At 44.0% G+C, this 72,089-nt stretch overlaps 1 protein-coding gene across 6 annotated transcripts; it reads right to left on the bottom strand.

The window, feature by feature from the left end:
• Positions 1–23,576: 23,576 nt before the first annotated feature.
• On the bottom strand, positions 23,577–71,313 carry EMCN (endomucin). Of its 6 annotated transcripts, XR_011738945.1 has the most exons (13): positions 71,104–71,313; positions 57,265–57,324; positions 54,588–54,689; positions 54,063–54,176; positions 47,716–47,838; positions 42,157–42,189; positions 39,530–39,595; positions 37,416–37,511; positions 36,368–36,392; positions 35,281–35,342; positions 31,129–31,584; positions 30,977–31,020; positions 30,605–30,803 (listed from the first exon to the last, which is right to left on the bottom strand). XR_011738945.1 is itself a non-coding variant. In XM_065837681.2 (12 exons), exons 1-11 carry the CDS (start codon positions 71,162–71,164, stop codon positions 26,481–26,483), a joined length of 801 nt encoding a protein of 266 aa, XP_065693753.2. In that variant the 5' UTR covers positions 71,165–71,311; the 3' UTR covers positions 23,577–25,282; positions 26,477–26,480. The 6 variants fall into 6 exon arrangements, 2 of the variants coding, with proteins under 2 accessions (XP_065693753.2, XP_071664341.1); XM_065837681.2 differs by lacking the exons at positions 30,605–30,803; positions 30,977–31,020; positions 31,129–31,584 and adding exons at positions 23,577–25,282; positions 26,477–26,539 and having other exon boundaries at positions 71,104–71,311; XR_011738942.1 differs by having other exon boundaries at positions 30,977–31,584.
• Between the last annotated feature and the right edge of the window lie 776 nt (positions 71,314–72,089).

The following is a 72,089-nucleotide window of genomic DNA, read 5'->3' as shown; positions in this document are numbered from 1 at the left end:
TCAGTCATGAAACTAAAAAGAACCAATGTTTGGGCAAATCTTGTGAGATGAAAACAGCGTGTTTCATTTCAATCTCCACTGTATAATCAACTCAACTAAGAGAAGAAGGTCACCACACCAAAACCATAGGTGCTCAGGCTACAGGGGAAAGCAGAAAGAAAATCAGATCGTTTTATGAACAGAGGAAAGCTGACTTTGCAGACGCTTTCAGATCCAGTATTCATGGTCCTCTTATAAAAGCTTGGGTAAATAACAGTCAGCTAGGAACAAATCAAACCTCCTCCTAGGTTTTCTTGATGAAGACTTCATGTCCCTTAGGGAAGTGGAAAAGCTCCTTGGTGTGGCTGCAGCCCATGGGCTCCGAGAAGCTCAGCAACTTCTGGAAAACATCCTCAAGAGCAGAAACCTTCCCTGAATGAGCGCTGCAACACTGATGCTTCTCCAGCTTTCCTTGCTGAGTGCCTAGTCTTTAAGCATTTGAAATATTAATCAGAAATTACGTTTGCTTCTCACTGGATTGTCACAGTTGGATCTATGGCAGTGATGCACTGCTGCTCCTTCTCCTCTTGCTTCCAAACAGCCCTGGAAAGGTGTGGTGGAGCAGACAAAAAGCCTTCAGGGTTACACCAACAACAAACATATGACCATTCTTAAAAAAGCCCTGGTAGTGTTGTAATGAGGGAGTGAACCAATCCTCCATCAAGAATTCATTGCCAGCTGGTGGTCACACATTGCACCAGCTGATCTGTGAATACTAAGTTAGATCCAGATATTGATCTGGGCTTGATGTGGTGTTGCTTTTGCATTTGTGCTGTGTGTATTTTATGCTCTGCTTAGGCATTGCAACACATGATCAAGACTGAGGTTTTGTCGCTGTAAATCAGCATGACATGCATACGTGATGTCATTTGTAGTAGAAATTATAGTGATTTAATAGAAAATATAAATAGTGCCCTAACTTAATAGCTATTGTTCCATATCAATTTTACCATTGCCATGCCAGTTTCAGGGAAAAATAATTAAATTTAATGGAAACCGCCTTCACTTTCAGGGTGGTCTCTGTTTAAAACCACAGTAGGAGCAATTGCATTTCACGGGAAGTGCACTCACTAAACAATGATCCACAGCGCTTTGCTACCAATAAAACTGTCTCCCAGGGCTGCCTTTGTCGGTGTGCAGTCTTTCCTTTTTTCCTGCTGTGATTATCCGGCTCACTTGTTGTGTTACACAAGGCCCGAGGCCGCGCTGGTGAGCCCAAGACATGGGCGCTGCCACCAAGGAGCAAACAGGATGCTAAGGCCAGGCTTTGGTTTCTGAGAATTACTTTTGCACTGTGACTTGTAGGCGAAGGCGTGAAGGATTTTGCCCAGGCTCTTGTTTCCCCATCCCCTCTCGGGTGTGAGCCTCAGTATTTTCCTGGAGCAATGCTGATGGCACTTGGGGGACATCCCGCAAACACAGCGTGCTGGCACCTGGCACAGCAGGCACTGGTGACCACGTATTAGGCAGGGATAGCCAAGCATTGCCTGTTCTCCACCTGGCTGTCCCCAGGGGCTCCTGGGGAGCTCTGGCTGTCCCTTGGCCTCCCCGTTTGTCCCCAACATCCCCTTGCAGACCCAGACTCTGTTCACAGTGCAGCCACCCGCTCCCCCCGCACGCTCCTCTCCTTTCTCTTTCCCTTCTGCGCTCCCTCCCACGCATCCCTCTATTAAATCTGCTGCCACAAATCCCGCGACAGAGCAGTGCAGAGCACCAGGCGGGTTTCTCTCTTCCCTCCCCCTCAAGTAGAAAAGCAAGACAGCATTTGCCAGCTCAAAAAGGAGCTTGTTTCCGTGGCCTCTGCAGCGGCTGTGGACTGGGGCCCCAGGCCAGGACAGGGGAATATTTCCCTTGGCATGAGACTTGCGCTGCACCATGTCTCATATCCACTTTATTCTTTTTTTCCTCGTACAGTAAACATGCATGAGCTGTAGCTCCTGCTTTGAAACCCAGACCTATGCTATATGTCTCATATGTAAAGAAGCACACTATTTAAGCACATCAGGCATCCTTTTCAGGCCTGTGGTACCCTCCTTTTTGTGCCCGCGAGAAGGAAAACCACCTATTTCACAGGACTGAAGAAATCGCCTGTCTCTGCCTCCCCGTCAAAGCAAATGATTGGGGTTTTGTGTGCTGATCAATTTTCCCACCTGAGCTGTGTCACTGCCCAGCACCCAAATGGGCATTAACACCAACCATGAGGCTCTGCAGCTACTGGGTGACAAGTCAGCCTTGAGGTTCACGCTGCCTTCGCTTTGGTGGCAATGTGTAAAATCAGCACGTTACTCATTTGCTGGTTATTTTGTTCGCTGTCTCAAAAAAAAGCTGTTTTGGAATATGACATTTTTCCTTTATCTCAGCTGTAGCTTCCTCACTGGCACACGTGGCCTCATACAATGGGCGAGTGACTTATCATCCAACGCTTTCCAGGTGGCCTCTTTCTTAACAAGGGGTAGTAAGAACTGAAAAATAAACCACGAGGAACCTCGCACATCAAACAGCAGTGGGAAAGAGCTACTGAGACTCAGCGCGATGCTGAGATTTCACCAAGAAAAGGTGTCCATCACTTTAACGCAATTTGCAGAATTAGCGCTTGCATTTCTACCCTCGCACCACCTCCCCTGAGACACGAGTGTCTCCCACCCTAACTGCTGCCAGCACGATTTCCCACTGATTTGCTTTCAGTCCAATCCCACAAAAGGCGGTGAAGCAGTTGATGGCCAAGTGTGCACAGTCACATTCCTCCTACCTTCTTTTTCCTCCGCCAACCTGCCTCGCTGGGGCTGTGCTGGTTCCCAGTGGGTACAGGCACCTTGTGTCCCCCCGGATGAAAAATCCCTGGTCATGGGGTGCTTGTCCCACATGGTGCCGGTTGGACCTTCCCAGCAGCTGCCAGCCCTCTCCTCCTTGGCACTGCCTGTGCACAGGCAATTAGGAGGATTTTCTTTCCCAAAACACAGCTCTAATTATAATCTAATTCAGCTTATTTGAAGTGCATTTTGGTAGCATTTCCATTATGCAAATATCAATTTATTATCCTCACATTATGTTTTGACTACAGTTGTGTTGCTAATTAGAGGCAATTTAACCGCTTTTAAAAAGCCCATCCTTTCCTCTCCATGCACCCTTACTTCCTCGCAAACCACACAGAACAGACATTTAGCACGGAGTCAGTGATGAAAACCTGCAGTTATCAGCTCCATTTTCATCACTTAATTGACTTTCATCATGTTAGATGCCACTTAGAAAGTACAGATTTTCTGATTTACTTGGGTTTGGGGACAGAGGCACAAAAGAGAGGAGGGCAACTTACTCCAGTTTTGTTTCTAACACTTTCCTGCCCAAACCTTTGGGTGAGTTTGGTGTGGCCGCCTGCTCCTGGTAACTGGACATGCTGTTGCCTTTGGTTTGGGGGGGAATGATAATGATGCTCATCTGGAAAAATGATACATTTCAGGGGTAAGAAGGAGGAAAGCTGGCCCTGGAGCTCTGGGTTAAAAAGCCCCTAAAAAGGGCCGTGGCAAAGAGGTGAGACACTGTGAAAATGTGGCAAAACGCCATGAAAGCAGCAATTCCAATCTGCTCTGGCTGAGCGCAAGAAGAGGACTGTAGGTTTTGGTTGTGGGGCTTGCTCGGTTTGGTGTGGGACTTATAATAGGGGCAATGGAGATTTTTTTTGGGGGGGAGAGTGAGGCAGCCATAGGGAGGTGCGTGGGAATAGAGATTAAGCAGTGGGAGTTCACAGAGGCTGAGCACTCATTTGTCACCGATGCCATTAAAAAAACCCACAGCGTTTTCCTTTTATGGTGACCATGACTTCTGATCGCTTTTCTAAAGAGACTTTTCTGTTGGGGACATTAGATGTCCTTGGGGCAGGAAGGGATCCTCTGTGTTATGGGGGCAGCAGGAAGGGTTCTGCCTCCCAAAGCATCTCCAGGGACGCCCCTGTTTGATGGGGCTGGTGTGTTTTCCGACTGTAGAAATGCTGTTTCGCCAAACTTCCCGAGGAGCTCTCAGAGCTTCCCAGGAAGATGACTTCTGGTGGGGGGAGAAAGCGTTATTGCCCATAATAAAAGCCCATCAAAACAACCAAACCTGTAGATGGTCGAAGAAGCTGTGCAGCCCTGGCTTTGAAGTGTGTGCTTCAGCGGCAGCTGAACATTAGGGGTCCCCAGTGGACTTTGAAAAGCTTTGTAGGAAGAAGAAAAAGAAACAAGAAAAAAACTCGAAGCCTGCCTGAATTTCTCTACAGTATAAATCCCAATACCCCACCCACCTACCAGGCAAACTCTGTTGATACCAGGGGAGAAACAACAGCATTAATGCTCTGATGTAAAGCAAAGACAGCAGCCACCGCACTGTGCCTACAGAAACCGGGGTCTCTCAGGGAGGGCCTTTTCTTCCTGCCCAAAGTCAAGCTTCAGAGCTTTCTGCCCCATTTTGTTCTTAATTGTACGTGCTACTGCAGTACCAAGGGTTCTTTTTGATTTGCTGCTTTCCACACGCCCCCTCCTCCCCGCGCCTTTTAATTTCTTTTCCTCAGGAGACATTATCTTTCATTTGTGCAGCGAATTCAGTGTTCCCATAATGAAGATGTAATGGCCGCGGGCAGGCATGGGGGAAGCTGCACCAAACCTCCTCCGGCCGGTGGGCAGCTGGGCTTCTCCTGATGGAGAGGAGCTGGCGTCGAGATGGGGCAGCGTGTTTGCGCTGGTTGCATCCATCAGATGCACGGGACACCCCTGGCCATCCCTCTGTCCCGTTCTCCTGCCGTGTAGAACGCCATAAGGCCTTCACTAGCACTGCAATGAGAGCACGGTGCAAGGAGAAGCCAAACGTTGGTGTCTGTGTCTGGATGGGAGCAAGCTGGAGGTTTGGGGAACTACTGAAACTCTTCCCAGCCCAGCTCAGCACTGGTGGTACTGGGGACCGTGTCCCTTGTTATCACACTGGTGAGCATCCCAGGCCAACACGTTGCCAAGCTCCACAAGGTCTGAGCACTGTTTGGTGCTGGAGCAGGCAGGGGAGCCGTGGGCTTTGGCTGACAGGAGGGACATGCAGACCCACCAGGCAGAATCTTAGAATAATGTAGGTTGGAAAAGATCTTTGAGATCATGGAGTCCAGCCATAGACACAATGCTACCAAGTCCACCACTAAGCCATGTCCCTAAGCACCCCTACACATCTTTGAAACACCTTCAGGGATGGTGACTCCACCACTGCCCTGGGCAGCCTGTTCCAATGCTTGATAACCCTTTTTGGTGAAGAATTTTTTCCTAATATCCAATCTAAACCTCCCCTGCTACAATTTGAGACCATTTCATCTGGTCCTGTCACTTGTGACTTGGGAGAAGAGACCAGCCCCCTCCATGCTCCAACCTCTTTTCAGGCTGTTTCAGTTCCAGGTCTCAAGCAAGCACCAGGCAATTGCAGAGCAGCACATGCAGATTCCCCAAGATCAGCATTTTGTGGAGCGTGCAGGACCTGCAAAAGGCCTTTGTTTCTTGGGACCCCTGCGCAAAGCCCCTGGGTAGGGGGTTGGTGTGGCCATGGCCACCGGGAGAGGAGGAAACTTTACCCACAGCACAGTCAGCTTCAAGAAAGCCATTTCATTATGTATCCCACTACTGAACAGCAGTGTTTTAAATTAAGTTGCTCCCCAGAAAGGGAAGACACGGCAAATTTGTCTTCCTGAGGCTAAAATTAGTGTTTTGATACAAGTGTCCAACAAGGAGCTGACAGCACTTTAAAGGGCTGTCATTTCAGTGTCCCGTGGCTGACAGCTCTGTAATTCAGCTCTCAGAGATTATCACGTATGATAACCCGCATTGCTTCCCCTCATAGATTATAAAGGGACAAATACTACAGTGTTGTATCTTTAGCGCGTTAAGAAACTCAAGACACACGCAAGATGAAGGCTGCATTTCTGCTTGGCCAGCGTTCCGCGTGGGGCACTTTCCGGCAGCTGCTGCCGGCAGGATTTAGGACCTTTTGCAAACACCATCTCTGCTAGAGCAAGGCTTAATAACCCTCTGTTTTCATTCAAAAACCCATTTTTTAACACTGGAAGTGGCAAAGTGGGCATCACATCCCTACAGGCTCTGCAAGATGGGCTGCTGCTGAGACAATTTCAAACCCCTGCATTTTCCATTCATTTCAGACTTTGCTCAGCTCCCTCAGAAGAAACAGGCTGCAGCTGAAGTACCAGAGGTTATTCAAAGGCTAGATGGGGCAGTATTAATTAAGGTTATTCAAAGGCTAGATGGGGCAGTATTAATTAAAGTCGGGTATCAACCCTCAAGGTCTTCCTGAGAATAGCCCCTTGGCATGAGGCTGAGCAGCACAGGGACACTGCGGCTCACAAGGGCTGGTGAGAGCCCTGGTGCAGCATTGCATCCCTGATGAGAGCCCTGGGACAGCACTGCATCCCTGGCGAGAGCCCTGGGGCAACACTGCATCCTCGGTGAGAGCCCTGGAGCAGCACTGCATCCCTGGCAAGAGCCCTGGAGCAGCACTGCATCCCCGGTGAGAGCCCTGGAGCAGCACTGCATCCCCGGCGAGAGCCCTGGAGCAGCACTGCATCCCCGGCGAGAGCCCTGGAGCAGCACTGCATCCCCGGCGAGAGCCCTGGGGCAGCACTGCATCCCCGGCGAGAGCCCTGGAGCAGCACTGCATCCCCGGCGAGAGCCCTGGAGCAGCACTGCATCCCCGGCGAGAGCCCTGGAGCAGCACTGCATCCCCGGCGAGAGCCCTGGAGCAGCACTGCATCCCCGGCGAGAGCCCTGGAGCAGCACTGCATCCCTGCAACACAAGCCCAGCCTTACAGGGGGACAGCAATATCTGCCCAGTCTTGCATCCTGCCCTGCACGTACATAGAAGAAAACCAGTGCGATGCAAAATCCAAGCTGCATGGATATCTCTATCATAAAATAAACTACAAGTATTCTCAGGTCGTTTCAGTTTCCCCAATGCTATCAAGTTGCCTCTGAGGGAATTTTTCTTCTGCCTCCCTTTTGCAGAAGATTTCAGCTCTTCCCCAGGATGTATAGCCTCATGGGCAGCACGGAGCCCACCAGCTCTGAAAGCTGAACTGTCTTTATATTGCTGTTGGGCTGCAGTTCTGCCTCGCCAGAAGAAAGATGTGGATCCACACCTGAGCGGGGGTGAAAGAGTTTGCCACTGGACAGTAAAATAAATTATGGATATTAAAGTCAAATGCAATTATCCCTGAGGAACTCCCAAAGGCAGTGAAGTATCTGTGATTCCCCAGCTCTGTGAACTTTATCACTATCAGGTATGTCAATACATACTCCTGAGCATTCAAAGACAAAACCTATTTGGGAAATGGCTTAAGCTCAGGCAGAAAAAGCATCTTCCAGTGCTACATAGCTTACCTGGGACTTACCAAAAACCTGAAAATATGACATCATCAAGCTTGAAGTTTTGAACCTTTTCAAAGCCATTTCTGAGCAGCTGCTTCCCTCAGGGCACCCTCACTAGCTGCGAGCTTTACCTCGTCCCATCAAACAAGGATTCACTCCTTTTTATTCCACGCTTGAAGCGTCGGGAAGGAAAGACAAGGTGCCTTCCCGCCCAAGCCTCCCTTAGCACCATAGATAATTGCAATCTATTTTCCAGTTTGCTCGTGGTTAAGCAGGGAGGTTGGATAAAAACCCACGGCATGCCACACAAACTGGCTAGAAAACACCTACGTGCAACAGGTCACTGATGCTAATCACCTGTGATCTACTCCCTCCTTTCCACCTGTGGACCCCCTGATTCACCCCTCTTTGCTCCTCTGAGCACCCTGGTGCACATCCTGTGGCTGGGGGGCAATAGCTTTGGGAATAAATAAGCTGCAGCACAGGAAAAGGTTTCAAAGGGATTTTCAGGAGTTTTTGGGAAAATCTCTTGCACTTTTGGGAAGTCCAGACTCTCTCCAGGGGATTTCTGGGGCTTGCTTTGGGCACAGAGTGCCAGGGAAGATAGATGGCCATGGCCAGAAAATCTTAGGGATAGCCACAGCTTAGAAGAAACATGGTGATGGATCCACAGCGGTTTGTACAGTCAGCAGCACCCCTTCAGAAATAGTCAGTGCTAGTACCTATTTTGCCATCAGCTGCCATCCAAACACCCATACATCCCTGCCCAGAGGTGGTTTGAGGCTGTGAAGAGATGAGATGAGCAAGAGGGAATGGGAGGAGGTAGAGGGCACCCTGGCAAGAGCTGTGTGGTGGGAGAAGCCCCGCAACCCCAGCCTTGCCATGGGACCACAGCCCTTCACCCGGCTGTCTGTGTGGAAGAGCTGAGGGTGACCCGATCACAAAAACCCAAGGAAAAACCTCAACAAGCCACAAAGATGGGACCCGCGCAAGCTATTAGGAGTGGGAGCAAGACAAAAATCAGATGCAGAGGAGGGGGACGGGCTGCAGATGTAGAAGTGACTTCCCAAGAGTGACACGCCATTGAGGTTTTCTGTAAAATGATCTCTAGATTTATAAGATACAAAGTTCTGACTGCCGTAGTGACCCAATCATTATAAAGGTGGTACCCTAAATTTTTGTCTGTTTTCAGCGGTGTTGATTTTCCATACTTCAGTCAATCAGAACTTACTATGGAAAACAAGATTGTGTCCCTGTAGTAGCTTCTAATTCCTGTGAAAATATCCCCAGTTATCCAAAACCATAATCAGGAACGTACTCTGTGTACATACAAGTCATTACTCAAATGCACGTGATCCTGTCCGTGGTCTTCCACTGAAAAGTAGCCAAAGCTCCACCAGTTTCACTGCTCAGGGAAGAACCAAGGAGATACAACATGCACCGTCTTAGGAGGTGACTTGCAACTCGCGAAGTGTCTCACGGATTGATCCAAACATGTCTCTATCCTGCTTTTCAGGAAACTATGACAGTATTTCATGGTATATAAATGTAAATCCTTACAGAAAGCCATGATGCTTCTTATCATTTTGCTGCCTCAAGCCTAACAAAGCAAAGAGGTGGGAGCAGTTAGAGTCCCTACGAGATCCATGCAGCAGCAAGGCATGACTGTAAAGCTGGGTCCTGCAACCAGAGCCTCCGTTTTATGGTGTGAGACACCACAGAACAAAGGCACAACCACAAGTGTGGAAAATAAGGAGGATATAAAACATGATGGTCAGGAGAAACGAGCTGCTTCGCGCATCAGATCAATCATTGCTTTGGCAAGATGGCTCCAAGCAAGAGCGTGTGTTATCGGTAATGGAGCAGAAGATAAATGATGCTTCTAATACCTCATTGCACTGAGGGTTAAAGGCGTAGTAAAACATCAACGCTATGTTATTACCTCCAAGACATAACTGTGTATGGCGTTGCGCGGCACCTGCTGAGGATTAAGCGTCCTTGCTGCAAAAAGTTTTTGTTTTCCTTGACTTGCCCCAACAGCTCAAGACCAGAGTCCACAGCACTTTGTAAACCCTCAAGACAAAATAAAAGTCCATCCGTAGGGGATGGTGTTATAACATCACATTAAGCCAGACGTATGGAGTGAGAGGCCAGCAGCACCGGTCTCAAACAGCGGGGAGGCAGCTTGTGGGGAAGGACATTATGGTATTTGGGGTGCCCGAAGCCAGTCAGCCCATTGCAGATCAGCCGTGGGTGCTGGCTGGACAGAAATCCCTCCAAACTCCCCAAAAAAACAAACCAGCTGCACAGGGGTCAATAGCAGACAAAGAGAACGTACTTTATGGTCTTTCTGGATGTGGTATTCACCACATAACAATATACATCAGGCGTTTTGGCCAAGAGTAATGTGGCAACATGGTGCCTCGGGGTGAGGAGATCCTATTTTAAAGAAATTAATCTCCTCTGGTGAGCCTGGGTAACTCTGCCAAGGGCAGATGATGCTTTAGCTCGTGGGGCCTAGAAATAACAGGTCCAGTTCTTCCAGGCTTGGGCAATTTTTCTTCCCCTGACTATGGATTATTGAATGAAACAAGCCCTGTACAAGGCACATGGCTCGTCCCAGGGAGCTGAGCCTTCCTTGGCTGGGTGCCTGTTGCAATGAAGACATATTTAATTTGTTTTAAGACAGAAGCCAAATATGAGATCCAGAATAGCTGTGAGCGCTGAGTGCTCACATGTCACTGTCAACCCACCATCCCTGCAGGTATCCCCCCAGCTCCAGCACCAGCTGGACCTGCCATGGACCTTCTTGCAAATCTGGTTTTCCTTCCCCAAAATTGCTGTACATCACCCAGATGTCAGCGAGAGGCACCGGTTGTGCAAAGACATGAACAACCGTATTTATTGTAAATCTGAGGTTGGTATTAATCCATTTGGGAGAGGACTGTGAGGTGGAGGGGCTGCTGGGTTGAGAAAAAGAGAGCGCCCTGGGTATAGGGAGAAGGAAACAAGACTTTCAGCAAGGGAAAAAGTAAACAGTAGCTCTTTTTCCACATCTTGACCATGCTTGCCTTGATATGGAGTTAACAAGAGACACTGAAATATAGCCACATTATAGCCCAAAATAAATCCAGGAAAGGAATTGAGTTGTCTCTTAGGAAAATGCGAATGCCTGGGTGCTCTTTGAAAACCAGAGGCAAAACTATCCTCTGTGGCTGGGGTACGACATCGCTCTCGGGGGACCCTCATCTTCCTGGGTGGATTTTGGGAGCAGAGCCTCTCAGAGGCGGAAAATGTCTTCTCAGCATTCAGAAAAAACAAGTGAATTGGGACAACATCGTCCACCTTTTGCTACCGCACAGCTGATGCTTCTCCTGCTCCCCGTAAAGCGACTGTTTAATTAAGGAGCCAGCTCAACAAAATTAGAATAAACGCTGCCAGAGCTTAATGTTGACCAGATCCCTCTTACTGCCAATTTTCCTTTGAAATGAATAGGCAGCCATCACGGCCTCTGCCGCGGCTGGCTCTCGCCCGGCTCCCCTCCTTTTGCCGCTTGCATCAGCATGGCTGACTGCCTTAAAAAACAGTAAAATCAGCTAATTTCCCTCCTTTCCCATATGGTTTATCCAACACAATGCTGGATGGTCCTAATTTGTTTCCCAAATGCCTGTGCACTGGTGTCCGAGTTATCGCCAACAGTATCTCTGTTAAACGCTTTAAGGAAAATGTCAGTGGCTCTGCCCAAGCTCTGATAAATATCTGCTTAAGATGAACTGAACCCAGCAGGTTCTGCCCCAAAGTCCCAATTCAGCAATGTCGTTAACTCCGTGCTTAAATTATTTTATGTTATTTTATAAAGCAGGATGAACAACGGAGTTGGGGTCCTGAGTCTGTCTATGTGGCACGTTCAGCAGTTGCTAAGCTGTTTGCCCAAAACTTGTTCACAAAACAGCAATAACAGCTGCACTGTCACTTTTTCAGAGGTGGGAATTAAAACCCAGGCACATACATTTTCCTTCTTATAGGAGGTAGGAGCCAGCCAGTAAGTGGTTTCCCAAAACCATTTGTAAGACATGATTTAGGATTTATATATACATATATATATATATATATATGATGACTGAAAAGTTATAGAAAGAGAAGCCCCTTGCTCCAGCATTTAGAAAAAGCTAACTAAATTATATTTCCACCACCCAAAGGATTAAAGAAGTCTAAAGAAGCAGCGATGAGGAGGAAGGAGAAAAGAAGAACACACTGAGGTTTTCTTGCACACACGCACATATCCCATTGAAGTCACGTTATTCACTTAAATTTGAGAAGAAACTTCTTCTCAGTGAGGGTGGCAGAGCCTGGCCCAGGCTGCCCAGGGAGGTTGTGGAGTCTCCTTCTCTGCAGACATTCAAACCCGCCTGGACACCTTCCTGTGGAACCTCAGCTGGGTGTTCCTGCTCCATGGGGGGATTGCACTGGATGAGCTTTCCAGGTCCCTTCCAACCCCTGACATTCCACGATTCTGTGATTTAGACAGTACCCAAAACCCCCTGAAGTAGTGTCAAGCTTTCTGTTGTCTCACGTTAGGTTCGTGACCCATGAGGTGCGGCTAAGACCTGCTTTGGGACTGCGAGAGTATGGTGGCACTGAAATACCTCTGGAAACAATATTTAGAGATTAGAGAACAAGAAAACCCGTCAGCGCCTGCTCCTGGCTCCGTGCTCCACAGGGGGAGGTGGCCCCATGACTGGGGGCAGAGACCTTGTTTGCTTCATGGGGAGAAATGTCCCCCGTGGTGTGTCTGCCTCTTTCCTACTCATCCCTCTTGCTCTCCCCCATACAAATCAGGATGCCAAGCAGTGCATGCAAATCCCTCCTTACACTCCTTTGTCTTCCTCAAAAATAGTTTTTTGGGAGTTTCTTTTCATCCTTATTCCACTTTCAAACCTAAATAATCACGCCCCCCAATTTCTCTGCGGGGGAAAGGCCGAATTCCTGCTGCTCCCCTGTGGAACTGAGGGCTGGATGGCAAGGATGAAGCCACAGGTGTGCATCAGGGCCAGAGGGTTTATTTCCCCTGCTTCAGGAGCTGCCCTGCACTTAGTCCTGCACTTAGGGCATCCCTCTGACACTGTCCCACCAGCACCAGGTCCCTCTGCTCCTGGAGATAGCCCGTATAGATTGGATGGGTGGCTGGGATGACTCCAAAAGGATGAAAAATATTAGTCCGTGGCTCATGAACGTGACTGATTACTGCTCATCTGGAGCATAGGAGTCTGCTCCCCCAGGCCAGGAAGAAAAAGAAAGATCCTCATTTTAGGCACCAAAAAAGCCTTTCCACAGTGTCCTGCTGGAATAACTGTGGCCACCGAGCAGAAAATCCACTTCCAGGAGAGAACGCTCAGGATTCCACAGGGATTCACAGCTGTATTACGGAGAAATGAGCCTAAAACCCCCACCAACGATGTTGAAAGCTGCAGGTTTTTAGGAAAATAAACAGTTGCTCTGCCTGCCTTTTGGAAAACATGGAAAAAAGAAATGTTTAGGCAGGCAATTCTATTATGTTTTTAAAGGAAGTCATGGTGATTTACCTGCAAACATCCACCATGTCCCAGCGGTCTGCCAAAGGTTCTGTGTGTGGCTCTGGTCCTGGGAACAGAAGTGATGGGCAAAAATAAATGCCCAAGGAAGAAAAGCTGAGAGGTTTAGATGTTTAGATGTGCGTGTGTTGTGGTGGTGGGGTTTTGTTTGTTTCGTTTATCTTATGCTTTCCCTTCTGTAAGAACATAAAGTGTTCCTGGTGTTTCACTGGAGTCTGTTGAAGTATTGAAGAGGTTGAAGTCATCAACCAAAATTTCTGACAGTACATTCAAGGCAGGTTATAGTCTGTCTCTATGAAGTGTTGGCTTAGTGAATTATAACAAATGCTGATGCCTCTGGGGGCAATAAAAATAACTCCTGTACGCGACAGAAAATGAATTATAATTCAGAATAATTCCTGGCAAAAAGCATACACTTTTTTAATTAGAATCATAACTGCTTTTTGATTCTGAGATAAGAAGTGGTTACCATAGTGACCCAATCCTTAAAGAAAATTTTTGCCCAGCACTGTATAAAATACTATATGATACCTGCCTTCCCAGAAAGCAATTTAAGAAGATGAGTTTTCCAAATATTAGGCTACGAGTATGAAAAAGCAACATACGGTATATAGAAAAATAATACCCTTTTGGTTACCATCTGAAGAGCTGCATGCACACATTTCCCTGCAAGCACACTTATAGATGTTGTCTCAGATTTGCTGCAAGCTACAGATCTTGCTTGGCTTTCAAGCCCATGTAGATTCTGTAGGAGAATTTGAAACCCCTGTGGAAATTCAGAAAACACGTAGAGGAGAAATCAGGGACGTGTTTGTCCCGCAGAACAAACCACCCACTATTGCCTACCCTCAGAGAAGTTTAAAACATGTTTTTTCTTACTTTGAACGGTCTTAATCTGTATTTCTCCAACAGCACATCTACCAGCACTTCCCTATGAAGATTTTGGGAAACATATTCAGCAAGACTAGTAGAAATTATTATTAGGTTTCTGCTGGCAACCCTTGACTACCTGCTGCCTGCATCCTTCATGTCGTTGCAGTTTCTCATCACCAGTGGTAGCCCTGCAGCAGGCTGCTTTGGTATACAACATCCTATGTTAAATTTACCCTGCTTAAATCACTTTATGACACTCGCTCTGATCCCCAGGGTACCCCTGATTTGGGACAGTACAGAGGTGACAACCCCTGGCTGGTGAACTGTGGGTGTCTCACTTTGAGGTGTCTTCTCCTGCCAAACCTTGGTCATCCTGTGAAAATCCTGATGCTGTAGCTCCAGTTGGTTGTTGCACCAAGCCACGTCAACTGGGGCTTAGTTTAGGCTGTTGGCTTTAATGAACCTTTTATTTTTGGAAGTTAATAGATGCAAACTTCTTCCTTCCTGAAATGGCAAGGGGGGGATGGCGTTTCAGAGGTGCTACCACCACCTTGCTTCAAAGCTGGCCCACGTGGGAGGAGATAGATAAAACAGGTATGTGGCCTTTTCAGCTTCCCTGTGGCATGCATAGAAGGTGCAGGAAGGTTTCTCTCCCTCCCACCACTGGGTGATGAATATTTTCAATAGTGGCTTTAATTAAAAAGTGCGGAGCCTTAGAATAAATGTCTCCCCGTCCCCTGCTGCGATCATCTAGCAGCAATGAGGAAGGTCAAGCCTGATTGCCTTGGAATGCCTGACTTCTTAAAAGCTGCCCCTCGTTTTCCTCAGTGCTCCCTCCTCTCTCACCCCCCATAAACCCTCCTGCTAAAAACCACCCAGCCCTGCCCCAAAATACAAGGGGAACTGAGTCCACCTGGCCAACCTCAGCTGTCCCTGGAGTGTATGTGGATGGGGTCCTTGACAGGCTTTTAACCCATAGGACATTCCAAACTTGGATAAACCCTCCTGTGCTTCCTCTCAGCTTAAATACTTTTGCTTCCCAAAAATGTTGGGTGCAAAGGGCAGAGGTTTTGATGAGAAAAAGCCTAAAAGAGATTTAACTTGTGACATAAAAATGCTAAGGTGCTAGAGCAATTCCAAATACACATTGATAATAACATATGAATAATTAAGTACCTCATACCCAACAGCTTCCAGGCACTGAATATGAGACATGAAGGATGTAGATACAACAGCCAAAATGAGCCTTTGCTTCAATTCAGGAGGAGGGACAAGGAAGGGTTTAATTTTCATTTTTTTGGGAGGGGAATTAGTGTTTATTTTATTTTGATTTATCTTTTTTAAGCTACCAAACTAAAATCTTCATGTTTATAAAGCACAAGCCCTTCTACAAGCCAAATCCTTACATTGAGACCAGCACTGCCAGCTCCTGTGAAGCTCTTCCCCTTCTAACAAGCCTGTAAGCCTAAGGGCAGTCACAAGAATATAGCGGTATAAACTGGTGTGTTCAACATTTAGGCTGCAAAACAGAGGGAATTTTAATTAGTGAAGACCTTAATCAACCCGTGGGGGAGCTCACCATCACCATGGTCATTACCATCGCTATCATCTTCATCACCATCTCCCTCTCCCACTGAAAACCCAAGTTGTCTCCAGAGGGACAGAGGAACCAGGAGCAGCTTTTAGATCCAGGGGTGGCCAGGAGAGGAGAAACAAAAGGGAAAGGTGGTTGCATGATTACCCTGAGATTTCTGGTCTATTTGTGTTAAAAGACAGAAATACACTGCACGTTCTATACAAAGACCACTGCTTTCTTCTGTAAAACAAGTTCTTAACAGGTACTTCTAGGATAGGCACAGCTTAATGGACTGTTAATGGACTTCATAGTTTGGGTATTTGGTGAATTATACATTTAGTTCTTCTGAGAGGTCTCACAGAAGTTCAACCCAAACTTCTGCTTTGATTTTTGTTTGCTTGTCTTACACCTGCTCCATCAGCAGCTGCCACGCACACGGGCCTTTGCCAAGCCCGTTAAACCAAACATAAAACCGATGTGAATAAAGTCACTTAGATGGGCAGGGGCTCGCAAAAACACCCAAACAAAACATTTTCAAGCAAGAGCCCAGCAAACACTCCAGCTAAAGAGAAAAAATAATCTTAAGAAATCGCACCCATGAGACAGCTGTGTTGTAAAACACAGATTGAGGGCTGCTCCCAGAGCATCTCCCGGGTGAAACGACAACAGGGAAAAAACACCCGAACCTCACCCACAAACAGTGGGGTGGAAACAAGACACCCAGCTGCCTTAGGCAAGGGGAGCGAGAGCTGAAAGCATTATGGTTTAGGTTGGCGTGTTATGGTGAATACAAATAGCCGTTACCTAGCTCGTTTCACATCTGTGTTATGAGGTAACTATGGTAAAATGGATGGATGTAACGTTTTAGTCAAGCCCAGTTGTCTTTGGGAAGATTATCTGTGCGGCAGTAGGTTTATAAATGGCTGTTAGGGAACAGCAATAATTTCTTTGTGTACCAAAAAGTTCTGCGTGCCTGCTCGCAGCTCCCATTTAAGGGAGTTCAGCTCTTACAATCACACATCTGCTTCCTCCGTCTCTGCCCCAGGGCTGAGCTCTAGTTATGCTTTGGGCTGTTTCCCTTTTCTCAAGACATCAAATCCCTCTGGAAAAAGAGGCAACTTGGTGAATCTCTTTGCCATTGTGTTTGTATCCAGAGCTAACTCGAAGCAAATCCAAAGTGCTCCCTCTCCTCCACCACATCTGCCAAACAAATGACCTGAAAAGACAATAACTCCAAGCTGCTTCAGTAGCATTTTTCAGGCAGGTATGGGCTTTGTTCCGAGGAGCTGGAGGAGCACAGTGACAGCTTTGCCTGCAAAGCCTTGTTTTCTGAGCACCGACACACAGCTCAGGAACCAGCTATAGACCTGGGATGGATATCTCTTCTGACAGGAGTGATACTCAGAGATCTAGAGACATCCCTTAAGAGAGCACATTCAGGATACCGTTGTTATTTCTGGTTGCAAACCCAAAGCAAAGCACCTGCTTGCAAATAGCGCACCGAGCGATACGCTAACACTGGAGTTTTGCTGTACATCATGTTAGAAGAAACTTGTCATCCCTTCACAGCTGCGCTGGTGTCTGGCTAAACTTGAGGCTTTGACACAAGTGAATGTGGATACGGAAAAATAACAACCAATGGTAGGACAAGGGGTAATGGGTTCAAACTGGAACACAGGAGATTCCACTTAAATTTGAGAAGAAACTTCTTTTCAGTGAGGGTGGCAGAGCCTGGCCCAGGCTGCCCAGGGAGGTTGTGGAGTCTCCTTCTCTGCAGACATTCAAACCCGCCTGGACACCTTCCTGTGGAACCTCAGCTGGGTGTTCCTGCTCCATGGGGGGATTGCACTGGATGAGCTTTCCAGGTCCTTTCAATCCCTGACATTCTGGGATTCTGTGTGCAGCCTCCCTGAAGTGCCTTCAAGGCATGGATGGCAGCTGAACTGCTTCAGTGATCCCACATCCTCCTTGTTTTATTACTCTGATAGATCTGGGGGACGTGTTTTGTCCATGCAAGTGCACAGAGACTGTCAGGGATGGTTCCATATTATCTCTCTGGAAGGAGAGGGAGGATTTGCACCAGAAGGTTTCACTGCTTCTCTGGCACTTTATTATGTTGTGCTGGAAACTGCCAGTCAGCTTAACTAAAAATAGACCAATATTAATTAGTATGAGAGATGAACGCAAATGGCACAGGACTTTCATGGTGTTGGTCCCATCTCATACTGGCTGTTGCCCCAGCAAATGGGGCAGTGATGCTCGGAGGTGGCAAGAGGCTGTTTGGGAGGGCGATGCAACAAGTTTGGCTGCCAGATGTTTCTGGTAAGACAGCTGGTGGCAAATAGCACCAGGTGAGCTGCAAACGTCGCTTGGGGGGAACAATTTGGAGGGGAAAAAATAAAATAAAATAAAATAAAAGGAAGGCAGTTAACATTGTCCTTGTATTATCCTTTAAAAAAAGATGACCAGCAGTTGTAATTTCCCTTTCAATTAGAAAACACAGACTCTAAGTATTGATGTATTCCTTGTGAAGAGAATCTCTGAAAGCCTGGAAATTATTTTATCTATAATAGTTCGGATTTCTTCTACTTTTTCCCTGAACGCCACCTTGAGTACCTGGAACTCTTGCTCCAGTAATTATGTGCATTAACTTTTCCTTATTTTGCTCCATCAGATGTGCTGTTTATAGTTTACACTAATTCCCGCTGCTTCCAACACACATGGGCAAGATAACTAATTCTAGATGTCAGACCCAGCTATGGAAAAGAAAAAAACATATGTGCCTAATGACCGAGGCTCAGCTAAAGTCAGTGCACTGCCTTTGCATCGCAGCTCGAGCCTAATGATCGTGTTCCTAAAACTGGCACAGTAAACCAGCTGGTTAGGTGCCCTCATTTAATGAAAAAAAAAAAAATATATATATATATAGCCTGGAACATTTTTAATGAATTATTTCTGGATCTAGAAGTCGCCTTCATTCTGCAATCCATGGCAGGCCTCTGAAAGCTGCAGTTTTTTAAACAAGATTTTTTGCAAGTGCAAGAAAACAAGGATCCTTCCCTCTGCTTTCCAAACCCTTGCAATGATACCTTCCCTTCTGCCCCTCAGAGAGGACTGTCGTGTTTTCACATCATCTGGTACAGGTCAAGGAAATATAGAAGGCCACGCACTTAAATTTTATCCTGTTGGAGGCTGCATGGGTACATAAACACACATCTGCTTGCCCCAAGCCAGCTGCAACCCCACTGACTTTTTCAGTGTCAGGATTTCTCCTCCTTATAGGTTTAGGTTTAATTTACAACTTGTGTGGGGACAGAAAACTGACTGTGTGGACAGACTGACTGTGGGGACTGTGTCAAGATGGCCAGCAGCAAGCAAAGCCACCTGAAGAACAGCAAGGCTGTGTTTTCTAGCCTACAAACAGCTCCAGGATGGCTTCAGTGCATCCTCCAGAGTATGGTCCTATTGTTTCAGACCAGCAAAGTTGCTAAGAACTGCTGAAATGCTTTTAAAAATAAGTTTAATAAACAATAATGAGCCATTTGTACAGGGCAAGTGTATTTCCAGATCATGGCTTTTATAGGTTTTGAGGCTGTGCACAGCAAGCAGAGAGCTTTGAAAATCATAGAAAAGTAGTAGAATTGTCTGAATGTGACTGGATGACGTGAGCTTACGGCGTGTGCTTGGAAAAGGAGGAGAGACTTGCTTTGGAATACCCTTTGATTGCATGTAGTATAAAGAGCTACTTCCTTACTGTTGATTTATATATTAAAACTGAGTAGTGTTTTTTTTTTTCCCTCCTTGTTCCTCAATTCATTGTGATTTATTTGCAAGTCTTAGAATGTGAACTGCCTGGAGAACATTAATGCTGAGTTTAAACCGGAGAATTTAAGTGTATTTTTTTAGGCACAGTGGCTGTGCAGAGAGGACCAAGTGGTGCCCATCCCTGATAGCTCTTCTCGGTACACAGATGCTTTCATGGCTTTGCAAGGGCAGGGGGCACAGCCTGGAGAAACACGGGTGCCACCCCCCTTGTAAACCATGAGTTTGCAGAAGAGGGCAAAAGCAGCAGCTCTCAAAAGGAGGAGAAACACAGCTACAAGATAATAACATGTTTTTCACTCACCTGCTGTTGTTCTCCAGCAAGACACCCCGTTGCTGTACTCCAGGGACTGAGATCTACTCAAATACTGCACAGACCCCCAGCAAACCCCTCCTGCCAGTGCTCAGACTTCCTGCTCAGAACTGCAAAGGGCTCAAATGCCTCCAGGTTTTTGGTGGATGGAAGATGCCCCAAAGCCTCCATCCTTTACAAACAGCAGCACTTATTGTTATAGATGAGGGTACAGAGCAGCCCCAGCAATAAGAAACCTGCCTGGGAGGGAGGTGGGTACATGGGGCCAAATTTCCCTGGTGATCACAAAGTGGTGGCACCTGGGGGGAATGATGGAGGACTCATGTTCCTCAGGACCAGCTGCTCTCTGGGGTGAGTGCCTCAGCATCTCTCCAGCCCCTTGGCTGAGCACAGTGTGGCACAAGACCATGGAAGCTTGTAAAGAACCCCGCTTAATTAGTACAAAAGCATGGCCTGATTCACAGCCAGGTCCCACTTTATGCCCCTCTGCTAGCAGACCAGGCTAAACACCTTGTGCAGAGTGTTGAGCGAAGGTTAAATCACTGTAGTGCAATGAGATTAAGTCATTGCTGTCCGCATCTGCAGCGAATGCCCACAGATTTTGGGATGCAGGGGCTGAAGGTCAGAGATGCTTTTACCTCCCCTGTGGGTTTTTCTCGGGGTGGATGCAAATAGCAGAGTTCAGCTCTGGCTCTGAACTTCCCCCCAGTTAGTTGGGGTGTTTGTCAGGCTTTTCCTCACCCTTCCTCCCTCACTTCGCCAGCTAAATTCAGACGAGGCGCTCGTATGCATAGGAGCTGTCAAAAGAATAACTTAAAAGTACAGGAGCTAGAAAAGGCTTGAAGTGTAAATCTGGCAGCCCCCGAAGAGCTGCAGGGACTATCCAATCCATCTGGTGCTCCTGGGTGCACAGCAAACAGCCTTTTGACTAGTTCAGAACTGTGGCACACGCAAAAGGCTCAATTATTGCTTCTTAGAAGAAACAAATTATCTCCTGGAGTTGGAGACTGACAGCCACACGCTCTCCACAGCATTATGCATGGCTGAATTTCTGCTGTCTTATTCTCTGCTGTTCTATACTGCCCGTAATTGCATTGGAATTTAATTGTTTAGCATCGTCAGAACTTCAGCCCCATGGGCAGCGGAGGTGGTGAGAGCTCAACACATCAAATTACTACCCAAAGAGCAGCCAGATAAAAAGTGGAGCGGGGAGGGAGGAATGAAGGCAAATGAGCCACGTTCATTAGAAGAACAGAAGCCCTGCCCGGGTAAGTGCCCTACTGTTGTAATAAGAAAGCTGAAAGTTGTTAATAATAATAAAGAGCACAATAACACAGTTGCTTTTCTAAAAGGAAGCACCGCATCTAGAAGAATTTAATTCAGTGTGGAAAGCAGAGATGAAAGAGGAGGGGAAAGAGGCAGAAACTGAGTAGGACGGGTGCGACTTGGCCCCCTGTGCTTGCGCGAGCTGGGCAGAAAGTGCGTATTTTCTTCTTCCTCCTCTGAAAAGTCTGCCCCTGGGGACCAAAGGGAGTGGATGAAGAAGTTGCATTATGTGATGTTGATGAAAGAAATGAATTTTGCCATGTGTGAGTGTCCTGAAGCGCATCAGAGGCCACGTTGGGGCCGCCTTGCTCAAATAACAGACTAAACTCCATGCAGCACATTAATACTGCTTAATACCCCGGAGTTACAGGAGACCCTCCAGGGAACAGGGGCAGCACAACAGGGCAGCCACAGGGCGAAGGGTTGGTTACCTGGTCATGGGTCTTTCCCCTGGCTACCTGCAACGCCATGGGTGGATCGGATCAAAGAATCACAGAATGGTTTGGGTTGCTATGGACCTTTAGAGGTCATCTAGTCCAGCCCTTGAGATGGAGATGAACAGACAGGCACACCAACAGCTGTAGCTGGCACTTGGAGATGCTGGGGTAGCAGGGAGGTTTCTGCCCCCGGTCCTGGTGCAGCTCAGGGGGGGAAATGTCTCTGCCATGGCTCTTCACCCAGGGTGGAAAAGAAGGAGCTGAGGAGATTCTTCAGCTGCCTGTTCGCCGGGGTTAATTAAAGCCTGTGTTTTATAGATTGCTCTTGGCCATAAACTGAAAAGCTGCCTCAGTCGAGAATCAATAGAGTAATCTTTAAGCTCATTTATTTTATTAGATACAGAGCTCTAATTTGAAGAAACTGAGGACCCATAATTGGTGGTGCCAGAGAGGTCTTGATATATATGTTTAAAGCTTCCTGAGGAGAGCGCTTTGTCCGGAGGCACCGTGTGTTGGATGTGTGAGCCCCGGGAAGCGCTCCAGCACCCCCAAAACCCAACAGCGGTGCCATAGCCAGCACACTGTGCTGCTCCCTCACCCCAACATCGGAAGCCAAGCAGCAATCGGCAGCATTGCCACTGCGGGGCACAGCAGAAAAGCCAGATCCTGGGGTGCCGGGGACCAGAATGATTCCTGCGATCCGATAAGCAGAATAACAAAAGGCCGACCCGTTCATGAGCAGCTCAATGAGGCTCTCAGTCAAACGTGCAGAAATAAATACTGAAGTACTTAGAAGGTTAATAAGCTCCTTGTGGGGTTTCTAAAGCACCTACTGCCTACCTCTTCAGCTCCTACTTTTCACGACTTCTTAGAAATAATTATTTTCATCTATCCATACTGTTTTCTCATTTCTGTAGCTTTTTTCCTGTAAATAATGATCGAAATCTTTTTCTTTCTGGTATTATGCAAGTCAAATAAGTTGCTTGACACAGCATCTTAGAGTAGGAAGCCAATAGCCAATACACTGTACATCATCTTTTTTTTCTCCTTTAGTGTCTGCCTGTTTTGTTTGGGACTGGGTCCAAATCCCAGTGTGCCACAGTTGGTTACTCCCAAAATATTACATGGGTTTTAACTGCACAGAGTTAGGTCTCTGGGAAGGGCTCAGGGAAACTCTTCTGTCCTTGAAGACAGTGACTTGTCTTCCCAGGTTGAGCCTGAGATGAACAGGGCTGAAAACGCCTTTGTCCTGGCAAACCTGGGCCCAAGATGCTTTGCTGACTGTGACTAACAACACCCCAACTAAGTCTTTGGCAGATGGTTCTTTAGTCTTTGATTGTAACATGTGGATCAGAATCATACGCTTGACCTAAAAACTTGTTTAACTAGTAACCCGTGAGCTGAACTAATTTGAAAGCAGATCTGGTTCAATCGTATTTGTGTGGACATGCTCACTCCACACTGAAGTGGGCTTCATTTCTGTAGCAGATTTTGGCACGGAAGCTCAAGAACACTCAATTTAAGTGGGACTATCCACAGAAATTTAGACAAACTTCAGTAGTAAGTGTCTTACAAAGGTAGATCCACTTCCCTTGGTGTCTTCATATAGACAAACCTTGCACGTGGAGGACCAGCTTTTACTTTTCTTGGATTTCTTTTCTTTTTTTAGCTACACTAGTGACCACAAAAACTCGAGTGGATCTTTTAGAAATGAGCTACACTGGAGCTGTTAAACCAGGCAACTGGATTTTTCATTTCATTTTAATGTGTCTGAGCCATCGCATGCAACTTCTTCAATAACAGAGTTCTCTCTGCGGTCAGCTCATCACCTCCCATTAAAGCCAATTTCAGCATCTCCAGCTTTGCAGAAGAGCCCCAAATATTCTTCTAAATGCTTTCTGTACTTCACAGATATCCCTCAAGCAAATTCATCTTCTCCATATAAGCATCAGTTCCCTCCTGGTCCTTCACGAGGATGGAAGTTCACATTTCTATTTACCACAAGCTCAGGGGTTAAGAGGATCACAGGTTCTCCATTTCTGCTCCCCGCACACACACTCACAACCATGCCCAGAATATCTAATGCCTGCCCTCCAGGCTCACCATAAAGAGTTCACCTCACTCTGAGCTATAGGAACGCAGAGCAACGAGCAACAGTTGTATTGGGTATGGGTAATGAATTGCATTTCTGCAATGAGAAAAATAAGAGCCACTTAATAAAGAGAATAACTTTTAATAAGCAGTTAATTTTTTTTCTTGACACGCCATGGTATTTTGTGAACAATTTTTGTGCAAACACACATATATATGTATTTCACAATCTTTCTCTGCTTTTTTCTAGTGCACTTTCAGTACGATGCAACACGCTGCAAAATGTATTTTTTTAAATCAATATGAAAATCCACAATGATTGCTTTTTTACATAGAGAACTTCAGAAATCAGGAATCTGAGTAGCTGCAGATGCCAACTAGTGTATTTTAGATGGCCTGACCTTTCCAAAGTAGGTATCCAAAACTCCTCTGCTCCCGAGTGACCCAAGTGATCCAGGAATTCAGGATCCACCTAAGTTCGGCTGCAGCATTGAGGACACTTGTTGGTTCCCCATCTTTTACAGAGCTTCATCAGAAGTTTCTCTTGGTGTCGCTTAGACAGAGGATTATTAGTCCCACCGAAGTGGAAATAAGAGCAACGGTCAAGCACAGGGCAACGAACACATTTCAGCATCGTGTATAAACACGAACTAGCAGATCTGCTCAATCTCTTACCACATTGCTAGTTAATTTTTACTGTTTCAGAGAGAGAAGTTCCTCAAAAGCATTGTATCAGTAAGTACGAAAACTTAGATCATTGCCCTGGCTGCTGGTCCTGCACTTACAGCACCGGTTGTCATTGTTCCGTTCATCGGTAAAACAATGGAGGTTCTTGGCACTCAACCCGAGCCAGTGGATTGAAACCGAACAGATGCTCACAGTAAAATAATTTTCAAACATTTATAGCTCTAGAAAAGTAGGATACATGCAGGTAGAAGCACTACTTGATATTTTTGAATTGCCAGCTCTGTACAAATTAAGAGAGTCTGTAATTAGCACTTGAAACACTCTTTAAACTTCCAGAGTTATTCAACAACCCACAGGAATCCCATGCATTGCTCAGAACAGAGGGAAAAAGGTTCATCTGTAAAATTGCTTATCTTGCTGGCCCCCACTGTGCGCCCCAGGCTATATAGGAGCCATTTATAGCGTGTGTAATGCAATTAGCCGAGGAACAGGTGAAAATCAACTATGTTGCCTGCTACATTTTAAAGATCATATCCAGTAATTTACAGAACTTCAAAGAGCCTCAGTGCAAGGTATATTCCTCCCTTCACAGGAAAAAGCGCACGCTTCAGCATTTCAGCCAGGCATCCCATCCTGTAAACATTTATGACAAGTGAAGTGTGTGCTACAGCGAGGAGTCTCGTGGAAATCACTGAATTCATTTTCATAGTGGCAATTTGCCCAGTACTGTTCCAAGGGTCTGGCCCTGTTTGTATTTTGCTACATACAACTGAAAGAACCCTATCTACCATAAGTTCAACAAAATCTGTTAACATATTCCTTCCCGTATGTACAGAAAATGCTTTCAGTAACTACTATGCAAACATCACTTGATTTTTACATTCTATTCAACCTTCTTGAAAGTTTTTCTGCTCTTACTATATGTGAAAATAATAAATACATACGATATACCAGTTATTAAGCCATCAAATATTACACGTCATTCCAGAAGGGACAGGAGACACCTGAGATTTAGAAAGTCAAGAGCTGGTCATGAATGCAAGTGCCCTGCCTGGTGAAAAGCTTCAGCTGCTCCACGTTTCCTGTGGAACCGCGACTTTGGTGGGAAGTTTGTGCGTCTTGTGATAAAACAGGCTGCTTCACGTCTGAAACAACAACAGCATCCCAAGATTATTACTTCACATAAGGTTGTTCAGCAACATAAGAGTAATTCGAAATGGATGACATAGAGTAAATCAAATATGGGATATACAATAAGGAGTAAACCCATTGTACATTGTCCTGCATATGCACAAAGAGAATCCCCTCTGGGTTTTCGATAATGTAGGTAAAGTTGCGTTCTGCTGCTCTAATTCAAGGGGAAAATGTCATTTTGTCCTCACTGTTGGCATCAGGAAAGCCCAGTTTGTACATCCTGGTGGAAATGAGAATGGGCCCAAAACATCAAAGATGTTTTGCAAAAGGGTCTCTCCACGTTTTTGGTCAACCAGATCTCAGTGAAGTGTGATGGGACCTGTTCTAAAGGGGCTTCATCCTGCAACAATGGTTGAAGTCTGGACATTGTCTGGGCCAAAACATTTGTCTGGTCCATCCCACACATACTGTGACACCTTGTTCCTCAGACCATCCCACTTCTCTACCTCCCGCCAGCACCCTGGTCACACAGGGTCCTCCCCATTGCCCTCAGCAAGGGACAACGTTTCCTCACAACTTGATAGGAAATGGAGATTGTGGTCATGAGAAAGCTTCGTGCATGGAGGAGAATGCAGCGCCCAGATCACAAACAGTGGGTTTGGAGGTGCCCTGACAGCCTCTGCCCTCACACACATAAAAATGCTGTCCAACACCTGCCAGCTTTGCACCTTAGCCACCATGGATTTCAAGCTAAAATAAACCACCTCAATGAAAGTATGATGTGGAACGGACACAGATTTTTCATGAAACCAAAGCAGCTGAACTCTTCTGGGTACCAAGTTCCATTTTTTATAGGTAAGTGCCTTCAAGAATCTCTTACTTCTTACACAAACAGGAAGAAAATTCACCTAGGGAATTACAGCTAGGAGATGCTGAGCAGTTAAAGCCAAATGCTATGCCTAGAGAGGTCTGCAGCTTCTTCAGCCCCTCGGTTTGCCTGGGACTCTCGTTCTGATGGTCTGCTCAAGCTGAGCTTTGTTTAAACCACTGCTCCTTGAGGCTTCCACCAACTGAAGTCATTGCTCTTTATGCTTTGCATTTTTAACCCTTTTGTTTAGTTACACAGCACAATACTGACACTAACAAGTATTAACAAGACTAACAAACACTAATATTACAGGACATGACAAAAGCAATTAACTTACATATTTATTGCTGAGGTGTGAAGAGTTGTCGAGTTTTATTCTTCCCCTGAGATGGGTGCTCTCCTAAGAAACAGAAAATACATGCATTTGCATCAGTTAAACATGCAGAGACAAAATGGCAAAGGAGTCTAGTGGGAACACATCACTGCCCACCATACAAACCAGCCAGTCTCCTTGTCAGACTTACTTAACGAGCAAAAACTGTCCACACCATAGAGTTTTACTATTGTTCTGTGTTTTATAGCTTATTTCCCCTGTGATTTGCTCTCAAACGGTGGGTCGCTACCACACAGTGTTTCCAAGGCAGTTCTCAAGGGGTTAGAAAAGGCGTAAGATTTCAATTAGTTTTTAACTATGATTAGAATGTTAATTTATATATCTAAAAAAAAAAAAAAAAAAAGAGATACAACTATAAACTTATTTTTTTGCCGATATCGCTGAGAGCAGCTCAGTTCCTCCAAAGCAGGAAAATGAACATCGAACAACTTCAGCCAGGGATTACAGACAGTTCTCACTCCTCTTTCCCCGGAGAAGCGGAGCTGCTGCCAGCAATTTGAGGCAGACAAATAAGCCTCCAGATGAGGATGTATTCACAGCTATCCTGTTTCCAAACACATGTTCCAGGAACGCCGGTGAGATTTCTTTGCATTAGAGACTCCTACATGGAGATGAAGAGGGAATGGCATCCCCAGACTGGATGGAACCCCATGGAAATCCAAATAGCTCCAGGGAATCACCTTCTGCGTCTCTGCTTACCTGCTGGAGACAATTTAATGTCTGACACATACACGAGAGGCAAGAAAGGGAGGAGATGTATTGCATTCTAGCAAAAGTGAATATGCATTAAAAATCTTGCGAGCGATATATAGCCTGGGGTTGGAAATTGTAATACAAATTGGGATTATAGCAAATTCACTGATTAGGCGTTTAAATAATTAGCAGTCAAATTAGATAGTTGCACTCCTGAAGAAGATAAAAAAGGCTCATAAGTGGTTTTCAGACGGCTTTTCCTGGCAGCAAAAAGGGCTCTTTAATTCAGTGCAGCCTTTTAGAAATGGATGGAAAACTTGGTATCTAATGGGGTAAGAAGAGAAACACTGAAAATTCTTCTAAAAGATAATGGTGTTCGCTTCTCAACTGTTCAATTTTGGATAAAATAATTTCAAAAACATCATAAAGTGTCGTTACATTAGAATGTCAGAAGTTCTGATGATGTTAAATTTCAGCTAAAAATGCCTTCAGGAACCACTTCAATAATTCATAATGTAAGTTTTTATAGAAAAGGAAAGCCTCAGTTTCTGGTAGAAAAAATGATATATTTCAAGAAGATCGATACATTTGTGGTAGGTGAAAAGTTTTTGTTAGATAAAAACATTGCTTTGAAAAGTTGAAATACAGTGGATCAGCTCAAACACTTCATAGTTTTGTACTAGCAAAACAATGAGTTTTTCAACAACTCTCATTTCTTAATTTGTCTGATGGGGGTTCCACGCAGGTAATTGCATTGCTTTGCCACCGCACTCCCGAGATGGCAGGAGCCTGCAAGAATTCCAAACCAAAACCAAGTTATTGCTGCTCCATGGTGGCAAATGCATCCGAAGATATTTACATTACAGGGTATATAACAATTAGTGCCAATTAACAATCCAGTGATGAAGACAGAATGATGATACCAGAGGAGAAACGGTCACGCAGATGCTCTCTGTTTGAGAGTAACAAGGGTAGCACACGGTTTTAGACCTGGGGCCGCAGGACATCTGAAGAGGTGCCTACAACAATTTTGGAGTCTAATGGCCCAGCAGTTTGATAATGTGCTAAAGATTCAGCTGCAGCACAAAGAGCAGGGGAGTTGCAAGAGTGAAGGCAATTTTATTGATCTCAAAACAACCTTAACTGACTAAATTCCAAGACCTCAAAAAAACAAACTTGCCCACAAACCATCATCAGCTAAAAACAATGGATTAGACATTGCTTCCCATAAGGGAAATGAAAAAAAACAACACCTTGGGTTTAGTATTTTGTTAGAACAGATGATATTTTAGTTGAATGAAGAAATGGTTTCACACCAAACTGGCTGATGGAGAAAATACACAGTGAAGTGGCAATGCTCAACCGGTCTAGACAGATTACCTGTGGGAAAGGGTAGAGTTATGCAAAATACACCGACAAGAGTGGATTTGATGAACAACATCAGTGAAAATTTGGCTTTTGTTGATTCTGGATTATGAGTTTAGGGGAGGACGACACACTTAACCTCTATTGTTGCGTACTGGGAGATGGAAAGTGTCAAGAAAGACTTGAACCATCAGCTTCTCACAATACAATGTCTTGAATAAAGTTATCAGTTGATCCAATTTAATAGGTACCTACGCAGCAATAATTTCCTGCTAATGGGTTGAATAATTTCCTGCTAATGGTTGAAAATTTATCGCGTGTTTGTCCACTTTGATAAGTGAATGAGTGGGCTGTGAAAAATGGGAGATGAAGGGAACTGGAAAGAAGTATTTGGTGCAGCTAAGAAAGTTCTATCAGCTGCAAGTGCAACGTGACCCCCTTTGCCTGGGTCCTACCTCGAAAGAAAAGATGCACAGCTCGAGAAAGAGGCCTTAGGCAGAATATTTGGAAAATGAAATGAAAATGACACAGAAATTTTAGCTGACAAGTAAACTCTTCCATTAAACCCTTTATTCTCCCTCTCAACCTCCTGTGTTGCATCTCTTTGTTGATTTTTGTCTGAAATTGGATTGTAAACACAAAGACAGAGGCACCTTGAAGTCTCTAAACATTACTGTCATATAATACAGATAGATCTGTAGTTAAAGTGTTTATGTTATTGCCGCAGGAGGCTGCAGGTGCCATGGGGGATAAGGCAAATTCATGGAAGTAAAAGCCTCTGAGAACTATGAACCATCAAAGACACAACCTCTGATTCGGGGCATCTCCGAGACTCTCAGACCCTTCTGCTGGAGCCCCCGTCGTCCAGTCACCCCAGTACATTGGCAATATACACCAATGCACGCTGCTTTAAAAGGATAAGAATAAGGAAGATGTAATAGGAAAAATTCTGTATTCATAACTCCTGATCCTTCAGCATATTTGTTTGAAGTGCATGGGAAGCAGGTTGAGTACACAGATACTGAGGGCTCTGCAAAGTTAAATGTTTAACTGGGGAAATAATAGCACTTCAGCGAAAATGCCAAGCTTTTCTTCCTAATTAAAATTTCACTTGTGTGGTATTTAATTTGATTTTTCGCTCTCACAAATATAGTCATTTCTGACTATTAATGTTGCATCCTGATGCCGGTATATGTGAATAAGTAATGGAGACATAATCAGCTGAAATTATTGATTGTATAAAATCAGTTTTGAAACTCTGAAACAAACATTTATTGTCTCTTTTTTTTTTTTTTTTGGAAGGCTATTGTATTAATCTCGCTGTAATTTTCTCCCCCCCCAATTTGATTCAGAATCTGAATACATTATTCAGAATACACATTCACTGCAGAACATGGTGATATAAAGGAGAGTTAACAGGTCATATCACTATGAGTACAGAAAGTCTTTGACCTGGGCAAATCCCTCTTTGATGTTATTGTGAAAGCTGGAAGAAAAACAATATAAAAACAGTCTTTGACATAAAAATAGGTTGTACTGCATCTCAGACTACATTGTCTGTAAGAAAGAATTACTTGCGCTGTTATTTCACTGTAATATCTGCTGCTGAGAAATTGCTTGTAAGTGGCAATCTGGTTTGGAGCAAAGAATTAAAGCAAGTTTTTCATAAAATACAATAGCAGAAACATATATATTTTTTTATACAAGTATAGAACTACTTCTGCAGGCACAGGAATCCAAATGCCTGTTTTAACCATGCTGAACTTCCCCGCCACCCACTGCACCTGTGCCCCTGCAAACCGCTCCTCGCCCCCATCAGCCGGACAGAGGGATCTATGCAATTCCCCACTCTTACAAATATAAACGGCTCTCAAACAGGATCAGAAATATAGAAGGAAGCACGTGCTATTTAATGTTTTTTGACTACAGCTTTGCCCAATAGTCTCAGCTGGGAAGTGTGTGCAGTGAGATCTTTGTGGTGCAAGTGAACACAAACAGAATCCAGCCACGAGCTGCAAAAAAGCTGAGGAAGTTTATTCTTCAGTTCCCGTAAACAAAGAAAACACAACTTCAGGCTGTTATACAATACCAAGTTGAAAAAAAAATTACAGCATCAGTAAATGAGAAAGAGAAGGAAAAAGAAGCAGGTGCTTGATCTGTCTCACTGTTGCACGGGGACCCTTTTCTATGAAGTAGCTTCTAGATTTTCTCCCTGCAGGGAAAATAAGAAATACTCAATTTTATCACCTCACATGAGCAGGAACACCCAATCTTACTGCTCCTAAGCACACAGCATGCCAACAGACTGCTCCCCATTGCCCTGCATTGCTTATCTTGCAAGTGAGAGGAGGAGGGAAGGGAATTCTGAGTGCCACAGTGCCTCACCTATAGACCCAGCTCCCCTCCTCTTAAAGGCATCCACCTGGGTCCTACACAAGATGAGAGAGAGTTGAAACTACCAGTGTATGTTGAGAAACCCCACGGTGTGCTATGGAACCCAACGGCAGGGGTAGAGGTAAAAGCCAAATATTTCTTACCTCCTTAAATGCCACGGTCCATGCTGAGATGTGCCCCGCATCATAGAAAGCCGGGAGAAAGAACACTCTGCCCCAGCTCCTGATTTGTCCCATTGTACCGCAGCTACATCTGCGGTTTGATGTGTGAGCAGAACAGTTAAACAGCCTCAGCATTTGGAGATCCGTGGGAAGCGGTGAAGAAGGTATTGTCACTCAACCACACCATTTCAGAAGACCACAGGGTTTTCCAGGTCCAGACCCTGGGCTGTCTCATCAGATGCTGAACTTTCGGTGTATTCCAATGACTGATGCAAGTTTCTGTGCTGAATGAGAAAAAGGTATTTTCCTTTGTTCTGGGATGATTTCGGTGGTCGGTCACTACGTGTAGTGCAGTCACCAGCCTCTGATATCAAAGACCAGAAGTCCTCAGAGCCTTTACAGAGAAGGCTTTGGAAATTCAGGAAGTCCAGAAAAATGCTGCAAGCATAAATTAGGATCATCTCCAAAGTGACTGAAGTTATGGGGTTCGGTTAACCTATGCCATGAAATCCCACACATCTTCAGGTAGGTAGCCCATTTTGTGCAAGGGATGCACCCAAGAAATATTATGAACATCTACAGGCAGGAGGTACATCCAGCTGAAGCAGGAGATAATGGTCCTGAGGTTGTTATTACTGTTAACCAACAGTGGCTTTTGGAAGAGATGTGGGGCATATGGGGAGTGCTGGTTGTTCTACGTCCTCGGTTCACACTGTTTTGCACTGTACTGCCATCTGAGAGCACCTCTAGATATTGAGTCATCCCTTTCTCCCGTGTGAATACAATAAGTTAAGGGTGTTTCACATGAGACAGGTCAGGTCTCTCCTGAAATATCCACGTCTGCCTGGTACATTTTCCCAGCTTTGTTTAGTAGCAATGCTTGAATTTTCATTTGCGTCCACAGTGGGCGCCTTGGGAAGCCCCAGTGCAGATGTGCACCTTCCATTCAAGTGCCTCGACAAAACCTGAGCCACGTCAGCTTTGACACGTTTAATATCCTTCCAGCAAATTGAATGCAGAACAGGCAATACCCCTACAAGCCGAGTGAGCCACATCCTGCTCTATCCTCTCAAAAGAGCACACACGGTTAGAAAACACGCCCTAATAAATCAGCTTCTGCTTAGGTGCCAGGATTATACCTAAAAACTCTGAAATATTACGTCACCTGCCACATTCCCATGAGACTTTATATAGAATATTGAACTAGTGTGCTGCCGCTATAAAGGCTCCTCATACATTTTACCTGCTCCAGAATGGGTACTTCAGGCAAGGGCCATAAAAGAAAATTTTCAAGTCATTACTCAGGTATCAATTTTTCTATAAAAAGTCATTGATTTGTATGGAGTAGCCTTACTCCAATTTCTATTCCTCAACTTTTCTGTTACTGAGGCATTTCCATCCCTCAACATTTTTCATGAGTCCTAAAAGGTGATCAATACCTTCGCTGGTTTTCAGCGAAATACACAAGAACCCTTCCAGCAAAACTTAGCTATGTTTTCAAGACAGACAATACTTTATCATTAACACCACTGATGATGGTATTGACCTCTTAGTCATCAAGCAAAACCCTCCATCTTATATTCTCGGAAAATGTATCTACCACTGACACATCAATCATGCAGTTCTGTGAGCTATATTGAATCCCAAATAAGAAATATTTTTGCAGGTAGATTTTCTGGAGCTCTGCATCACAGAAAACCATCTTTTCTCCCTGGGAAGAGCCACTCTAAATTTGTCTGTATAGTCAACACGGAACAGCTGAGCTAAGTCCTGCATTTGCACATTAGTGTAAAACTTCTGAAATGATTCAGTAACCTGAGTGTTTTTATCCAGGCTGCGTTCGTTTTCAGATAAGATGCAAGTACAGGCACTTAACCTTGTGTTGGGCATCGCAATTCACTGCCAAATGTGCATGAAAATTTAAAGGTGTTTAGTTTTGTCTGTTTTTGTTTTTTACTTTACATCAATTCTCAACCATCAGTGACCCCATCTTTCTAAGAAGAGTTTTAAAACACAGCAATATTAAAGCTCAGTTTTACCCGGTGCCCCTGATGACACCACTCCATTAAAAATTATTTCTTCAGGCGTAATGTTTTCCTGTATTCTTTCACATTAATTGTAGGTATTTGAAATAATGTCCTTGATTAAATTTAATTCAGCTATGCTAATTTTAGAAGTCCTAAAACAGGATCCTTCTGTAGTCAATGGACCTTCATAGGTGAACTCATCCCAGTTCAAGACACATGCCCAAGACAGATTGGATAAATATCCCTCTGGACACATACATCTACTTCAACTGACCATGTGCAGCTGGCTTAGTTTTTACATAGATAAAATAAGGCAAGATTAAACTCACCACAACCTTTGATCAAGATATATCACGCACAACACTGACACACGGCTTTTCTAGGTTGCCTGCTTGAGCAGTTTGTGGCTCCTATCCTTATTTGTTTTGTATATATGTTTTTACACGTTTTTAACACAGTTATATAATCTCAGAATCTTCCCTTTGGAATAAAGAGTAAAAAAAATAATGCTCTTCAGAACTTTCTAGTTTTAGTCAAAATCTTTCGTAGCTTTGTTGGTGTGTACAGAGGTAGCTACAACACACACTTTCTAAATGGCTGAACAATTAATTCACCTTTTAATTGAGCTGGATTTCATGTGTCTAAAAAGGAAAAAAGCAGAAAACATGTAAAGAAGTTTTATGCAGTGCAATTGTTTTCGGTAGTTGTAAGAGGGACCACAAGTCAGACATTTCTCAGGTTTCTATCTGCACTATAAGGAACGCCTAAGTTTTCATGTAGCCAGTAAACCTTATTCAAATGGGCAGGCATCCTAACATATTTGAAAATACCTGTATGACTGACAAACATTTCTGTAAGAAAACAGGCCCTTCTTTCAGGCTGCTTTTAATTTAAGAAGCAAAGTGTGCCTGAAAAACCTGGGGAAAAGCAGGACTTCCATTTCTGTGAAAGCATGTTTAATTTTGAAACATATAAAGATGCAAGAATTCAAGAAAAAAATGGTAGCTAGTTTAAATATGAATTGTATTAATGAGAAGAGGACAAGAATCTTGTCTTCTAAGTGGTTATGACTCATACTTTCCAATTATAGCACGCATACATCATACTTCAGTAGAAAAGAATATCAAGCATCTACTGGATGGAAGATATTTGGATGCTTGGTGAACCAGTAGCTGATTAACAGGCACGAGATCTCATCTTGTGAAAAAAACAGTGGGCTTGAATAATTCTCATTTACCCTAAAAAGCATAAAGAAGCTGTTTTTCCTGGAGGATTTCTGAAGATGAGGCGAGAGAAAAGGTGGGACCTACAAGGCTGAGGAAACAAACTGCAATGGGTGAAGGGAAGAAGTTTCACAATGAGTCGCCCTCCCATCAGAGGTTTCTTTCTTTGGTTTTGTTGTTGAATAGCTGGGAATCAGATTATTCAGAATTTAGTTCTGCCTCGGTGTTATTTTGTGCTCCTCTGTTTCTTGTAGAACCTATAAGTGCATCCATCTCTTCGCTTATATTGATGAGATTTTGCTTTCTTTTGTGCAGGTTGTCTATAACCTCTGTTCCTTTGGGTTTTATTACCACTTTTTTTTGGTAAGAAACTGGATCAGTGAAGCAACAGGACAGAGGAATTTGCAATAAGAGTAGGATTTTCAGTGGAAAAGGTGGCTGGCTACAAGGTTGACTGAACACTGCCGACACCAGCTCCTTCATGGCCCTGTTTACATACAGCACTGCCTCCCAAACCTTTAGGTCCCTGGGATATTACCAGTCCTCAAACTTCCTTGTATAGCCAGATGTAGCTGATAAATCCCATAATCACCGTTACTCCGGAACACTCCCAGCTGTGGATCGCTTAACATCAGCCATTTTAAAAAATTATATTCCCAGTTATACTTCTCACTCCCAAATACCCATAGCACACACAGTGCAGCTGCTCTGCAGATGCCCAGGCTCCCAATCTGGGGATTTGCACTCTAGAGAAATTGTTTGCACTGACTTTGACCTGACAGGAGCTGAGGATGGTTTTGCTATTGGAAATGACATCCGAAAACTGCTCTTGTCTGGACCCAGAGAGGGAGACAGACACATACACACACACAAGAAACACTCACCAGTCTCAGCAGAAGTTGTCTTCACAGAAAGAAGTTTGACTCCTTCCTTATCTGACTGGGCCCTGTTGAAGTCAGAAAATATTTAATCAGATGGTCATCAGGTGTGTTGGTCAGCTAAACAAAACTCTAACGTTACGACCTGGAGGAGTCAGCACCTATGCCAGCCTACACCCATGGGCTCGAAATGGGCTTTGCATGAGATCATATGTAACTCTTGGTTGTGGAAAACACCATATACCAATATCCCTGAAAACAGCTTTCACTTAAAATATATAATAAATCAAATTGCATGACTCTAGGTTCAAGCTAGGGCTCCATAGAAGAAGTACATCTAAGGGAAAAGACGGAGTGATCATTTTTCTCTGTCAAAACAAGGCTTTTAGCCACGTTGAATTGCAAGAAGGATTGTGCTTCAGATGTCCAGGGAGTCAGGGCTAGCAAGTGAATCAGCAGCCCAAGTGCTGCTTTTCGTCATACAAAACATAGAGGCCACAGCCGGAGTGAGTGGTCTCTAGTACACATCTTCTAATGGGTCTTTCAAAGTTTCACTCTCCTCAAATTCCTTACTCCAACACTGTTCTAAATGAGCCTCTGCAAATGGACTAGTGGAGAGAAGATGGGGCAGAGGAACATGGAATAATGAGGGACACGAGAAAAAGAAAAATAATCCAGACTAAAAAACATTGAGAAGAGAGAAAACATGAACAAAAGAAGGGGGATAGGAAAGGATAAGGAAAACAAACAAACAAACAATAAATGGGGTAAAAATCGGTAAAAGAGAGAAAAAAGGACTGGGCCAATAGACCCTGTGGCACAGCACAGGGAGTTTATCCATTTTGAAAGGATTCCCTGCGAAACACTTGAGAGCCATCACATTTCTATGCATGCTGGAACAGCTGCTTATCATGCATACAGGTATGCAGTAACTGCAAGTGCATCTCTTTCAACAGGATATTTCTCTTTGGGGTGCAGCCACTTATCATGTTTAACCAGGGAAAGACCAAATAAAATTTCACGCAGAATCTGCCACATTCACAAATGCCCCATGATAGATCTCAAGGCAATGAAAAGACAGGATTCAACCTACTGTTCAGTGCCGTTCTCTTGTCTCTCTGGAAGAAAGAACAATATTAATATAATTTGGACTGCTGGAACTCACTTAAGTAAACATTTAGACGTAGCTGTTGCAGCGTTACATATCTCTTGCCTCTGAATATTCAGTAATTTCCTCAGCAAGGATCACACCTTCCTCTGCTTATCCGAGTCTGGTTTTCCATGTCGTTGGCTAAATTGGTTGTGACACACCGTTTACCTTGCTCTACAGCTTCACCACTCCGGTTTATATTGCCAAGGCCCAGTGATTTCACAGCTGAAGGTCTGCACAGGTCTCCTAATTCATGCCAGTTCACAGGGAGAGGAAAACCACAGTCTGGATTCAGATCAGGTTTTCACACTTGCCTGTGGCCCACTTAGGCAACCCTCTGAAGCATTTGGCAAATGGAATTGAATGGAATTATAACTTGTTATCTTAAGTATTTAACAGACAGCAGCAAAACAGATACTGGCTGTAGCTGCTCTGTCAAAATGACTGTTTCTGAAAACACTGTTTGCTCAGGGAGTTTGTTCCTGTGTACATTACACTGTAACTGGAAAATTTTACTTATATATAATGTATATGTGTATATGTATGCATATATCAGGAATTTCCTGAAAGAAAGAAGTGGCATTTCTTTGCCCATATCTAGAATAGAGATAAAATAAATACAGTGATATTGTTAAACAAGATCTCCAAACTCAGTTTTCACTGTCTTTTTCTACCTGATTGACTGAGTGTTTTTGCACAGCTGTTTGTTAGCAGTTTGTAGCTGCAAAAGCATGAACAAAAAGCTTTATGGCGTTATATAATCTCCAGAAATCAGAGACATTTTTGCTCCCTCTGTTCTTCATACTGATTTTGAAAATGAAGTGTTACTTTCTTACTTTAGGCAAAATACTTTGAAATACAAGAAGCTTTCCTATCAGTCTACTGCGACATCTGTGATTAAAGTAATCTAAAAAGGCTTCAGAGATCTTTTAATAATAAAAAGCACATGGATATATATTTTTTCCCCTCTCAGAGAAAACAAACCAAATACCTGGAGTTTTCTTCTGGCACATTCTGTACAAGGCCACCAGCGAGAAGGCAGCGAGGGTGATGACTATCAAGGTGATGACAATTGGCAAGATAACACCTGTAAAAGAGGGAGAACAAAAGAGGGCAACAAGGATGCTGAAGGGAGTGGAGCATCTCCCGTGTGAGGAAAGGCTGAGGGAGCTGGGGCTCTGGAGCTTGGAGAAGAGGAGACTGAGGGGTGACCTCATTAATGGTTATAAATATGTAAAGGGTGAGTGTCACGAGGATGGAGCCAGGCTCTTCTCAGTGACAACCAATGATAGGACAAGGGGTAATGGGTTCAAACTGGAACACAGGAGGTTCCATTTAAATTTGAGAAGAAACTTCTTCCCAGTGAGGGTGACAGACACTGGCCCAGGCTGCCCAGGGGGTTGTGGAGTCTCCTTCTCTGCAGACATTCAAACCCGCCTGGACACCTCCCTGTGGAACCTCAGCTGGGTGTTCCTGCTCCATGGGGGGATTGCACTGGATGAGCTTTTGAGGTCCCTTCCAATCCATAACATTCTGGGATTCTGTGAGAACGTGACTTTTGCCGCTGCCCTTGACTTGCATTGCCTCCATGTGCCGGCACTCGCGGACGCAAAGGCAAGAGGCTCCTCCAGCTCCACTTCACCAAACGTGACCCATTTCTCCAGAGCAGGTAACCTGCTGCTCCTGTTATTCCTCCCCATGAGCCTCAGGCTTGCAGGGTTTGGGAAGGGAGGATTTAAGCACCTTCCTTCCCCCACCCTTAGTCCTTGCCTTACACTTGTGCTGACTTCTGGAGCTGGTTTCACCCATTATTTTTGTTGGAGAGCGAGGTTCTACCACCTGCCCCACTGGGACCACCATGATCTCGATCAAAATATTCACAATTCACACCCAGCGCTGACAGCCCCCAAAGGCTTTGCAAAACAGTCATCTTTCAGGAATAAATTTTTGATACATGCTATATATTTTTTCCTCTTTTTTGAAAATAACACTCATCTGAAATTCAGCAACTGAAGCAATTATTTGTCTTTTAACATTGTACACCCAGAAAGGCACCGAGGAGTTACATAATGCAGTAACATTCCCCACAGCGCTTACAACCAGGGACAGAAAAACGCAAGATCTCCTTTTTAAATGAGGACATTTCTTTCCTTTTATTATTTCCCACCATCTGCCATTTCCTGACAGGTGTTTCCCAGCCAAGAAGCAAAAAGGAAAGAATTATGTAATGAAGAGAAGCTTTCCCAGGGAAATATATAAGCTTGGTTTCTCCCCACTTATCTTTATTATTATTATTATTATTTTTCTGGCAGTAATCAGCCACATTCAAATTTAGCACTTTCTGGCCTGCTGGCCAGGGAGGCTGTGGCCACATTCCTCAGCACCAGCCGTCATGCCCGCCTGATATTTAGAAACAGCATATTCAATGGCTCTTGATGCAATTAATATTTAATATTCATATAGATGTGTGTGTGTGTGTGCATCTATGGAACCAGAGGGAGAACTCGGAGATAACTTCACAGTGGAAAAACATCAAACATATGTTACTAAGCCAGTATTTTGGGTGGGAAGTAGCAGAGCTGCAGCAACACTCTTTGCCTAGAGATGCGTAATATTAAAATAAAAGATTAAGTAACATGCATCATGCAAAATGGAAGTGCTTGAAGAGGCTGCAGAAGGCTCCCTCCTAGTCCTTCGCTCCCATGACAATATGAACCATGTATTCATATAATACATTCATAACAATATATTGATAGAATATATACGCATAATGGCACATGAACAACATTTTCATATATTTCCTTGTGTCTTCTCTCTCAAGGGATGAGTGTTCACTTTTTTAAATTCAGTTTTATCACTTCTAATCAGGTCTTGGGAATAATTGTGCTGCTCTCCAATGAGAGTGGTATCAACTTGTTAAGCTCTGTTTCTCTTTGAGAGGAGTTTTATATCAGGCAGTTAAATGGGGTTTGTAATAGGGTCTATGTCTGGCAAGGTTAGAAATAGAACTGACAGTTTCATTTCTCTGCTACTTCGATCACTCATTGGAAGCCAAACTGATCAACTGAAAACTCAAGAGCTGGACAATGAAGCGGGAATACTCACTGGAATAGTGGATAGCATTCTCTGGCACGTTCTTGTTTCCAGAGTTGCTTGCAGGACTGCCAAGAGCTAAATTTGCAAAAGAAATATTGCCTTTCAGGTTAACATGTAATTCCCAGAACTCCCCAAAAAACCCTCCCCAAAAATGTACCCCCCCAGAACAATTTCAGTGTCCCCAGTTCTTGAGCCATTTCACAGCTATAGCTCTTCTCAATAATACCTGGATAACTTGGCAAGAGGGTGAAAAGGTTTATCTGGTATGGCCTAGAAGAAACACACACGTTGCATGGGTACAATCTCCCCAAGGATCATCTACGTGTCCACTTACAGGTTATGAGCTACAAACTTTTTCACTTTTAGGAAGCTCAACATTAGAAGAGACCTCTTGACAAACAAATAAACAATCAAGAGTGTGAAAATTAGACCTGTCTCCAAAAGTAGAAAGACCAAAATTTTTCACTGCTAATTAAAAAAAAGTGCTAATAGTAGATGAAGAAGTCTAAAGAGGTGTAGTATCAATAGCCAGCAATTTTCTTGAGAGTTGAGTGCTACATACAGCAGAAACTTTCGGGAGTGTCTGGACGTTATTTAGGGCAAGATTTAAAGGAATGCATTTCTACCTTCAGGTGCTATTCTGATTTTGAGTCAGTTGTCAACAACCCAAGACATTTATTACCTTGTTGCATACAGTCTGTGGAAAAACAATCGCTGAACTTCGGGAGAGAAAACAGAAATAGCAAATGTTTCCTATGGCCATTTTTAGCAGAACAAGATTGTATTCTGGCCCTGAGTTTCTGAATGACAGCTCCATCTTTTTTACGGATTGATTTTTTACTTTGTATAAGCAGTACATGTAATTGTAGTTTGCCAAATTACAGTAACAAACAAGGTTTGTTTGTCCCAACCCTGCAGGGGCTCCTTGCTGCACTGATTTTAAAAACTCAGGACTACTATTGATAAATGTTCTGGTAACAATTTTTTCCCCCGCTATTCTCCTTTTGCCCATATTCCCATTCTCACAACATACTGGCCTGTTCAGATATGTAATAAAATGTTGTCTCCTGATGCAAGAGGAGCAAAGCAGAGAACAGCCAGGGGCAAGTTTCTCCACAGGTTTGCTGGATATGCCAGTATACTGGATTTTCCCGGTAACCAAGAGCCACATGGTCCTACTTAAAAATTTATGTGGATTCATGGTAGTGCAAAGGGAAAGATTTGAGCGAGCTGTGTTTTCATTTTGATTCTGCTATTGTGTAGCTGTGTGAATTTCGGGCAGATTGTTTAGCTTCTGTTTCCTTTCCTTCCCCTTCATTCTCTGGCCAGAGACTGAAATCTTCTGGGGAAAAACGATCAATTACTATGTGCTTGTGTGGTACCTAAACAATACAGCTGAGATATTCTGATGCTATAGTATAGGAAGGAATCATTGTCTGAGACCCTTAGCTCTGAAAAATCACTGTCTTCCTTTAAAGCAGAAGCTGTCTCTCCATGGTGCCTGTCTGCCGAGGGGTGATAATGTAAGGATGGAAACTGTGAGCCATCATCAAGTGACTGAAATAATTCTTATGAATTTGTAATTCCATGTGATTGCTTCAGATTTCCCAGGGAACTACTGCTGCCCTTTTCACTACCGCACCTGATATACTGCATGATACCCAGGGCAAGCAGGCAATTATCACAGCAATGAGCTACCCTGCATACCGGCTGAAAATGTCAACAGAAACAAATGACACAGAACAATGTGAATGTGTATCCCTGCATTTGTGCAGCGTCTCCTCATGAGAAAAACTGAGGATTCCAATTCCCTGGTTATTTTTTCTAGTTCTCTGCTAAATGACAAAGACGTGAGTAATGCAGGAAAGACAAATCCATAGGTTAGCGTTTTAACTGTTTGAGACCATCAATGAGAAATATAACAGCTACAAAGCAGCACTCCTGAAAGAATAAAATGGCTTAAGGAATTAAAACCTTTAACTCAGTTATTCACTTGATTCATTGAAGCTTCTCACAAGCCAGCCCACCCTGTCTACTTTCTGTGGATCTGGAAAGTGAATCTGGAAGATATTTTCCAGCGATGGAACGATCTGGGATCAGAATAACCACTGGAGTAACACATCCATCATGGTAACAGGAGGGACAAATATTTGCTGGCAACAGGAGCAAGAACTGCAGGGACCAGTAGAGAAGAGACCATTTCCTGATAAGCCCAGAGAAAGGAAAATAGGACAATACAGTTTCACTAGCACAGGAAACTCTTGCCTTACTCTGGGACCTGCTGCTTCTAACCACAGGACGAGGAATGAGAGCCCCCGACAAGAACAAGCTCCTTGGTAAATACTCTATTTATATCAAATTTCCATTGCATCGCGCAATACACCAGGCCTGAACTTTTGTGCTCCCACCCTGTTTTCTTTCCGGTATCTGCTAGTCCAGCATGGCATTCAGCTGAAATCACAGCGACGTTACTCATTGCTACAACTTGAGCATCACTCCTCTGCTTCTCTGTACTGTGCTCCTGGTTCGTTTTTCCCCCAGACAGAGCCTCCTGTTTTGTGAACTTTTCCTTTCCTCAGGCTGCCCCCTGCCACCCCACACCTGCCCTTTTCACCAGTGTGACGGGGGAATCTTACTCATCGGTTCTGTCGGGGAGCTCACACGAAGGCCTGCAATAAAGCAGAAGAAACAGGTTCGTTAGTCGCTGTTTTAAGGTTAGATGTCCAGGGTCTTCACATCATGCAAACTGTCAGGCTCTGGCAATGCGCTTAGAAACCTCAGACCCAGACACTCTGATGCTTTTCCCAAGCCCAGAAAGTCCAAGCTGCAAAAATTTGCAGGCTTCCCATATAGATGGGAGCAAAATCCAAAGCACAGCCTACACTGGGTTGTTATTCTGCCTAAGAGAAGAAAATCCTGAATTAATTGATACATTCCTAAAAAATTCCTCCTGCCAAAACCTGGGAGTCAATAGCTGGCGTTTCACTGACACATAAGTGTTTTAATAAAAGAACCTCAAATGCCTAACTGAGACGTGTCTTCGAGTGTCAGAAAAACCCTTTAAAAACGCATCTTCATTAATTATCTTTGTACTTTTGTCTAGCAGACTGCCAAGCAGCAGGAGGAAGAGGCATTGGTAATGAAGAAGAAACGGACCTTGCAGAGCACTGTGAACAATACGGACTGGCCCCCTGCTGTCAGCTTCCCCCAACCACTTCACAAGTTTTCGGTGCGGAGCGCTAATTTTTCGTTAGCTTTTTGTTAGTATGCTGCTGCTTTTGTGTGTCTAGACTGTAGCACGCTTGGAAATTAAGGCGGCTGAGTACTTGGCATTTGGAGGCTAGCCACGGACAATCACCGCTCCTACCGCGGCTTTTATTACGTCGCATTAAATCTCTCCTCCTATGACTCTGAAGTCAGAGGGAGTGCGTATCTAACTTGTTCGTGGCTTTGAGAATATTCACCTGTGTGAACTGGCAGCACAACATTTATCTGTTTGTACAAGACGCAGCGTCTCTTGCCAGGGGCGAGTGACTGGCACTCTGCCTGCCTGGTGAGGCCTCTCACACCGTATTACTAGGGCTACCATGGAAAAAATCCCCCAGGCACTGTACCTCAGCAGTCGCTCACTATTTTGAGGCATAAATCACAGCGTTTGGTCACCCTCCACTAGGCTGGAGGGCACCAGAGAGGTCCCCTCATCGGGTGTCTTTGGGGTTCACTGCTGCCGCAGCATCCGTGGGCTCCAGCACAGGTGAAACATGTTATTCTGCTGCTGGAGACCAGAACGGCTGCTTGTGTTTTCCCTCCTCTCTACACCCAATTAAAAACATGGATCACTCGAACCACTGGGGTGCAAATAACCACTTTTGCTAGTGATACATGTGACAGAGCTTTAACTGCGTTTTAAAATCACAAACATGCACGAAAAGCACATTCTGGATGAAAAGGCAAGTATTTAAAAGAGGTCTTCTTGAACATAAGGTATACAGGTATCTCACCCTGCCTTCCTAGGATCCAGAGGAGACTTTTTTCCTAAGCTTCTTATCATCTCATCGATCTGTCTGCAAAAAGCAGTGTCACCTTGCTCAGAGGGGATCTCTGTGATGATTCATTAGGCAATGTTTATAGCATGTTTGGGCAACATTAACGACAAGAGCCAAGGAAAAGCTTTCAGGAAGTTAATAACTCGCCCGTCAAGGTTTGGAAAGATACACAGTACAGAATGCAGCAGGAGATGTACCTGGCATTAAGGAAGCATCGAAATGTGTTATAATTGCTTGTTACCCAAACACTGCCTTTCTTTCAGGCTAGAAAGAGTGGGATCCCATGGAAAAAAATACCGTGTGATCACACAGCAATGGATGAACAAGCAAAGGGTAAAGCCCTGTGAGTGCACACATCTACCCACAATAAAACTGCGAGAGTTTTTCCCAAAGGTATCTCGCTCAGATTCTGCTGGAGCATGAAAAATCTCGTGCCCTTCTCTCTCTCTCTCTCTCCCCCCTGTCTGCAGCAAGGTGCCAGCTCACCCTCTGCTCAAAGACCGCTCAGCCCTGCCACACAAACAACATTCTGCTTAGCAGAGCGGTTCAGCAGGCGCTTTCCATTTGCATTTTCTAAATAACCACCCAGTGCCCTTTTTGGTGGAGGGGTCATACACTGCTGTCCTACAGGAGGATGGGAGGAAAGGCAGCATTTCTCTTGCTATCATAGTTACTATAGTTGTTTGCCGCATCCTTTGGTGCTGCGAGTTAGGGGGCAGATGCTCCGCATAAATAATCTGGGCAGATTTCCAGATGCATCATAAAAAGTGAGGTGTGCAACACTGGCTGTGCCAAGCCCTCGTTGGGCAGTAAGGAGGATGAGGATAAAAAATCTGGCACATGGCAGTGGTTTGATTTGAAAATACCTACCTGAGTCAGTTCAGCCCTGATTAGAAGCTTGACAGATGGAGAAGGAGACCAATAACAAACCTCTCCCTGCTCTGTTCTCCAACAACCGCTACCCAAGCAGCCTGGATACCCTGCCGTTTGCTGCTTCGGTTTTTGGAGAGCAGCCACGTGAAACTGTGTTCACTGGCAAAACAAACGAATAAATTTGGCTGATTACTCAGAGGGGATGCCACAATATAAATCAAAGCAAAATAAAGAACTTCAAAAAACCCTCCTTGCTCTGACCATGCCATAGATCTGGAATCGTGTTAACTGAGGCTTTGCTATATTTTCCATCTCCCAGGCCCTTTGATTTTAGTTCCTCTCTGTGAAGAAGCTGAAGATAAGGTAGGTAATTTTTACCTAATATCACTATGCAGAGTTCCTACACAGTTTGTGCACAGAAAGAACCAAACCCTCTGTGTCTTACTCAGAAGAATTTCTCTCAGGGAGATGCCTCCTGTGAATCAAGTGAGTAGGACTTATAATTTGAGGAGCGCGATAAAGATATCAATAGATGCAGCAGGTTGATTCATCTGACAGTTTATTATAATAGATCATTTGATCTTACCGCCCTGCTGGGTGAACTTAAGCTCATACTGTGTTATGGATTTGGTTTTGTTGTTGAGGTCACAGAATAAGAAGCTACAGTACTTGCAGTTTCTCAGGTGCATTTAGACTCTGATCCATTAAATCTCCAATTTTTCATTAATTAAACAAAAGGTGAAAATTAAATATTAACGAGAAATCCTGTTGAGCTGGAAAGTGTGTAGGAGGTACATTACACATGACAGCCAAAGTTAAAGAAGCCTGTGTGTCTATGGTACGCATGCAGGTTCCTCTCCTTGCTAAAAACAGCCCCCTTTGCCCTCTCCAGCCTGGTGGCTGGTGGTTTCAAACTCCTTTAATACAGCAATAGCATTCTCTGATGTTTCTCCAAGTTCTTTCCAAGGCTTCCCCACTCATTTCAGTTGTTGTGCTCCTCCCACACCCTGATCTTTTGATATGGTTGATTGGAAACTTATCTTCCAAATGTGCTTTTGTCCTTTTTCTGTAGCGAGAAAGAAAATTTTCACCAAAACAGCATTTTTGCAAACATGGAATATGGCCTCAAAAGTAAATATAGTCTTTTGCATTGAGGTTAGCCAGCTGAATTATTTTAGTGGAGCGTACCAAACAGAAACATTCTGGTTCGGATCAACTTCACATTAATTTGTCTTTCCTTGACTCCTATGAAGAAGCTGTGTGTTGGGTGCCTTCAACTTGTCCCATATGGACTGCAGCACCAGCCTCATTGCACATACCAGCCTCTGCTCTGGTCAAAAAAAGGTATCCAGCTCCTATATAACAACCTTAACATGAGATTTCAAAGAGCTGGGAAGAAATAATCTAATGGCAGTGAGAGAGTCAACATTTCTCCAAGTCTCAGTGCTGAATGAAACAAGTGGCTTCACACCTACAGGTTACCAGGGTGCAGCACACAACTTCCCTTGGCCCTGAGCATGCAGGAGAATAATTCTGTTTAGAGAGAATTAAACTGTTTTTTCTTAAAGTCTTTGACGTATAGAGAGCATAAGGGAGCACGGGGGATCTAAAGGCGGGATAAGCTGCCTAACTCAGCGGGGTGAGCAATGGAGTTTCGTGCATGTTTAAGCTGCAAGAAAGAAGCGAGGAGCTGGGGACGTGAGGAGACAGGGAAGGTGCGAGCGTGGAAATCCTGGCGTGGGGGGAAGCGATTGTGAAACGGCATTTTTATGGGAACTCCGAGTGCCGGCTATACCAAGCACCTAGACTGACTCTCCCCCTGGATAGATCGGCCCTTTCATCCTCAGCCAGGCAATTACAGTCTTGGCATCGTGAGTAGTCCCCGAGCTCAAGGAGATTTATTGGTTTTGCAGCAAAGTGAGCTGAGCAAGATGATGACTTTCGCAAACAGACCCAAGGAAGGACGTAAAATTTTCTGGGCAGATTTTAAATGTAAAATATACTTGAACGAACAATGTAATAGGTAACTCAGTACTTGTGTCCCATAGTCAGATATGTATTACAATTTAATTTTAACCTGGAGAGTTTGCCTGTGAGAGAAGCTTTAATTAACAACACTGTAATTCACTGCTTTATTGCAGTGTACCAGTGGAAAGGTTTCCACACCATGCACCTGTCTGCTAAAATACACCAGATCTAAGAAGATAATCAAGTAACTACATCTCACAATAATATGGGGTGTAGGCTTATTGAAATAATTGCAAAGAATCCTCTCTAAATCAATGGCCTTGGATTAAAATATGAAAAAAAATCCCAACTTTCTTAAAATACTTATAATTGTCTTTTTGCATGCTCCTAAGCATTTCGGTGTGTACTGAGCACGTGATACTACTCCACTTTTATATCCAATCTTATCGTCTATGAGGAAAAAAGTCATACTACATGCACATGCTTATCTCTGATAAACAATCTGGAGGTTGTAAAAAGAGTCTTGTACTCCTTGGGGGATGTTAAACATTAATAATAACTGGGATACACAAACAAGGTCAGTGTCCTGATTGGATTTACACACATATAGCTGAAAGTAAGTATTGAGTGTAGTGAAGGCTCAAGAGACCTTAAGAACACTTGAATATGTGATTCTTCAAAAATCTAGGCAAGTTAAGCCAGCTAGAAGCATAATAAATGACTGCTCATATGACCTGGCATCTGTGTTCACCACAGTGCTGCTTAGTGGATAAATACACCAAAACACACCCAGAAAAACAATGAAACTAGACTGGAGCTGGTAAGGATTAATAACTTTTTGACATTGCATGTGACCACGCTGTACTTTGAACAATGTCATTTAATTGGTAATATGCATTAACTTGCCCTCCAGAATTATTAATAATTGTAAAAATTATAGCTATTTTCTCCTTTGTCTCCTTTGCTTTGCAGCCAGAGACTTGATGACCTCCTCTGGCAGTCAGTGTTACACAATGACCACATACAGCACATATAAAGATTGCTATTATCTTTTTGGGTTTTTTTATATCCTGTAATGACATTGAGTCTCCTTTTTTTCTTCTTTTTATTTTTTTTAAAGTTTTGAAGTTCACCCATCGCTCATCGTAATTTCATAGCCAGATGACACGGACACAGCGCGCCCTGCATGAATAAGGAGATGGCCCTCGTTCCAGGACGACGCACAACAAATTAAGACGACATTTGAAATTAGCTGCATCTTTCTAACTGTTTGTATAGGACAGCAGAGCATATGGTTTCAAGACTTACCTGAGGTTCCAGGAGCAGACGTGGTTTTTTGTAGGGAGCTTGTAGAAGAAACAGACCATGCCTTAGTCGATGAAGCACCCAAACTCACATTTTGTGCCAGCTGTGTTGTGCTTGCTTGTGTAGCTGGAAATGAGAGAGATGTTTGGGTAAGATACACCTATATAAGCATTGTCTTAGATCCTGGACCATCCCTCAGACTAACGCTCCCATGATCATAGAAGAGTTTTAAGGTCAGGAAGCACTACAGCTTCTGTCAAGTGATAAACCATCCTAATGGAGTTGTTACCGCTGGCATAGCTGAGGCATCTTTAAAGCACATCCTATCATCAGAATCAGCCTCACATCTGTGCCAGGAGACAGCCCAGAGTTCTGCCTTGGGATCCCAGAATAACTACACAGTCTTGCACCAAGAGCAACGTGAGAAGAGAGAAGCTCACTCACTGCCCTCTAACTTCTAATGCATGAAAAACTAAAGTGTCTTATTTCTGTTCTCACAGAGTCAATAGAGGACCAAGGCCATCCGTGTCACAAGATTTGCAGCCCAAGGTGGCAGTCCAAGACGATGGTGCCTGAGCCTGTGGAGCTGAAGGTCACCGAATGACAACAAGAAAGAACTTAAGCTGTTCCAGCACAAAGGATAATTCCTACATCTCTGCTCATACCTCAACATAACAACAGGCAAGACATTGCCTACTGAATAAAACATTGAGGTGCCCAAGAGTAACCTTATATTTCCTTTGTGATATAAATCAGAGATGCAACCATGCTGTAAACTATTTTCAGTGCCTCTTCATATGAATTTCAAACACTGCAACTAGAACAACTTTAAGACATGTTTTAGTGCAACATCATTCATGTGCAACATGTAGATCTTGAGGAATGCTTCATCACGCAGAAACTCTGATTACCAGTTTGGCCACTTAAAGAACCCTTTTCTCAGCAAAAACCAACCAACCAGCCAACCAAACCCCCAAAGTTCCCTATTCTACCACCACACACCTTTAACTTGACCCTTCCCCTCTTGTTTATTAAGTGCAGTAACTTGGAGGTGCAAGCTTCAAAACTCAATAAGCTAAGAAGGAGTGAGCTGAAGCCACTGGAGTCAGGGGGTTCATACAACTTTGGGAACTGAGAGGAGCTGGACATCCAGGGACGGTATCTTTGGAGGGTGAGGCACAGAAGGAAACCATACTGAAAATTGTGCAAAACAAGCTTAAATGCCTAAAACTCTCCCTGGGATTCTAGTGATGAGAAGCACAATTTCACTGTCAGCTCCCTCCAGAAACTTTGGTCTTGTACCCCTTTAAAAATGCAAGACTAATCTGCAGTAGAGCGTAAAAAGCACCTCTACCTCATTTTTCATAACACAAGGATCTGAAATCTCCAATAATTCCTGTATTCTCACCATAGAAGCCTTGAATGAATCTTTAAAAGTAAATTTTTTCTTCTTTTGATTCTTTCTGTGGTTGCTTCAGGCTCACATTTTAAGTGTTGAATTTCAATTTGGGATCAGTTAAAAAAAAAGGCTAAAAACCCAAAGAGCCTCTCTCTCCCTTTAAGATGCATGGGCTTCATGACTAACAGCAACCATCTTGTGGCTCCCTTATCATTAGTAAAAGCTGCATGGGAGAATGAAAAGTAAGGCAGAATAACAGTGAGCAGAGACATTGAAACACAGATACACTTTGTGAACACCGCGAAACAATCAGGTGTGTGGGAGATATGAGGAGGGAGGCAGGCAGCTGCCTTGTAACCGCCGGGAGAGCTGTTTTCCCATGGGCATCCCATGTTCCAGGCGTCCTATCAGTCCTGGCAGCCGCCCAGCCCCGGGTGCTCCTCTGGTGTTTGGGAGCTGCGAGAACAGATTGTTCTCAGGAACACGGGCTGTGCACTGGAGATGCCTCAGCGGGGGATCGGGAGGGGAGAGATGAGAGCGTTTCTATGCTTTTTCTATTTTTTAAATCAGCCTCAGTGAGATTCTTCCTGCAACTCAGGTATGGCCAGGTATGACTCACACCCTCACCTAGGGCTTAGCGTGAATCTTGTTGCATTGATTAAGGCAGAATGCAGAACAGGCTCACTGCTCGAGGGGTGAAGCCGACGTGCTACAGCGCAAAAGCCTGCGTGGCAGATTTCACCACTTCCAAGACGAAAAACGCAACCTGGCAGGGAAGGTTCCCTTAATTCCGCTGTATTACTCTAAGATTAAATCCCAGCACCCCAATTCTCTGCTGACTTGTGGCTTCGGAGCAGCTTTCAAGCAGCATCCAAGCCTTACGCCTTACACACAGCAACACACTGAGCAGATCGAATAGCTTCTGCGCCAAAAGCCCACGGGAGCAGGAGCATCCATCTCCAGCCACTGCGGCTAGAAACCCGCCTCTTTGATAAATCCCACAACTCATATCTATGCGAGGTTTAATTTGATCTCGACGGGAGGAGACGGCGCGAAGGCCTCGCCGCGGTGCCCGTGCTCTGCGTGGGCGCACGGTGACTCAGTCCCGCCGTCCCCACCGAGGCGACCCGTCGCTGCAGTCGTTCATCACGCCGCGGCTCCGCCAGCTGCCGGGCGCGCAGGAAAGCAGCGCAGAAGGGCGGCCGCCGCCGCTGCAAAAGCGCTCGCAACATCGGTTAATGGGCTGATTGTGAATAAAAATGGTAAAGATTGTAAAATAGCCGTCCGGATAGGGATGATTGCTGCAGAGGCAGGGCTCCCTGGTGGTGATGCAGCTCTCCCTGCTGATATTTTGATAAGACAAATGACGGTGTGTTAACACGTGTTTGTCAAAGGGATAATCAACAACAGGGAACCTAAAGCTGCTCTGCAAAGCTGCTGTCTGAGCCTCTGGTATTTCCTTACTCTTTCTGCCCTGAAAACCCTTCATTTTCTTTAACCAGCTGCAATTTGACACATATTCTCACTTGATCTTAGCGTGATTTTCTACTTAACCTACACACAATCCATATATATTTTCACTTTTCCCAACAGTACTTCAAATTTTCTTTACAGCAGGTTGTTACCTCACTAGCTTTGACATCCTAAGATATTCAAGTAAGGAACAAATGCTCCACATATACTCTATGCATTGCATATAGATACCTATACATGTGTAAAAACCTTGCTTGGCTAATCAATGGAAACACCTTCACAGGGCAGAAGGAACTTCACCCAAACCGCATTATAAACGCCAGCACAAGGGCTTTGTTAGACAGAAGACTAAGCCTTCTCCCCTTAGCTTGCAGCTTTAGCATAAACACACATACAGGCCTTGTCCCTATAATCAGTAACCTGAGAAACCTTTCACATTAACAAATGCACTCACGAAAGCTTTGAAAAATCCCAGTGTAGCAAAACGAATGCAACTTCATGCCTGTTGAGAGGAATGGAAATTGGCTAGGGAGGAAACCAAGCAGATTTCAGTTCTAACATTTACACCTATAGCTGATGTTGTCTGCTAGCTTTGCATTTTCGGGTAAGCAATAAACCCCAAGTATTTAAAAATATATGTTTTAATGCATCTCTTTGCCTAACATCTCTCAGGAGCCAACTACACTCAGTGTTTACCTGTAGCATGTGATAACGACCTGAGGACAATTGAGCAACACGTGTTTAGCATAACCTTCTTCTGGCAGTTTTACTGAAGTAAAGCTTCCTTCTTAACTACCAGTGGTTTAATAAGAAGAGAAAAAGTTTTCCTCCACTCTTTCCTTTTCTCAGTTTTTAATATTTCATTGCACCGCGATGTATCATCATCCAGGAGAGTGGCATGAGATAAATCAGAAACACACCAGCTGAAAATCCACTCTTACTTGTAATTTAATACCTTGAGCACTGACCTTGCATAAGATGCTGCTCCATTTCCAAGGGAGAAAGAACACAATATTTCATTGCATTTCATTTCGTATTCTCTTTGATAACTGCAAGTGTCCCAGAATACGAAATCCTGATTGCAGATGCAATTTGCTGTAGTGTGGCACCATATAAATTCTTGTTTCGGGGCCTAGACTGCACAAGCAACATCACTCTCTAGATGTGAACTATCGGATTTGACCCCTTATATTAACATACAAGGTTAAAGAGACAAGTCTTATTGCTGGCTTACAATGTAATAAACAGGGCAGGAGGGCAAAGAGGGAGAGAACGTACTTACGGCCTGCAGAGGAAAAGAATATTGTAGACTATGAAAAAAAAATAAGACAATGTCCTTTGCATGATTTCACAGTGTATGGAGCACTGGGGGCTCTTCCTGAATCTGTAATAAAAGGTGACAGCAGCCACAGAAATTGCAGTGGAGACAGGAAGCCCTGTCAAATCTCTGCTGTGTGAATGCGGTCATTTGCTGGAGCTTTTAGCAGGGATTGAAGCAGAGAAAGCAATGGTCTCCATTGCAAAACAACAGAGGTGCTTGCTTTTTCTTAAAAATCAGGTGTAGCAAGGGTAAATTTTGAAGGGTCACAAAGGTACCCCCAATTTCTGCCTTAGTCCCATATGGTCAGCCCAAAAGGGGGGAGAAATGAGTGCTAGTGAAAGAGAACAGACGACTTCCATCTTCTGCCCATTTTGAGAGCAGACGTCTTGTAATGCCTGTGCTGCTGGGGACGCTGGCCAGGGCTGGGGGATGCACTGAAGACACCAACACCTCCCCGTGCCAACGCGTGGGGTGGAAAGACAGAGATGAGAGTGAGAGGCAGGTAAGCCCTGCGTCTAAGTTCATTTACAAACCATTCTTATCACTTTTTTTTGGAGGGTTTTTAGCTTAAATGAGGAGTTTTAAAAAGAAATGACAACCCGAGCAGCTGGGGACTGAACTCTGGCTGGTGGGAAGAGAAGTGAAGAGGAATACAAGGGAAGCGCGTTGTGAAAACTTCACACCCAGCACCACCAGACCCCCAGCACCAGTTTTTTGGGGCATCAGTGCAGCGCTGCACTGGCAGCCTTCCCTCATTACCTTTCCTTCCCTTGCTGGGAGCTCTACCTGTCACCAAGGTTTAGTTCCAGGTGGCCGTGCTGCTCCGGTACCCACAAGCTAGGAATCTCCATCAAACCAAAAGGACCAGGAATTGCATCCGTAACGTGATGCTCCATGCTACGGGCTTTTGACAGGCCCACAGGGTCACAAAAGCAAGCTTAAAAGGATTCTTTGTGGCCTTCGGTACCACTTCAGCAGCTTGTGCATCGGGCAGACTGTGTTCTGTGAGTCACCAACACTGGCATTTAAAAGCTGAGCTAAGACCAAAAGACTTCTGGCTGGGAATCAGGATGCTCCCTGCACCAACACGGAGGGGAAGATGCATCAGCAGGAGATGTAACCCCAGACTGGATGGGTCGGGTCCATGAGCGGTGGCTTTAAAAGGCTTTAAAGGAGAATTCGCACAAAGCAAGCACGAAGGCTAATTCACGGGAGTCCCTTTTTAGGCAAGGAAACCAAGGGAAGGGAAGTCAAGTTCTAATCTTTTGTCGCAGTTCAGTATACTCTAAATATCAATTCTGATAATATTGGAGTACCAGTGACTGCTGAGTTAAATAACTAGAGTATTCCTTTTTTTATATTTAATTGACTCAAAATATTAAAAATGAAGTATTTCAAGGCTCCAGTTCAGCAAAAGACTTGAGCAAATATTTACAGTGTAGTTCATGGACAAGAAAGGGAGATTGAATTTCATCTTAAGTTTACTGAGCTCCTTTTGGATGTTATTATACTTGTTTGAATTAATCCAACAACTTGCTGGATATGTGGAATTTTTTTTTTAATGATATTTTTCTAGAATCCAATCGGATGCTCTGGGCCAACACACATATTATTGTGAAGATTTATGAGGAGTAAAAGTATTTCCTAAGATTGAAGCAGGGTAATTAGTACCACCTCTCTGCTTTCAGTACTGTAACTCATAATAATATAGGACATAATTAACTGTAGCATTGAAACATATATAAAAATAAAAAACAAAGGGGGATGTTCTGACACCACTCTGACGACAGAATCATTCATTTTTTATGAAATTCTTACTTAAAAACAAAGAAACAAAGCCACCACAAAACACTGAAGAAAATAAAATATTAAGAACCTTCCAAATACATCTAACCCAATTATAGCGTGATTAAAATCCTGTGTAATGGCTTCAGATCAACCCCACTACAAATTAAAGGTATAATATTCTTTGGGTAATATTCTAGGGCAAGATTCGTTAAAGATATGCAATATGGTAGAATGAATGGCTCTGCTTCCCCAAACCTCTAGATCCAAAACCCAAACTACTCTTCTTGACCTTCTTTAATTGCTCCACGCTGTTTTACAGAAATGTAGCATACAGTGAATCGGAAATGGCTCAATGAAATTATCACTTACTGGTTGTTGTGCTGTCATTTTTACTTGCTGCTGTTGTGGTGGCTTTTACTGGTGGTCGCGTTGTTGTACCTTGTGTTATTTGTTGCGTAGGATTAATTGAAGGCGCCGTGGACTCTAATAAAGGAACAACATTCAAATTATTTCCTCTATTTTATATACATGCATATGCATACACACAAAACACACCAATTGCCCTGCTTGCTGCTCAGCTTTAAATTATCAATATGGTATTTCATTTAAATTGAAGATCAACAAGGACAGGGCTCCCCACTGCAGAGGAAGCCACTCCATGTCCCATAAGTGGGTCATCCCACTGAAGACAAGCCTGTGATAACGCATTTACAAGGCCTGGCTTGGACCTGTCTTGATCCTGACCAGGAGGAAGCTCCTGCACACCTGCAAGGTTTCACCAAAGAGTTCGCTATCTGTAAAACAAACCCCCAGGCCAAGAGGCACTGCTGCTTAATCTCCTGAAAGACCACTGGAACAGCAACAGTGGTTAGGCTCAAAGAAGTTTTCACTTACTGTTTGTGATGGGTTCATCCGTAGCCCTGATTGCAGTTGTTGCCAGCACTGATGCTTGTGGTGTTGTTGCTTGTGGAGTTGATGGGTTCACAGCTTCCGTTGCTGCAAGAAAGGCATTCGCGTCTTTATTGATCTATTTTATCACGCATAAATAATCATCACACACCTCTAGCTGCCTTCTCTCCTCACACAGGCAGTGAATTTCTGTGTAAATCCTGGCCCTTACAGAGCTTTCTTACCCACATATTTTTAAAGAGGATTCACAGTGCATGTGGTTGGTATCAGAGGAAGGTTTGACCTGTGGACTGTCCGCAAGGTGCCCACAGAAAGTCAGCAGCTGCACCTTCCAGCCGTCCCCTAAGGAAGAGGCAGATGCTCTCTGGGAGTTATACAGAGGTGCCTGGCATGACTTCCAAGGGAAGAGGTGAGGGGAAAGGAGCCTGGCATGGATGGATGGGTTCACTGCGCTGCTGGACTAGACTTCTGACCAACGTTTTGCCGCATACTTGCTTAATAGGAGGAGGGATGTAAACTCCCCAGAAAGAAGTGAGTGACATCCAGGAACAAAACTTGTGTATTATAGGTAATTTGCAGTCTCTTCTTCCTGAAGGAGAAGAGACTCTACTAGTCTTTGTGCAATTTTTTCCTCTCCTCTCTGCCATCCACCTCAAGCCCTGGTTGAGTCTTCTTCTCCGGCAAACTTTCCCACACCTTCTTCCTCCGCATTCAGATTTATGGGGGAAAAGAAAGCACCTGGCAGGTCTCCCTCTGAGGTGCGCAGCAAAGCTGAGGACGCTGTGGATGAGATCAATAGTATCCGCTAGAAAGTGATGTTCTCTGGGATGAACTTGGTGCCCTTTGTAAGGTGAGTCCTGGTAGTTCTCTCCTCCAGAGGGGTGACATTTGGAAGCTGAGGGGAGGGGAAAGAGCTCCATCAGGCAGCAGGCATCGTTCCAGCTGCTGCTGCTCGAGAAAGAGCGGAGCAGAGTTCCCCAGACATCACTAAGGCGATAGCAAGGTTTAAATCAGCGTCTCGCTGTGCATGGATGTCATACAGCAGGTCCCGTGTGCCCCGGCACATGCTCAAAGGAGCGGACTGGCCAGATTGCTACTGAGGAATCTGGGCTAAAAAACCCATAACCAGTCATTTTAAGAGCCCAGCTTTCAATTCTGTAATCTAATACGAAAAGAAAGCATTACTGTCAGCTACAGAGGCTCATTTAAATCCCTAACAACAACCCAACATGTGTCCTACTACCTATTCTAGAACTTTTAATGGATGGGATACATGAAAGAATAGGAACAAATCATGACACAATGTCATTTTCTCTCATATGACTTGAGTGCTTCTAAATGCAATGTTCACAGCGTAACTCTAAAAATATACTCTCTTCTTCTGCTTTCAGTTTGTTGGCTGTTCACCTAGAATAGCAGTGCCTCAAAGAACTGACCTCCTTGGGAGCTTGCTCCACACCCACCAAGCGCTTTAATCTCATAGTAGGCTGCTGCTGATTTTCTCACAGGTATAAATAACAACACTGCTTTCCCTTCTGGGACAAAAGCTACAAGAGAAATTTCAATGAAGCACTTGAAGAGCTCATTTACTGTGAGGTCTCGGGCCTTTGTGAAATGTCTTTGAAACAGACATGAACATCAGGGGTTTTGAAATAGAAAAGAACTGGACACAATTTGAAAAGGACTAATTCTTCTGCTCTAAGAAACACAATATATGCACATGTCACCTTGCTGCATCTTATTCATCTCCATTACTAGAATTTCAAGTGTATGCATCATAATCATATCAGTGTTTTCAGCTCCAAAACAGACTCATTAGTATCTCTATTTATCAAAAAACAGAATCCCATGTCCAAGATGATATTTAGCTCACATGAATGAAATATGGTCAATATTGATTTTTCATAACTACAAAGCTACACAATAAGCAGAACCGAGTGTGTCGGTTGGAAATGTAAACCAGAATTCACAGGCTTCTATCATCTGAAGCAGTTATTTTCTCTGTTAAGTTTCATAGTTTTAGGACTTTAAGACTGATCTAGTTAATAAAAAAAATAGAATGCAGCTTTTGAAACTGAGGGTACTGGTGCCACCCCTTTACCCCCCAAAATTAATCTTGACATCAATAGTTTCAAGAATTTATCGGTAGCATTTTGCAAATGACAGCTTTATGCACATGTATTCTCTCCTATTAACTGGGGCCCAGCATTGACATATATTGTGTAATTCTTCACTATTAAAGTCCATACCCTCTTCTGTAACCCTACATTCATCGAAGCAGCTACTCCCTGCTGCCATATCCCTTAACTGATGCCCTTTCCCAAATTATTCTCAATTTGACAACCTCTTGAATGATGAGTCTTAGCCAATTTGTTAATATCTTATCACATTTGAGCCACCGCTTGAGAGCAGAGGAACTCACCAAATTTCAGCCTTTTTCACCTGAAACAAAAAGGCAGCCTGCTTAAATTAATCCTCTCCTTACTAAGATCTCTCAATCCTTTCTTCTCAACAGAGTTTTATAAGAGGCCCAGGGACATTGCTCTACAATCACCTTACATCAAACAATTCACCCAGTTTCTCCCAGAAGCTGGAAGAGCTGAAAGCTAAAAAGGCAATGGGTGCTTGGGAATATCTGATAACAGTAAATCTGAACTCTTACCAGATTTTGATGTTAATGCAGAAACGCTTGTAGTGATGTTACTGGTTGGAACAACATCATCTGAAACAAATAGAAAGAATCGTATTACTTTAGCCACCTTCCAGATCTATTTAGCACTACATAGGCACACAAAGCAGAGAGCAGTGAGGACCTTCCTGGAAAATCAAGTTCAGAAACCTGTTAGCAGAAGCAACCAAATAATATAACTCTGCTAGCAATCTTTTCAAGCTGTATCCTAGTTTTGCCCTCACTGTTGTAATGGGGAGCATCTGCTACAGCCTCCCGCCTTCGACTGTGGGTTGTTTTCCAATGGGTATTAGCATCTCTAAGACTAGCTTGGAAAAAGACATGGAGCAATTAAAGCTTTTTTGCTAGCTCCTCCTCTCCTTGAGTACAAGCACAGCTCCTCTGGGTCTCCAGAGCAAAAGATTAACTAAAACAGCTGTCTGCAGGAGTAAGCACCCATTCTCCTGCCTTGGAGGAATGAAATTGTGCTAGGTCACTGGCTAGTGAAAACACATCTGGAGGGGTTTGGGTTTCCAGCATCACCCTGATACTTGTATGGAAGAGGAAGAGGAGAATTCACTAACATGGCTCAGGAAGCACCAGGCTGAGTAATGAGTGACTTTCCCCATTGCCCTCAAGACAGTGCTCCAGCTGTGGGGGGTTTACTGCAGCAAATGATGCCGGTCTTAAAAATCCTAGGTCAAGTTAGCAGCTCAAAGTCTCCAACTACCTGAACAGAGGTTGGAGCATGGAGGGGGTTGGGCTCTGCTCCCAAGTGACAAGTGATGGGACAAGAGGAAATGGCCCCAAGTTGTACCAGGGGAGGTTTAGATTGGATATTAAGAGAAAATTCTATACCCAAAGTGTGGTCAGGCATTGGAACAGGCTGCCCAGGGCAGTGGTGGAGTCACCATCCCTGGAGGGGTTTAAAAGGCATTTAGATGAGGTTCTTAGGGACATGGGTTAGTGCTGGAGTTCAGTTGGATTATGGTTGGACTCAGTGATCCTGAGGGTCGCTTCCAACTGAAATGATTCTATGATTCTATGAATATTACAAAACAAAAAAACCGCCCCAAAAAGCCCCACCAAACAAAAAGCAAAATAATTTCTGGCTGTGCTGAAATGTTGTAAGAGCATAACTTCACTAGAGTTTTGGCCTCAAATAAGATTTTCAGTCTTGTTGCTGGGGTGTTTATATTATTCTGCTAAAAGAAGTTTGGGGGGTGATGAAGGGGGCAAAAAAACCTACACTGAGTCAGAAACAGTGGCATTTCTTAACCGTTTTACACCACTGTGAGACAAGGGTGAGTATGTTTGGGGAGTACAAGATCAGCTGTGTGACTGAATGGGAGAGCAAAACGGTGAAGATTAATCCCCCAGCGCTTTCAGGTTTGGACGTGACATCCTGTCGTGCCGCATTTGTGTGCTGGAACACAGACATTGCAAAACTGAGTCAGGACAGCATGTCACTATTCTTGTGTGACTCCATTCATGGTAATATCTGCTGGCATTCTCTCTTTTTTTTTTGGCTACAGGGCAGAACAGTCAGCTTTGTTCCCTTTGCTCAGCATGCTGTGCGCCGATTAACATTTCACGAGCACCACCCGAGGCCTGCCAGAGTCACAGATCTAACCTGGAAAAAGAACTAATACATCATAAAATTGCAGGAGCTGTGCAGACACACATTAAGGTCTAGTCAGATGAGCTCTTACAATTCATTTTCAAGCAGTGTAAGGTGTTATCAGCCCTCTTGGCACCTGTGCACTTCTAATGGGTCTCAGCTGGGATGTTGCCCCTTCCTAGTGAGCCCCACTTTCTTGGGGCTTTTACCTTTATACTGGGAAGACTAAGATAAGCAGGTTTTGACCTTGTATTAATTAGGTGCCTGTTATTGATATAATCAAGAGAGAAAAAAAGAAAAGGCAGAAATGACCATGTGCTATTACATCAGTACAACTATTTATACACTACGGGATACTACAGAATGCAAACTGCTAAATATGAAACACCACATAAAACAGCTAATACAAAAGCGAATGTCAAAAAGTCAGACTAAAAACATTTATAAAGATAAATAGATTGTTCAAAATATATATTGACTAAACTAATTATTGAATTTGAATGCTGTCCAGTTTGCCATTAATATGTGATTATGAGAAGAAACTATTTTTATGGAAAAGTCACTGTCATAACAGAAACAGAGTGAAATGTCCTGTTAGAAATCTTCTTACTTGACCTTGTACTAGGTAGACAGGAGCATATATTCATATTAAATCCCCTTCGTTCAGATCAGCACCACTTAGGCCACGGCTGAAGTTCTTGGTCCAGCTTTGGAAGGGTGTTGAGAAGGGTGAGGATGTTAATGAAGAACCATAAAAATCATCAGTACCATAAAAAGGGTGTGAGCTTGCTGGGTTACAGCTCTCCTGGATATATCAGCACCAATAAGACAAATGGCTATGACTGTGGAGTAGAGATTACTCCATCCTCCCTGGAACTTGTGTGTAGAACAATACAGTTTAATGAGTTTAGATGGAGCTTCTGGAACTTAGTCTTCCTCATATAGATCAGCTAGGTTATTTCTATCCATTTTGCCACACAGATACTCCTTGTGTCCCATAAATAAAAGAGGAATATCAGTATATTCTTACTTTCTACAAGACTACAACCTACAACACACAATGGCACCGCGCTCTAGCATTAATGGAGTTGTGCAAGAAACAGGTATTTGAGGTCAGGATCTCAACTGCATCTGCAGTTTTTTATCATTTGGATCTCCCAGAATAATGATGTGGATACAGGCTGCAAACTTTGCATTTGCAACTGACGTCAGCTTTCTCAATATTTTGCTTTTGTGTTCAAGCGCAGAATAAACTCTCTGAAAATACTGCAGAATGCTGGAATGTAGGACTGAGCAAGGAATGGCATTAATTTTAGATAACTGTTGTTATTTCAGTTCTCCTTCTGCAGTTTATGTTATTTCTACTACATACAGCTTTCCCCCACTCCCCACGTTCTAATTGCACAAATAATAACTACCTAATGCCAAGAGAAATACATTGCCAGGAAATCTGCAGGTTCAAGACATGCATATTTTTAAGAGCAGAGGGGTTTATCTACAGTGTTTCTATAAATCTTAAGAATTGTCATCCCTGTAGTACTTTCAGTTTCACCTGGAGAATTTGCTTAGACCGAAATTGTGACATGAAACTTCCCAAAAATCAAACAACGGTGTTGAATTGCGGTCATAGGTCAGTCACCAAATGGCTAAAAATGCCTAACCAAATTACTTAGAAAAACAGTAAACACCCAAAAAATTTATCTTAGAGGAAGCATAGATGCTTCTAGATCACAAAAACTTCCTTTTGGGATGTACTGTTACAAGAGGTTTAAGTGCAATTTTAACAGTATTGTTCAAAATCATTAATCGCTTTCTTCCTATTCAAAACCTCTATGATCTCAAGTATGAAACCTATCAATTAAACATTCCAGAATTAAAAAAAAAATCCAAAACCCAACACAAACAAAACCTGCAGATATTTTGTTCTACAAGAATTAATTTGATAAAAGTAATAGTATTTCTAGTACATTTAATCCTTAAGGACTCATACTTGAAATCTTTCCTCTACAGTCACATCAGCTACATTATAAGCAGGAATCAAAGTTCTGATGTAATCCAGTGAATGTCTGGAGCTGATAACAGTGTGTAGTTAAGGATGTTAAATTAAACAAAGCCGTTTGCAAACGTCAGGGATTTGAAGCAAGCTCAAAGAAAAATACACAGCCTTCGTGTCTTCGTATTTCCTCGGCACGCTAAAGCAATACCCAAGGCATGGCATGCCTTACGCACACAGTCGGATGTGTCTGCAATGGTATCTGCATGCAAATATTCACGCTGTGACAGCACCTGGTGAAAGGAAAGCTGCATCCCCAATAACAGTCCCTCACCGAACCACCACGACCGCAGTACGATCATGGGTCAGAATTGCACAGTGTTTTTACAGCCCGGTCTCACAAAGCCCTGTGAGATGTAATCAGGTACTATGGGCAATGCTAAAAACCACAAGGCAGGGAGAGAGGCCACATTCTTTGCTGCTTGGTGGCAACCAGCTGGAAGCCTGGGGAGGTGGGGAACCAGCTCCCGTTTGCCAAGCTGTTACCTTCCCTTTCAGTCACTTCTGTCTTCAGCAGCAAACCAAAGGCTACTGGAGAGAGTGCGGAGGGGGGAACGGAGCTGGTGAGGGGCTGGAGCACAAGTGCGATGAGGAGCGGCTGAGGGAGCTGCGGGGTTCAGCCTGGAGAACAGGAGCTGAGGGGAGACCTGATCGCTGTCTGCAACTGCCTGGAAGGAGCCTGGAGCATGGAGGGGTTGGGCTCTGCTCCCAAGTAACAAGTGATGGGACAAGAGGAAATGGCCCCAAGTTGCACCACGGGAGGTTTAGATTGGATATTAGGAAAAAATTCTTCCTGGAAAGGGCTGTCAGGCATTGGAACAGGCTGCCCAGGGCAGTGGTGGAGTCACCATCCCTGGAGGGGTTTAAAAGGCGTTTAGACGAGGTTCTTAGGGACATGGGTTAGTGCTGAAGTTAGGTCAGGTTATAGTTGGACTCGATGATCCTGACGGTCTCTTCCAGCTGAAATGATTCTATGATTCTATACAAATCCTACATGTTGAGATCCTACATTTAAGTTCAACTTCCTACTTCTCCATTGTAGCTCGTGGTTTGCAGGCTGGTGTCACACGACGGAGACATCCTGATACAAAAAAAGTGAGGAGAAACATGGGCAGGAGCATGGGGGGAGACACCAAGGCAGGGAAGAGAAGCCCCTGGTCCAGAAAAGCACCGTTCGCAGAAAGCAAAAGCAGCTGAAAACAGGCGAGAGAGGAAGACGTTGGGGAAGGGAGAGCATGAATGCAAAGTCCCATAGCCGGAAAGGGAGACAGGGACGGGGCTGCTCCTGCCCGGCCTGGGAACAGACAGCGTGTGGGACTCGGGCTCTGCAGAGGAAACGCGAACCGGGTGGGCTGGAGGCTCCTGGCAGCAAGAGCTGAGGAGAGGAAGGAAAGGGAGGGAGCTGCTGCAATTTCTCCAGCAGGGAATGAGGAGAAGGCAGGAAAAGCGGCTTTGGTGCCAGCACTGTCCCGGTGCCCCCCTGCTCGCCCGTGCCCCAAAACCAGCACTAGCCAAGAGCTGCTGGGAATCAGCAATTCCCCAAGCAAACCACGCTGTTTCCACAAAGCCAGCAAGGAGCTCCTGCATGGGGAGTCACCACACAGAGAAATACTGGAAATGCAGCTGCCAACATGGCTGTAGGTTGTTGAGGGCTCCCCCTTATCAAAAACAGTAATGGGGACAGTTGGATGTGTGGCCCCATGCCTTATTTAGCATCTGAAATGACCCTAGCACAGCACACTTTGCCTCTTCACTTGTGTGGACGTAGAAACCTGGGCACTGACCGGCCAGTTTCATGGTTTCTTTTATTGACTCGGAAGAAATACAAGCTCCCTATCAAGGGCTTTTAATCACAAGCTTCCTCAGTACACTTTCTGCTCCTACGTGAAGCTTGGTGGGTATCTTTATTACTGTGCATTACAGAAGGATGAGCACGTTGTTCGCACTCTGTAAAGTAATAAATGTGCTCAGCATGCTCATCAGCACCCCAGCCTGCCTTGGACAAAGGCTCCAAGCTCTGTTCTTCTCTTTATTTAAACCTGTTAAACCTATTTAATAGGTTTTAATTAAACCCTTTAAATCTATTTAAACCACCAGATTGTCACCCTTTGATGGTGATATATTTGTCTGTCCATGTGTAAGATAAAAGGTAGGAGTTACTCTGGGTTATTTTATAGTATGAAAAACAAACCGCCACCCCCCTTTGTGTTAGTCATGCTAAATCAATTTGAAAATGTCTCTAATGGGTGCAGTTTTATATAGAAAAGGCTTTTTACATATTGTGCATTGCTGAGTAGGACAAGAAAAAGAGGAGAGCTGTTCCCCTGCAACAGGAAAGAAGAGGAGTGTTGGTGTAAGTCACCTCCACCCAGAAGGAGGAGAGAAAAACTATGTCCTTCTCCGGGTAACCCTTATAATGCTTTTTCCTTACCGTGCTATTTGCAAGCCTATTTTTGTTTCCCAGGAAAGAGTGTGTTTGGGTAGGGCAGATATAAAACAGGCAGACGGGAAGCTGAGCCCAGGTCAACCGGTGGCTCTTCTTTGCAATGTGCCGCAGCAATTAGCGAAATCATAGTTTGTGATCCGAATGCACCCCCAGGAAAAGGACTAATTGTATCATTCAGGAAAGGGTCACTGCAGTGTCTGCTGTGATGTATTTATTCTTAGCACGTCTGGGATCAGCCCAGGCACCCATTTCAGCCGCACCCGCCCATGCCGCTCTATTCCTGACCAAGCTCTGAAAGCCCCTGGAGCATCAGAAACCTGTTCCCATCTGAAAACTTTCTGCGGAAACACTGTAAATCGCTCCTATAATTAATGTAATTCCATGCTCAATCAAGTCCCTCTCGCCTTTGCCACATTGCCTAGAAGAAAGGCTAAATGGTGCAGAATATCCCAAAGGGAAAGCCCAAAACAGGCTTTGCAAGCCCAGAGTACAGTCTCATTGGAGTTAAGGATGCAAGGATGAAGGATACATATTGAAAATACCTGATTTCTGTAACTGGCACATACAGCCAATGAAGACCTTGTCTGTGAATACCTTGCAAAGCTGACCGAATACTCATAATATTTTTAATTTCTACCAACGTGATACAACCACTGCATGAATGCGTTGTTCCATTCCTACTCAAACCCTTCTGCTCTTCTTCTCCCTTGGCCATTTCTTCTATACATGACCAATCTTCATTTTCCAGTTTTTGCACCTGAAAACAGTATTTTCTGCCGTTTCTTGGGAATGCAAAGTGAAAGCAATTAGCGAGGAAGCAGACAGGGCGTTGCAAGAAAGTGTCACTAAGCCAATAAGATAAATTGTGCACTAGTTCACCTAAATTCAGCAGCATTGAGATGTACTAGCCACATGATGCCACTAGCACAGCGAATGCCTTGCAAAAGCAAATAATGAATTCCTCTGGAGCCATTTGAACTAGACAGGATAAAATGGACAGAAAACCAAGATACAGTCCTGCACCAGGAGATTTTTTTGCCTCTAATACCTGTGTTTTGGCTTTCACTTGCTCTCATTGGTACGTCTTGGGGATCAGCTTATTTGCCATAAATCTTCAGTAAGTTCTTCCTCTTGTTACACATTGGAAACTACTTGAGTTGTTGCAAAGGAAGCCCAACAGTTTGGTAAATACATTTGCTGCCTTCTGAACCACAGCAAATATATTAATATGCTATTCTTGTAAGAAAGAGCCTTCCTAAACAGAACCTAAAGCTGCTCTACCTTAATCGCCTTTCTGGGCAGTCAGCTTTTGGTGCTGGCTGTAATTTCCGAGATCTACAAGTTTTGTGGCAAAGCAGAGTTAAATTCATAGGGTGTCCAGAAAGCTCCATAATTCAAAGAATTCAGTTGTTTTCAGAAAGAGCAAAAATGAGTAACAACAATCGAATTGCACGCTGGCCCCAAACATTTCTTTTGAGATGCCACAGGCTTCAGCTTTTATGACCAAGGAGCCAAGGGGAAATTATGTTTGGGCAACCTTGTAGGGGTTTCAGATAGTTGAATTCCTGGGCAAAAAAGCCCAGATTTTGGCTTTGGGGGACTCTGAATGGCAGTGGAAGCATTAGCCATGTACCATGTCCAAAGTCACTCCTCTACCAAAATGCGACACGAAGAACTTGGGGGTGAAAACATTCACCTTTCTCATTTCTTGCCAGAGTAATCTTCAACTTTTTTGCCATTTCACCTAAAAACGTTTGGTGACATTTTTGCTTGCACAGCCTTTGAATGAGTTCACGAACGCTGATGTTTATACCATCTATATTGCTATGATATATAACCCGTCCTGAAACAAGGAGGGTCAATTCATTTGTCAAGGAAAGAAGATTTCGGACTGTCCTCCCACTGGGATGGATAGCATACACACATTAACATTTAGAAGGTTATCAACACTGTATTTTAAATAAAAGCCTAGACTGTTGAGCATGTGAAGAAGTGGGAGACGAGTAAAGTGAGGGAATATATGGGGCTCTGATAACTCCAAATAATTATCATGCAATGAAAATACAACTCAACAAATAAGTAATGTATTTTACAGAGGAAATTAATGCGAAACCTTGGTCAGGAAGGTAAGTAAATCTCCTGGCACTGTTTTCCTTAGACTAAAATCCAAGGTTTTTGCCATTCTGATCAGCTGTTGCCTCAATAGCCAAACCTGTCAAGCCCAAATACGATTTTCATCTTCTGCTTAAGATTACGAAAGGAGAAATCTGCAGGAAGTATAAACATCTCATTAATATAATCAGGGATTTAATTGATTTAACGGTAAAGTTTTGATTACACCGACACTCCTCAAACCAAGTACCACACTGAGAAGTGCTTTTTAGAATGAATACATATCTTGTAGAAATCCTTAAACAGCAAGGCTGGTGTAGTGCATAATTTCATTAGAGCGATTAGACGAGGCAGAAAGGTTACAGCAGATGAATATGATGCAAAACTATGCGCCGATTGCTCTGTGGTCTCAGCAACCTGAGATGCGTTGCGTATCTACAACGTGCAGCTAACAGCCAGGAGCATGTTAGTGCCAATGGAAAAAATGAGATTAAATATTGTAAAGTACTCTGATAAACAGGCTAGGATTTTTACCTGTACCAAAGTCAAGCAAGCATCCCTTTTCCACATAAAAACAGGCAGAAAATCCTTGCTGTGTTACTAGTTTGAAACATAACCTTTGGAGCATTAGCTGGCTACTCAGGCCTGAAAGGGGCTGTTGTGTAGCCTGGCTGCTGAGGAATTAGACGTTTTGCAATTAATTTGGACTCCTCCAGACCAGCCTCTAGTGCATGTGTGGGTGGCATCGGAGGGCTTCCTACCCAATTTCCACCTCTCCTGCAAGAGGGCAATACCCCCGAAGATCACATCTGCTGCATTGGGTTCCCTTAGAGCCATTGGATCAGCAAGTGATCATCAGAGCTTTCTCACACGGGGAGATAAGGTTCAGAGACAGCATCATGTTAAACTGTGTCAGACCTGCTTGCAAGTGGGTCTGGGCTGCTGTCAGGACATCTAAGGATCCGCTTTCACGAGGTGAATGCCAAGGTATCGCTACCTGATAGCTCAGGTGCTGGGACAATGACAGCGGTTTGCATGGCAGGACATGGTGCGACTCAGGGTTTCGAGTCTTCTGTTTGAATCTGGGACACCTATTTTTAGCTGAAACCAAAAGTAAATGTTTGTCTTCTAGGGGAGCCAGGTCTTTAATTCTTGACTTGTATTTGGAAATAACAGCTGGTACACACGCAAATCCTACATTGTCTCTCTGTTTACGGAATTGCAAAATAAAACCATTAGATATTCTTCCTTGAGTTGTCTCAGCAAAAATACAAACAACACCCCACTCCCCCGCTTTGTGAGCAACACAAATATTAAGGATGTCTTTCCCATGTGATTTTACTGTGGGGACTTATTCATCTTTGAAGTGTGAAGTTAGCCTGGCTACTGAATGGTCTCAGTTAAAAATACTCCCTTTCCTAGGTTAAGAGTGTCTTAAAGATAATTTTTAATTAGTATTTTTGCATGTTTTTCACATAGAACTCAGATGTACAAACAATTCAAAACCAAATTCAAGGTCCTTTCCTATTTAGTAAAAACTTACAAAACCAAAACATACGCCTCAGAAGATCGTTTTTGCTAATTTATAAAGAAGAGCTCCAAGTTTTAATCCAGATTAAAGAGCTAAATAAAACAAAACATTCTGGTAAATTTATAGAAGAGACAACCATTTGTTGGTCATGTTATGTGGCATTATGTATTCTCAGGTTTGGAAGCAAATGCAACTTGCCCGTCCAGTTCAGTTTCTGTTTATTTTGGCTGCAAATCATAATCTCCTTATCAAGCAGGTATCAAGCCATCTGCTTCTATCCTCAGTAAATGCAATAAACTTGCATGCAGGTTTGGGGCTAGAACAAGGAGTTTTCTTCTGTCCAGTAATAAATACACCTTTAAAATCCATTCGGTAAAACCAGCCCAATATGAGAAAGCTCTAATGAATGAAAGGAATGTGGCAGTGGGGGAAGGGAGGAAAAACTCAATTAAAGGCGACAGTAAGTTCCAGCACTACAATTTTTGAGAAAAAATTGCAAATTGCAAGGAAACACCCAAAATACTTTATTTTTCCACAACATGCAAACTTTCAAGATATTCAAAGTGTGAGTTCAAGAAAGCTAAAGGTGTGAAAAAGCAGCTGGTTCTCTAAAGCCTATTCGTTTCTCAAATTTTCAGAGATAAGACGATGATCCAACTGTGACAGTCTGTGCTCTCCCAGAGCACAGCCATGAATAATAACCCAGAATGATGGGAGACCATCCTCCAAAGCTTTCGTTGCTCCAGTTTAGTTAGTATTTAATTTAAAAAATGAATTTTTAAAAGGCTGAGAGCGCAAAAGATGGGAAAGGAAAAGGCTGTCCACATTCTCCAGTTAACATCGACAAGAGCAGAGTTCAGGTGGCTCTAAATGTATAAAGTCACTCCAGGAGCTCTGTTTTAGTGGAACTTTTCCCAAGCTATCAGCCTGGGAGCCAGGTTTAATCTGCGGTGTTGTAGATTAGGGACGATATCAAAGGATCCACAGCATCCCCTTAACGGAGAAGGGGGTCGGGAAGCACATAACTTAGGGTTCAGTCACAGTGTAATGCAACAGCTCCAAATTGCTTCAGTGGCCTTTGGGCCACGCTCTCAATGCCAAGATTTGTTCCTCCCTTTCCAAAATGAAAACGACCCTTGGTTGGTTTGTTTGGTTTTTGCAGTGACATCGACTTTGATGAGAGCATCCTTGGAAAAAGGTACTCCCAGCTATCAACAGGGGTCGCTAATCAAGCGTTAATAAACCCACCCACCGTGTGTCTACAACACCAACCAGTGCATTCCAGCTGCTACCAGCACCTGCACGCATCCAGACCGATGCTAAGAGGAGCACAACCCCGCTCCTTCCTGCTGTTTTTTCTACAGGAAAGAAACCTGGGTGTCTGAGTGAGAAGGAAGCTGTGTGTGGAGCACGTTGTGGAGCACATCTGCTGGGCCATGGAGCTGTAGCCAAGCTGTATTAAAAGGCCAAAGCACAGGAAGATGTGACCTCTAAGTGCTTACATTTTAAACACGCTGCAGTTCCTCACCCCTCATATTTTAGAAGAACAACCAACACCTTCACACATTTTAAGAGTACAGACAGATTCAAGAGCATCTACATTGTATCACTATCATTTAGCAATATATTCTTTGATCTACTCCAGTTTGAAGCTGGAAATGCTATGAACCAACCCAGAAAGCATTTCTGGGTTGGGAAAGATTTTGGAGCAGGTAAGAATAAAGGGCAATATACCAGGAGGACTGAACACCTTGAGATGAGCATGGAGGAACTTCTGCTTTACACATGTCATTTGGTTCTCGAGAAGGGGGACGAGTTGTCAGGAGGCCACTGTCCTCCACACCTGTACATAACTGAACCTCCAGTAATTTGCTGACAGAGGGTAGATCCCACCAAAGCATTAGGGACTTTTGACTATGCAAGATCCCAAGATGAATAGAAAATTACCAAGAAAGCACCGCCAGCACGCAGGTTGAAGACAAGGCATGAAATTTGGAAGCCCCAGAGGAGACTCAGTATGTTCTCAACTAACCACAATGAAACACCCTTGTCCACTTCTGCATGATTTACAAAAGTTACAAAGACAAGCAGCTTGTGTGTTATGTGAAGAGACTGCAAGCCCACACATGACTTGTCTTGGTAAGCTTTGAAAACAAACTACCCCAAAACCTGGGGGAGGGAGTACTAAAACACCGGGGTGTGATTTGACCTTCTCTAAATTTTACCGAGCATCAATTTTAAAATACTAAAAGTGTTTCTAAGCAACTGGAGAAATGTCTTTCTGCTTTCTCCAATGCTCAAAAAGGGGAGACTGAGCATGAGGGGACTGGTGTCAGCCTCCTTCGCTTTCATCCTTCTCTTCAGATCATCAGATCCCGCTGTTACAGCCCAGATGTCCCGGCCACCTTAGCGATCACTAACAGTGGAAATCCAAAGACTTTGGTCCAGCCTCACATAACAGACAATAAAGCTGCTCCTGTCTCAACAGGTGATGCGTGGGGCAGCCTGAAGGAAGCTTGGCCAGAGTATGCTCCTTTACTTTCACAAGGTGGATAGAGACATATTGCAAATTTCCCCACACAGTCTTCATTTTCTAATATGAATTCACCAACAGAATTTCACTGCTGTGTCTACCTTGCGATGAAGCATTAAAAAAATACTTCCACAGAACCAAAACTGTTCAGAGCAAATATATCCTAAATGAGATTTGCTTATTCACTGTCATCAGTTCTGCCCTGTTCATACCATGCAGAGGAGGGAAAATCCTTTTTGAAGAAAGGATGGTATGAAACCGACAGAATTCCTTCCACCTTTGCATGTTGCTTTCTGATAAGCTTTACGGACTGTTGTGTTAAATATGCTCCTTTTGATCCAACTCCACTTCGCTTTCAGAAGTTGTGAAATTAAAGGTTTAACAATGACAGGAAGGCTATTTTTACTAGGAGCAGCAGACAGAGAATAAATAGTATCTCAACACAGACTTTTGGGACTTGTACTTACTTAACATAGATTTAAAACCAGATCTTTTTGTAGCACAATCTTATTTTTAATCTCCTTTATTATTTCTTTTTCTAACAGCAGTGAGCCCAAGCAATAGCATAAGCTATAACACAAAAGACGTTTCTAGATTTTTAACACATAACCTGAGCAAAAGTTGATTCACTTTTTGTAGATCAGCGAATTTAGTTTTATCAATCTTTCAGCTTCTGTTTCACAAGCAATCTATAGGCACTTGTGGAAACTTTGGTAATGAGTATTCACACCAGAAGGCCAGCAAATGAAATTATAGATACAAAGCAGATTTGACTTCAGATGTATCTCTTGACAAAGGTGATGAAAGACTCTGGCCCTTGTTGCAGTTTCTCTCACCCTTTCAGGTTTTACTAGTTAATTCCCCTGTAAAAGCACAAACTTTCGAGCTAAAGAGTAATGAAAACAGATTTCAGTGATCATATGAACACCACAAAGTTTGGTTAAATCTGTGCACTTGAGAATCGCTTTCAAAAGATATCACACTCAGTAACTAATATTGCCCCTAGGCTTGCATCCCTCATTATTTGACACTCAATAAATGTTGTAACCTCTATATCTTTGGGGGTAAAACTAAGATAATCTCCAAGAGATACCCTTGGCCCAACTTATTGCTGGCACAGAGCCAGGGAAATCCATTAGGATAGATTTGATTTGCAGGGGCAGTATTTGCAAAATCTGACAGACATTTCAATTCCTCCCCTTAAAGCCATCTCCACAAAAGCTGCTTTATTCAAAGAAGAAAAACAGAACAGAAAACCTTTGTAAATACACCCCTGCTTTTAAATCTTCTCAGATTGAAGAGCTTCACGACACCCAGAAAGAGAGCTGTCACAAAAATACAATGGTAGGAAAGTTTTCCACAGAGCACATATAACTCAACTACCAGTTAGTACCTTCTTCTCCTCCAACACACAGCCTTTCAATCACTGCCTTAAAATAATAATTTAAAAAAGCACCCAGCTACTGACAGCTAAGCTTTTGCTCACAAAACACCCCACAAATGTGACAAGCCTATCCAAAAAAGCCGAAGAACTTACCTCCCACAGCGCAAGCACAGAGTGCAGCTAGAATAAAGAAGGCAATCCCCAGGAGCTTCATGCTTGGTGGTGGTGGTGCTGTCAGCTCTGCCTCGCACAGCTGGGCAGGGAGTGCTCTCTCACGCTGAGGCAGGCCTTAATTACCCCATGGAAAAAGGTGTGTAGGGACTGTGCCTAGTCACTGCCCATTCCTGCTTATTTTGGGGACTTTGATAAAGAACAGGAGGAAACACAACATACTCCCTCTGGGAGTGCAGCACGGAGGAGATTTATTGTTTCAGTCCTTACAGGAACTCCTTTTCTTTGGCAGCGAGCTGTGTTTTTGTTAATACGTTATTTTGTTCTTCTTCGGCTACGAGGTCAGGAAGATTTTTGAACAGATGCAAAACTTTCTTTAGAATATGCTACACATCACCAGCTTCCATTCTGTAGCTGGGAATACCTTTAAAGGGAACATTTATGAGCAAGGAGGTAGTGGGGGATAACACAGCAAGGAATGGAGGAGTGAAACGAGCACCAGGAGCCCTCACCTGGCTCTTTTTTGTGTTGTGTAAAGTGGCTTTGGTGAAAATCACAGCTGCTTCCCGTTAAAGGCAGAGAGAATGCCTCCCTGAGACAGCTGCCACCATGGAAGGGGGAGGATGCGAGGGGCCACCGGCACAGGGCGAGGAAGTGATTCCAGCAAGGAATTTTTCATTTGAAAAGTTGAAACAAGTCTAGGCTGTGTCTGCTCCATTAGTAATGGAAAGGATTTTTTAATTATTCTTTGTCTGTATTTGCTGTGCCGTTGGATGGGAACATAGTGCCCACAGTGAGCCTCTTACCTGGGCTGTCTAATAAGCCAGAGCTGAATCATGTTCTCCTCCTCCGGACCCGCTGATCTGGGAAACTCTGGTACCCCCCCTTCTCACAGCCATTTCTCCACCTTCTGTGGAAGAAACCCAAGCAGAGCTCTAGAGATAAAGCCTATCAAAGCATGATCTTGC

This window comes from Patagioenas fasciata, chromosome 4 (genome assembly GCF_037038585.1).
Source record: "Patagioenas fasciata isolate bPatFas1 chromosome 4, bPatFas1.hap1, whole genome shotgun sequence".
Lineage (NCBI taxonomy): Eukaryota > Metazoa > Chordata > Aves > Columbiformes > Columbidae > Patagioenas > Patagioenas fasciata.
This window is presented reverse-complemented; position numbering and strand designations above follow the sequence as displayed.

Excerpts from the sequence above, each read along its gene's own strand:
- EMCN (XM_065837681.2), bottom strand. The coding sequence starts at position 71,164 with ATGAAGCTCCTGGGGATTGCCTTCTTTATTCTAGCTGCACTCTGTGCT. Across the intron at positions 54,177-54,587 it reads GGATGAACCCATCACAAACA|AGTCCACGGCGCCTTCAATT; the intron begins GTAAGTGAAAAC and ends TTCCTTTATTAG. Across the intron at positions 26,540-35,280 it reads GACAACTTCTGCTGAGACTG|GAGAGCACCCATCTCAGGGG; the intron begins GTGAGTGTTTCT and ends TCTGTTTCTTAG.